We start from the raw sequence: 52,118 nt of genomic DNA on the forward strand, positions 1-52,118 counted from the left end.
GATGCAATTCAATCAAAACGTTTATATTTCTGTGCAACTTATAAGGCATGTTCTTTAACAAGTTAAAATAAGTTGGAAGCTGTATCTATTCATCATCCATTAGTTTGTCAAAGTCAAATGTATACAAATTAGTCTCCACATTTTTCGATTGTGCAAAAATGTTATTATCTTGAATACATTGTAGCGGTACTTACAACATTATTAACGTAGCTTTCGTCCACTGTGTTGTATCTGATGTTGAAGTGGACATGTCATTGTTACAAGCATCTCCAATATGCATGTGCAACCATTCCCCCTTTTGGTGAAAGAAGTCAAATTAATTAAACTCATTATAATAATTGGAAAAGGTAAACAGAAAATGGCAAATTGTTAACAGAAAATGGTAAATGGAAAGTGTCTGTTTTCATTTTCCAACTGCCCAATTTTGCATGTTCTATTTCTCATCATGCAGTGGTACATCCTAGCCATGTCACACTCTCTGTGCATTGATTTTAGACTAGTGTAACCGACGGGGTTCCAACCTGGTGTCCTGTACACCAGAAGGACATCTTAGCCTGCTGAGCCAAAGCCTAGGCAATTTCTGCCGTGACTCAGATGGGTCTCTGTGAGGAGGAGGTCAAAGGATGGTGAATTGTAACTGAGGTGGTTCAGTGACCACACATGCATGATGAGTAAGCCTAACCTTGCCTGAGACCTGATTAGGCTTCAGCTTAGCAGGCCTACGCCTTTCCGGTACCCTGTGTGTTGGTTACACTAGTCTAAAATCCATGTACAGACAGCCCGACATGGTTAGGATGTGCTTCTACATTGGGGTGTGGTGTTACTCTCCCTCTCCTGGTTCACACCCCCAATTTGCATCCAATTGAAAAATGTAAATGCATTAATGAAAAGAGAAAATTCTTAATTGGGTAGCCAATGTCAATTTAACTTTACACTTAGCATTTTCTGTTTACCATTTACCTTTTTCTGTTTACCATTTACAATTTTTTATTTAGAATGTCTGTTTACCATTTACAATTTTCTATGAACTATTTTACTTTTTATTTTTAACTTTGCAATTTAATTGTGTCATGAATCATGCACACTGATATGAAAATAATTTCATTCTTATTTAGCATTTAATTTTCAAACTGGCACTGATCACCCTCCATAGTGTACCAGTCAGGTTTTAAAGGCCCAGTGCAGTCAAAAACGTGATTTTCCTGTGTTTTATATATATTTCTACACACTATGAGGTTGGAATAATATGAAATTGTGAAAATTATGATAATTCCCTTTTAGTTTAGAGCTGTTTGAAAAGACTGCCTGAAATTTCAGCCCGGGCTGGGATGGAGTTTTGGCCTGCCTGGTGATAGATAGACCAATAAGAAAGCTCGTTCCAAACCTCTCTGCCAATAACAGCTAGTTTTCAGTTTTCCCCTCCCCACTCAGACCACTCCCAGACAGTCCTAGCAAAATTCTTGCTTGAGAAATTGCTCTTTGTAAAGAAGCTATTTTTGTTTATTTTTTACAATTTTATTTGAAAAAAATCACAATAAGGTACTTAATTGTTATCCAGAAATGATTAAAATTGAGATAAAAACGGTTGCATTGGACCTTTAAAATAAGAGGATGATTAGAAAATAGTAGAAAGGAAAATAAAATAAAATGTTAAGAAACAAACATGGCATAAAACGTTTCATAACACATGTTGTTACACAGGCATAATAGCCTAGGTATAATTGTGAAACCAGTTTTTCACTTTCTTTGTGAATTATTAGATAATTCATAGGCAGCCCATCCTATTTCTCAAATGATTTGGAAGCATATAGCCCACAGAAATCGACTCATTTTATAGAAAGGTCTGATTGTTGTATTCAATTTCCATAATTTCAAAATCTTAATATGACATGAAGATGGCTTTTTTTTAGCCTAACTGAATAATTAATTTGTGAAGCCAGTCGATTAAATTCGTGGATTTTCACTCCGGTGATGTAAACATGCGCTCTAGAATGTTCTACGCACGCTCTGTAGGAAGCGTGTTTTGGTGTCAGATGCGCTGCTGTTAGCTAGCAAGCAGAAATATTGCAAGTCATGGTGGGCCATTCAATGGGGGGAAAGGGTGGATAATGACATTGTGTAATGAAAATAAAACATATGAGAGAACTCTTCTGAAATCAAATAATGGTTATAGAAGGTGGCCGACTTGTGGGCATACAGGCAGATGTATAAAATCTCCACGCGTAAGTATAAAATAGGTTTTAGCTAGCTAGCTAGCTAGCTAACGTTAGCCAACTAGCTTTGCTAGCTAGCGAACGTTGGCTAGCTACATAACGTTAGCTTGTAGCTAATTGCGCTTGAATGTTTTGGACAAGCGACGTAAAGTAGGCGGATGCATTATCTGCTTCTTGTGTGTACGTTTAGTTGAGATTGGTAATGCAATACATTGTTTTAAAATACATAGTAACAGTTAGCTAGCTAACGTTACATCTTAGCAATTTCTCTTCCCCCGTTGCTGTCACCTCAACATCCCGCCCCCATCTTTTCCCCATTGGTTAACATTTGTGAGAATCCAATGTTGTGATCGTATCCTTGGCTTGTGAATGGTTCACCAGCCTGTCAGTCATCTCTGCGCCACTTGTTGTTAGGGAGGTTGCTTGATATCGGAAATGAACGCTATCAACACTTCCCTCTGGACGAGAAATACCGGTGGATGCTGGCTACGATGTTGATAGGCTGCCTACTTTGAAACATTATTGACAGATATACTGATGCATCATTTTTATTGCTATTATTTTAATGTAATTGTGTGAGTGATACATCGGTAAGCTGCAGATCTTGAAAAGCAAATGGATGAGAGGGAGACTGCTAGGGATGGGAGTAATGAAGCGTAGCTACTGGAGGAGAACCCGAGACCCTCCCTCTTTCACCTTCACATCTATTCCTGTTATGCACTGACCTAGGTGATGCATTTCAGTTGTTGTGCATTGTCAGGTTGGCATGTCAAATTGGCCTTCTTGAATTGGGGTTGAGGTACAGTGTGTTCTCTAGAGACAGTGGTTTTCAAACCTCTCCTCGGGGACCCCCAGTTAACAATTTTACTGTAGCCCTGAACTAGCTCGCAAGGGCTTTATGATTAGTTGACAATTGGAGTCAGGTGTGTTTGCTCTGGAATAGATCAAATACATGGAACAGCTTTGGGTCCCCAAGGAGAGGTTTGAAAACCACTGCTTTAGGAAGTGGCGATGTGATGGTTTGCTGCTAAGAAGTATGTTTCTATTGTTCCCTCCCATAGAAATATGTGGAATATGAGTTACGGTTTGTTTTTGCATTCATTGCCTCTGCACTGGCAGTGCATATGTTTGGTTTATGGTTATGAGTTTAGTGTGCGTTTGATTGGGCTATTCATGTTGGTTATCAGTGAATTTGGTCATCTTAAATCTTGTGTGGCTGACTGCCCATGGTACACGTTTGAGGAAAAGCAGGTTTGTTTCAATACCTGAGGCCATACTCACATTTCATCTGGTCTGAACAATATTTGATGCATTCAGCTTCTGTTATGTCATGTAATATATTATTTTGACATTATGTAGTGTAATTTACATGTATTTATTTTTTACTGTGAAATCAGACTGTAGTACACAGGCTTAGGTTGGAGGACATTTAACCTAACATTTAATCTAAGCTTGTTTACTCAACTAATTCATATTTCTTTATCCTGTCATAAAATTTTTTAAAGCATCAATACCAAGAAAATAAGGTTTAATTTGGCCTTGATCTCTCTGTCTGTCTGTCTCTGCAGGTATGGGAGGACTTACTGACCTAGAACACGGTTTACCCTTTGACTGATATTGGATGTGCATTCAAGACCGCAGAAACCCTCTCTATTCTATTCACATTTTAAGCGAACTCTGCACAATACTGCGAAAAGAGAAAGTCGCAAAAGTCCCTCTTCTGTCGTATCTGCAATTTTCATACTTTAATTGTTTATCCCAGTCTTTATCTCAGTATCAACTATTGTGCCACTAGTTTGTCCCTTGTTTAAATTTTTTACTTTCACTTTTTGTTCCTTTGTAAAGAAATGCTTTACCTGAAAAAGTACTTCACAGAGGGCCTGATTCAGTTCACCATCCTCCTGAGTCTCATTGGGGTGCGGGTGGACCTGGACACCTACCTGAGCAATCAGCTGCCCCCACTGCGGGAGATCATCCTAGGCCCCAGCTCGGCCTACACCCAGACGCAGTTCCACAACCTCCGCAACACGCTGGACGGGTATGGCATCCATCCCAAGAGTGTGGACCTCGACCAGTTCTTTACCACCCGCCGGCTGCTGAACCAGGTGCGCCAGCTGGATCGCCTGTCAGTGCCCAGTCCAGAGCTGAGCACGTGGCTGGTGCACCGTGACCCTGAGACTGTGGTGTCCGCCGCCAGCCAGTCCAGCCCCAGCATCACCCTGGACAATGGGGCCGGCCTGGAGGACGTGAACAACTCCGAAGCCCCGGCCATGAGGGGTGGCGGCGGAGCGCCTGAGTCCACCTACAACCCGAGTGGAGAGGACAGCACCCTGGGAGCCGTGGCCCCCGAGGACAGCCAGGAGCAGAGCAACAGGGATGGCAACGATGACCTCACCAAAGAGGTAGGAAAGCATGCGATGATCTCACCTCTACTCAGGCTCACAAGACTATGCCAAGCTGAGGCATGGCACTTCTATTGTAATGTACAGGGAGGGATGTGTTACTAGGAGGATGTAGGCCTACTTCTCAGATTACTGTATTTAGCTGTATATTAGAGACGCCTTGTATGTGTGAACCTTGATAAATCACAATTTTAATGAAATTGAAGTTATTTCTGGCATTATTGTGTAATCTGTGTTATTTGCATTATTGTAATGTCCTTGCATTAGAATCATCCGTGCCCCTAATAGTCACAGGACCACCACTCGGAGGCAGTGTGGTTTTGGGCGACACTAAGCCATTGTTAAAGTAGAATTAACTAAGTCCGAATGGATCACATGCTTTTATGGTAATTAAGTGGCTACGGTTGCATTAGTGGGCTTACATCAGGGATGGGCAACTGGCGGCCCCCGTGGATAGATATATATTTATTTTTAGGAACTCAGTTGGGGTCTCACGTTAATATGTTGAGAGTTAGAATAGTAGAATACATCAGGTGCAATTTCGAAATTTGGTTGTGCGTCAGCACTTATGTCAGTCACTGACAGTCACTCAATTAGCCAATGTCAGCTCGTGTTTTGCCGGGGGGGTGGGGGGTTAACTTAGGCCTCCAAAAGGCTAGGGCCAGCTCTGACTGCTAGTGTGGATATGCATTGATGTTGGTATGCAGACCTGCGAGCCACTTCGGCCCCTCATGATTTTTTATGGCCCCCACCCCATCAATTGCCCATCCCTGCTTACATGATCTGAAGTTACATGATCTGACTTTTAAAGTAACTGTCCAGTGTTTCAAGATTTCTATGAAATATTTCCTATAATGAATTATACTATGAGTGAAATAGTTTTCCTTCCAAAGGATAAGTATGTTAAAAAAGCAGCTTTTCTGTGTTGGAATGGTGTGGGCATACCCCAACAACAGAATGTTGTCTAGGCGTATACTGGTCATGAAAAAATATTAATGCCAGTAGACTGCTGATTGGCCAGCTCATCCAACTCATCCTCTGTGAGGAAATAGCAAGTCTGTTTGAGACACAAGTTTGAGGTGGGGTTTTTGAAGTGGATTTTTTTCTCCAATTTATGCTTTGGCCACATGAGTATAGGATGAGTCAACAACATTATTTGGATATGAGCAAATAGAATATGAACTTTTAAAAATGAGATTTTCACTGGACAATTTTTTTATCGTATTATATATCACTCCTTGTGTTGACCTGAGGATGAAAATATCCAAATGTAATGCACACAGTATCACAGGTATAGGCATCTTTGATTTTTGCACCACAGTCAAGTACAGGACCGTCAAAGTATTCATACCCCTTGACTTATTCCACATTTTGTTGTGCTACCACCTGAATTCAAAAGGGGTTAAATATAATTTTTTTCTCACCCATCTACACACCATACCCCATAATGAAAAATCATATTATAATTTTTTTTTTTTAAAGGAAATACAACATTCTCATTTACATAAGTATTCACACCGATGAGGGAAGATATGTTAGAATTACCATTGGCAGCGATTACAGCTGTAAGTCTCTAAGAGCTTTGCACACCTGGATTGTACAATTTGCACATTATTATTTTAAAAATTCTTCAAGATCTGTCAAGTTGGTTGTTGATCATTGCTAGACAGCCATTTTCAAGTCTTGCCATATATTTTCATGCCGGTTTGAGTCAAAACTCTAACTAGGCCACTCAGGAACATTCAATGTCATCTTGGTAAGCAACTCCAGTGTGTATTTGGCCTTGTGTTTTAGGTTATCGTCCTTCTGAAAGATGAATTTGTCTCCCAGTGTCTGTTGGAAAGCAGACTGAACCAGGTTTTCCTCAAGGATTTTTTTGCCTGTACTTAGATTTATTGTACTTAGATTTTGCCTGTACTTAGATTTATTAACTCCCTAGTCCTTGCCGATGACAAGCATACCCATAACATGATGCAGCCACCACCATGCTTGAAAATATGAAGATTGGTACTCAGTGTTGTGTTGGATTTGCCCCAAACACAATGCTTTGTATTCAGGACATAAAGTTAATTTCTTTGGGACATTTTTTGCAGTTTTACTTTAGTTCCTTATTGCAAACAGGATGCATGTTTTGGGATATTTGTATTCTGTACAGGCTTCCTTCTTTTCACTCTGTCATTTAAGTTAGTGTTGTGGAGTAACTACAATGTACAGTGGGGGAAAAAAGTATTTAGTCAGCCACCAATTGTGCAAGTTCTCCCACTTAAAAAGATGAGCGAGGCCTGTAATTTTCATCATAGGTACACGTCAACTATGACAGACAAATTGAGAAAAAAAATCCAGAAAATCACATTGTAGGATTTTTAATGAATTTATTTGCAAATTATGGTTGAAAATAAGTATTTGGTCACCTACAAACAAGCAAGATTTCTGGCTCTCACAGACCTGTAACTTCTTCTTTAAGAGGCTCCTCTGTCCTCCACTCGTAACCTGTATTAATGGCACCTGTTTGAACTTGTTATCAGTATAAAAGACACCTGTCCACAACCTGAAACAGTCACACTCCAAACTCCACTATGGCCAAGACCAAAGAGCTGTCAAAGGACACCAGAAACAAAATTGTAGAACTGCACCAGGCTGGGAAGACTGAATCTGCAATAGGTAAGCAGCTTGGTTTGAAGAAATCAACTGTGGGAGCAATTATTAGGAAATGGAAGACCTACAAGACCACTGATAATCTCCCTCGATCTGGGGCTCCACGCAAGATCTCACCCCGTGGGGTCAAAATGATCACAAGAACGGTGAGCAAAAATCCCAGAACCACATGGGGGGACCTAGTGAATGACCTGCAGAGAGCTGGGACCAAAGTAACAAAGCCTACCATCAGTAACACACTACGCCGCCAGGGACTCAAATCCTGCAGTGCCAGACGTGTCCCCCTGCTTAAGCCAGTACATGTCCAAGCCCGTCTGAAGTTTGCTAGAGTGCATTTGGATGATCCAGAAGAGGATTGGGAGAACGTCATATGGTCAGATGAAACCAAATAGAATTTTTTGGTAAAAACTCAACTCGTCGTGTTTGGAGGACAAAGAATGCTGAGTTGCATCCAAAGAACACCATACCTACTGTGAAGCATAGGGGTGGAAACATCATGCTTTGGGGCTGTTTTTCTGCAAAGGGACCAGGATGACTGATCCGTGTAAAGGAATGAATGAATGGGGCCATGTATCGTGAGATTTTGAGTGAAAACCTCCTTCCATCAGCAAGGGCATTGAAGATTAAACGTGGCTGGGTCTTTCAGCATGACAATGATCCCAAACACACCGCCCGGGCAACGAAGGAGTGGCTTCGTAAGAAGCATTTCAAGGTCCTGGAGTGGCCTAGCCAGTCTCCAGATCTCAACCCCATAGAAAATCTTTGGAGGGAGTTGAAAGTCCGTGTTGCCCAGCGACAGCCCCAAAACATCACTGCTCTAGAGGAGATCTGCATGGAGGAATGGGCCAAAATACCAGCAACAGTGTGTTCAAACCTTGTGAAGACTTACAGAAAACGTTTGACCTGTGTCATTGCCAACAAAGGGTATATAACAAAGTATTGAGAAACTTTTGTTATTGACCAAATACTTATTTTCCACCATAATTTGCAAATAAATTAATTTAAAATCCTACAATGTGATTTTCTGGATATTTTTTTCTCATTTTGTCTGTCATAGTTGATGTGTACCTATGATGAAAATTACAGGCCTCTCTCATCTTTTTAAGTGGGAGAACTTGCACAATTGGTGGCTGACTAAATACTTTTTTTCCCCACTGTAGTTGATCCATCCATCCTTCTCCTGTCACAGCCATTAAACTCTAACTGTTTTAAAGTCACCATTGGCCTCATGGTGAAATCCCTGAGTGGTTTCCTTCCTCTCTGGCAACTGAGTTAGGAAGGAAGCCTGCATCTTTGTAGTAACTGGGTGTATTTATACACCATCCAAAGTATAATTTAATAACTTCACAATGCTCAAAGGGATATTCAATGTCTGCTTTTTTTATTTTTACCCATCTACCAATAGGTGCCCTTCTTTGCGAGGCATTGGAAAACCTCCCTGGTCTTTCTGGTTGAATCGGTGTTTGAAATTCACTGCTCGACTGAGGGACCTTACAGATAATTGTATGTGTGGGGTACAGAGATGAGGTAGTCATTCAAAAATCATGTTAAACACTATTATTGCACACGGTGAGTCCATGCAACTTATTATGTGACTTGTTAAGCAAATGTTTACTCCTGAACTTATTTAGGCTTGCCATAACAAAGGGGTTGAATACTTATTGGCTCAAGACATTTCAGCTTTTAATTTTAAATTAATTTGTAAACATTTCTAAAAACATCATTCCACTTTGACATTATTGGGCATTGTGTGTAGGCCAGTGACACAATCTCAATTTAATCCATTTTAAATTCAGGCTGTAACACATTTTTTTGAAAACGTCAAGGGGTGTGAATACTTTCTGAAGGCACTGTAGTTCTCTCTTTCCTTGAAGTGCTTTTTATTTAGAATTAAGTTGTGTAAGACAAGATGTTGTGCAACTCAATCAAGAGGGCTCTTTTCTTTGTAGTCCTAACATCTTTTTCATGTCATGTCTTTTTCAGGACATTGATTTGATTGACATCCTGTGGCGACAGGATATCGACCTTGGGGCAGGACGGGAAGTGTTCAACTATAGCAGCCGCCAGAAGGCGAGTGAGGCGGAAAAGCCCAGCCCGGAGGAGGAGGAGGAGGAAAGAGCAGAGGCACAGGAGAGATGGAGGAATGGAGTGAACCTTCAAGAGGCTCAGCCTGTGGATGGAGAGACCGGGGAGAGCATACCAGAGCAGGTAGCTAAGGGCACAGATTGTGTTTTTCATGATCGTGTGTCCACTGCAGTTGATAGTAAAGGGAGTGACCTCTGTGCTGTCTGCTTCTCCCCCTCCCCTCCCCCAGCTCCCAGGCCTTGGCTCTCAGACCTCACTGTCCCTGCAGGAATGCCTAAGGCTGCTGGAGGCCACCTTCCCTTTCGGAGAAGAATCTCCTGAGGTAAAGACATTTGCAAGCTGTTTTAGGAGACAAGCATCTTGAAATTAAGTTAAACAAACCATGATATTACAAATGCTATATTGACATTATAGGCTAAGGAAATCCCAAAAATGATTGTGAGACTTTTAAAGGTAAACATCTTATCAGTTTCCAGCCCCTGTAGTCACAGCTGAGCTTGCGGTGGCCAATGAAGAAGCTCCATCCACATCTCGGGGCCTACCACAGCCTCCCCCGTTACCCCAGCCTGTGCCCCAGTTGGACCTGGAGCAGCAGTGGCAAGACATCATGGCTATCATGGAACTACAGGTTTGTCCTTGCGCTTTAATCACAACTGGTTCTCCAGTAAAAAAAAGTTTTGTTAATTTCTCTAACCAATTTTTTCTCTTTTGAAGGAAATGGAGGTTAATAACACCTCCGAGAACTCCTTCCTCAGCACTACTTCCAACAGTGCCAATACCAGTGGCAGCACAAGCGAGTCAGGCTCCGTTGGAAGCTTTGGACTTACTCGTTCCTCCACCCTTATCCACCAAGATGTCAGCCTTCACCAGGCCTCCCTCCCTAGCTGCAGCCAGGACTTTCCCACACTTTTCAATCCAGTGATAGATGCCACTAGCACCGCACGGCCCCCCTTGCTTAGAATGTCCTCCAGCAACTCCTCCAACGTCAACTCTACATTCGGAGCCACCAACCTGACTGGACTCTTTCTCCCACCGCCTCTGAACAGCACCAACAACATCACTTCCACCCCAGTGGTGCCTGATCCCTTCAGCAGTCTGCTGGAGGAGTCTATGCTGGATGAGATCAGCCTGCTGGACCTGGCAATGGAGGAGGGCTTCAGCCAGGCCCAGGCCTCTCAGCTGGAGGATGAACTCGACTCGGACTCAGGCCTCTCCCTAGACTCCAGTCACAGCCCAGCCTCCCCGAGCAGCTCTGAGACCTCCTGCTCCTCCGCCACCTCCTCCTCCACCTCTGCCACCTTCTCAGAGGAAGGGGCTGTGGGATACAGCACTGACTCTGAGTCAGCCACTGTGGAACCAGAAGAAGGTGCTGTGGGGGGCTACCAGCCCGAGTTCAACAAGCTCTGCCGCATGAGCTACCAGGACCCCTCCCAGTTCCACGGGCTCCCTCAGCTCGACATCAACCACAATCACACCTACAATTTACCACTATCTTCATCGTTCGATGAACACCCAGAGCTACCGATTCCCACTGGCAAGAAAATGGGCCGTGAGAAGCAGTCAAAGCTTCAGCCCCAAGAGGACTTCCTGGACAAACAGTCGAGTCGCGACGAGCGCCGGGCTCGGGCCATGAAGATCCCCTTCTCAAACGAGAAGATCATAAATCTGCCTGTAGAGGAGTTCAACGAGCTTCTGTCCAAGCACCACCTGAGCGAGGCCCAACTGGCCCTCGTCCGCGACATTCGTAGACGTGGCAAGAACAAGATGGCGGCCCAGAACTGCCGCAAGCGCAAGCTGGATACCATCATCAACCTGGAGCAAGGAGTGCACGACCTGCGTCGTGACAAGGCGCGGCTGCTGAAGGAGAAGATGGAGTTTATTCGCTCCATCCGCCAGATGAAGCAGAAAGTGCAAAGCATCTACCAGGAGGTGTTCAACCAGCTTCGGGATGAGGAGGGCCGGCCCTACCCCCCCAGCGAGTACTCACTCCAGTATAGCGCCGACGGCAGCGTTCTGATCATGCCCCACACCATGACAGATCAGCAAACCCGTAAGCCCGAAAAGAAACAAAAGGACAAAAAGAAGTGAGGAGGAAGCTGTTGCCTTTTCTTTCATTTTGCTAAAGTCACGAAGGAAGATTTCTGCAGATGCAAGAGAGATGTCTTTTTTTCTTTGAGAAGATTCTTGTGAGAAGAAACTGCATTGTTGACTACTTTTCCTGCATTAGGTTTTTTTCCTTTTCTTTTGTGGTTCCTGTGTTTTCTCTCGGAAACGACTTTGAAGCAGAAGTTCTTAATTTGAATACTGAATTTTCATTGTTTGGGTGGAAAAAAGGAACGAACAAGGAAAATAAGGGGTTGAATGGTTTCTCTGGATCTTTGGTACCAGGCCATGTTGTTATTACTTCATGTTATGCAGTGAAGAGACTGGTATCAAGTGAAGTCTGAGTTAAAGGAAAAACAAACATTTAGTCAACATGAAACTGGGTGTAAATTCCAGTCCATTGTTAGTCAGCTTTGAGCGGACTGTTAAACCAGTTTTCTTGCTTGGGCCTTGGGAGTGATTGTTGGAGTGACTGTTTCTGGAGTAAGTAGAAGTTTCACATGTAAAGGAAAGCTAAGACAGGGCCTGGAGATGTCAAGGGTTAAGATACCAGAGGGGTAAACCAAGTCCATAATCTTAACAATACCGCAAATACTAACCAAATGTGTGGCACTTCACTTGTTCTCTAAGCAAATGTCTAGCTAGTCTGACACTGCACTCACTCAATGTGTTTATTACAAATAACACCGTTTTTGACTGGCCATTGACTTTGAGTCCCTTTGATGTAGAACTAGGACACTGGAACACAAAAAAGAGAGGCTTGGAGAGTATTCTTGGGCTTGCCATGATGTATAGGAGATGGGACGCTGAGGAAGAAGGCACACACTGCGTTACAAATGTATCAGCTTCTGTATATCTATATAGCACTGTAATTTGTCCTTCTAAGGCTTGGCTGTATGCATCGTGCCGTGTCTCTGGCTATCCCTCTGCTGCAGGTTTAAGGATGAGCTCTGCTGGTAGTCTTTTAGTTTTCCACACATCCTCATACTGTCCAGAATAAGCTAGGTTAGAGGTCTGGCTTCATCATGTTGGGTCTACTCCCTGCCCGTATTGCATCGCACACTGTGTGTTGTGCCTGTAACCACATTGCAGGAATTTTACAGGCCAGGGAGACTCACAATATTGATTTTGATAGCCGTCTTTGCAGGAAGTACTGTATGAACTGCAACCCTGTGGAAGTGTCCCGTTTATTACAAATCAAATGCACCCATCTTTACTATCATTAAGATTAGATTGGTTTGTTTCTTGTAAGGTGACAGAGATAAGCCCTTTGGCTGTCCAGTAATTGCATAGTGGTAACCTTTGAAAGAGTTACTTGGGAGTGGTCATTCTATTTGATAGTTACCTGAAGCAATGGACAAGACAGTTGATGAATAGCCTAGTTGCCAGCTGTAATAGTTTACGGTCATACGTGTCATTAGAAAAGTAAACCAACTGAATCGAACTGAGTGAACTGACAAGGATAATGTGAAGTGAGAGCCTTGTTTTCGAATGCCTTTGTTTCACAAGCACATTTCTAAATTCAAGGGTTTTGAGAACAAAGGTTATTGGACTGTTATCAGAACATTAAAGTGCTATTGCCTGAGCTTGTGTGTTTTATTGGGGTCAAATTGTGTTTTAGCATGTACCCCTAACCAAAAAAAGATCATTAGGCCATTTATTAATGCAGCAGAGATAGCTGTTTAAAGATAATTTGAGTACATTTGTGAACCCCAGATCTACAGTGAAGGATGGGAAAGTTGCTGCACTGATGAGAATGTCCTATGTTCTTATTCATCCACATAACGTTCATAGTTATCACTACCCTCAGAGGGGAGCCAAGTAAAAATACTTTGCTTTTAAACAGATGTTTCATGCAGTACTAATACTTTTGCAGGAAAAAAAGTTGCTGTCTCAATTTAAATGAAAAAGTTGTTAGTTCTCGCACTTTAAAACATTTGACATTAAGACATGCAAACATTCACCTGCATTGCAACACAATGCAAAGCCCACTTAAGTTATTACTTCTTAGTGCACTGCTTTTGTTAATTGTCTTGTTTGTTCTGTAAATATTTTCTTGTGTCTTGTCATTCTTTTGCTGTAGTTTGTCTGCATTTTGCACAGCCCGCTTTGGGTTTGTTTGTGTAGTTTCTTTGGTTTACTTTGAAATATTTGCTGGCAATCTGGGATTGTTATTTTATTGATTAATAAAGTGTTTGTTTTTTTCATCTGTGACTGCATCATTTACATGATTAATAACGAGGTGAAATGTGTCCGTAAAAGTATACTTTGGGGGGAATAGAATGTCTGATCATTAGGTTTTGTGAAGATAAATACATAAGGCCTTAATGTATCCAACTATTTACACAAACTTGAAGCTTAGGCTGTCAGAATGAGACAGATGACAATTGTAACAAGTTGTTTATTCTCCAAAAACAGACAAGCTAGTCCTGTTAATGAAAATGTTAGAATGATAAGATGGACAAATGAGCAAAGTAAAAAGATATGGTTTTCAAAAATGTTTTGTCATCTCAATACACTAAAACCGTCACAAAATGAGCAAAGATTTACATCGTTTTGCACTATAAGCTACAAAACATTTACATAGAAAAACTAAAATGGCACCGTTGACTTGTTTACAAGACTATGAATGATAACATTTCCACCAGCCTATACACTAATGTCAAAGGCCAGGACCTCTTACTCAACTGCCATGTGAAAATGATCTCGTAGTATCCAAATAGTCACTGGAGTGAATCTTAAAACATTTAACACTGCATTATACATGTCTTCCAGGGTTGTGTTTCCTCAAGAGAACCCATAGCCTGTATTGACTTTGGTCATATCCAGATAGATTTTAACCTGATGGGTGATATTAAACCAAAAGGGGAGTCCACATGCTGTCGTGCTTGTCTCAGACCCTCTGCCTAGAGCCCCATCCGCCCTTAACACTACCTCTATAGTCTTCAGAACCAGCTTGATACCTCACACCGCTCTCCAAACGGCTAGTTCTTGTCATCCTTCTTCTCCTCCTCCTCAGTGGGGTAAGAGTGCCATGTGAGCCGCTCCTCATAGAAGGATATTACCACCTGTGGACACTTCACATTTGCTTCCTTAGCTGGTACCAGGTCTGCTTCATCCGAGTTTTTCCTACAAGAACAGGCCGTGTGGAGAGAACCACGAGTTGGATGAGTACTTAAGTGGTGGGTTCTGGCTAGTTCTGGAATTGTAGTGGTGCTATGAAATAGGTCAGGATGCACAGAATGAGGAGATTGAAGGCAATGGATCCACTTTTTTTTATTGATGCATACACATGATAAACAGAGAGCACAGGGTTATGTGAATTGACAGGTACATGGTATGTGCAACATGAGTTGACTTGCTACTGCTGCATGATTAGGTCTAGTAGTAACCAGTATAAATAAAGGTCAAAATAAATGAAAATGAATAGGGCAATAAGGGCTATACAAACCATTTCATGAGGAACATGAGTTCTCCAGTGGAGTCAGTGGCACCAATAATCCTTTCTGGATCCAAACCTCGAGCAAAGCCCCTTAGTTTCTCTGGCTAAAACACAGGGAGAGTGTCACTCAATGTCACTAAATGTGAAAAAGACAAAACGATTCCATCTGTGTACACGCTTCTGTCTTTAGGACTTACGTCATCTTTTTTCTTCTTGGGTCGACTTTCCTCTCCTTCCACACTAGGCTCTGCAGACTTCCTCTTGCCTACAGACTCATGAGCTGATTTCTGTTTCTGCAGAAACTGTGCAATCAGGTCAGGACAGTCCAAATTATCCTCTGGCTCCCATGTGTTGTCATCACTGAAGAAACAAAGTCAGTGTTAATTAAGCCAGAAAACAGCATTGGAGTGAAAGAGGGGTTTTGTTTGGTCAATACAAGCATTCCACATAGGGATACAAAAATACATATCACATCTGTATTGTGTAAACTCACTCAGAAAAGCCTTTCCACTTAAGAAGGTACTCCACTCTCCCTTTCACCACCCTTCGATTCAAAACTTTCTCCACCACATATTCTTCTTCCTCTTCCTCCACGGCCACAACATCCTCAGCCTTCTTCTCCTGTGTCTTCTCAGCCGGCGTCGTCATCATCACCTCAGACTGGATGGGGGCTGTTGTTGCAGGGTTAATGTTAGCTGTGGGTGCAGGAACAGCAAATCACGTCTCCAGACAACGCCCACTCTGTTGACGGTGACACTTATACTGAACTTTTCATTAAAGGGGAAATCCCCCGTTGAAACAATAAAGTGACTCCCCGCCTCTGTTTTGGTAAAAAGCTAAGGGATGGGCCTGGAGAAATTTCACCAATCTCAAATTCATAGACAGCGCTATGGTTGCAGGACTGACCACCCAATATATCAAAATGATAGTTTTAAGCATGTTGAGGCTATAGTGTTTGTTCACATTTACTATGTTTACAAACATTGGAGAAAAACAAGCTTATATTTTGGGTTCTGATGGGGTGTGACAGCTTAACTAAGTTAATGAGGCATTTAAGTTATATTTTTCAAGAATTACTGTGTATTCAGTCATGACTGAAATTATTGGCATCCTTAATAAAGATGAGCAAAAAAGACTGTATAAAATAAATACAAATCCTGAGCTATATTGTATGCAAAAAAATAAAAAAAATAGGAAATTTGATTACTTTATACTAACACAATTGCTCAGAGAAAGAGATTTTGTTTAACAAGTCATAAAAAAAGTATAAAAGATAGGAGTAAAGTTTTCCGGCACACTCCCCTTGCAAGGATAACAGCACCAATCCTTTTTCTAAAACGTTTTATGAGATTGAAGAACACATTGGGAAGGATCTTAGACCATTCCTCTATACAGAATCTTGCCAGATTCTCGCTATCCTTCGTCTGCGCTTATGGACAGCCCTCTGACAATTCAAACCATAATATTTTCAATGGGGTTCATATCCAGAGACTTTGATTGACCACAAACTTTGATTGTGGTAAATTAACCATTTCTTTGTGGAATTTGATGTGTGCTTGGGGTTATTGTCTTGCTGCAAGATCCACTTGTGGCCAAGCTTCAGTCTCCTGGCCAGTGGCGATTTTAGCATGTCAATCTTGGTGGGGCAAAGAAACAAAATAAATGTTGGGGATGCATGCCAGCAAAACTACACAACGCAACACTAAACAATACATTAATTGCACTATAACGATGACAAACTGTGCCCACAAACTGTTAGGGCCTACATAAAGCTGTCCCAAAAGCAGAGTCCCAACACCTTACCACTGCTACACCTGGCTATCAGCGGAGCCTTGTCTGGCATCGAAACAGTTCATTCAGCCTCATTTAATGCCTTTTTTTAAAAACATAGCTGATATGGCTGACTTGCTAAAACAAATGTGGTTTCTACTGACAATTGAGATGTACAAACTATGGCATAAGGGGACAACAAGCGGATAAGAGGCAATCCGTAATTTCGATTAAGACATTAATGAGCGAGCTAGGACGGACGTAGTCAATATCACTATTTGTTCAGCACTTTTGAAATGTACAGCGACAGAATTCAGAACATGGGCCGTTCTTACAGTGTTCTCCCTGTACACCAAGTCAGAACCGTAGGATAAATAAAGGGGACATATAAGCAGACAATGAAAGCTCTTACAATATTCAATGATTACATTTCTCTAAAACAGGTTCTAGGCTACATGTCACCACCATGTCAGAACAGTAGGTGAAATTAAGAGGGGAAAATAGACCAAATTATTAGGGTGAGGCACATGGGCTACTAACAGCTTACTACAAAACATACACATAGTATTACTTCCTTAGCTACAGTATAAATATCTCCTTGGCATATTACATCATTTATGCAGCAGCGTACAATACATTTTTGGACTCACCTTGTTGTGCTGTGCTCACTTGAACAGGAAGGTGACGCGGAAGTCCTTCGTGGGAAAATTTTGTCATCAAAGTCTGGCATTCTTTGGATTTATGGTGCTTTCAAGACAACTAGGAACTCTGGAAAAAAACAAGGTCGAATCATGATGACGTCAGTGATCTTCAGGTCGTAGCTCTAGAAAGAGGCCCGAGTTCCCGACTTACAATTCCGAGTTGGATGACCGTTCAAAACGTATTTTCCCAGTTGGAGCTCATTTTTCCCAAGTTCCCAGTTGTCTTGAACTCACTGAAGTCAGATTTCCCAGTTAACAGTTGTTTTGAGCACAGCAGATATCATGCTGGATTGACAGCATGGCCAATGTTAAATGTTTATCATTTTAAGCTTGGAAGAGAGACCCTTAAACCCAGAATTGGGACCACACATCCACTCCACTGAATAGCAGGCTAGTGATTGCTTTGCAATGCTTGCAGTTAGCCACTGATTCCTTCCAAACCACTCGTTGTTGAATTTGCAATCTCCAACTTATTGTGTAATGTTTATGTCTATTGGCCGATGAGCACGATACGTTTTATCTATAACTTCTCTTCATTATTTCTCTTCATATGATAAGGATTTGCCAGTAGATAGTTGACTTGATTCATGATGATGACTGCTAGCTAAGATTTTGAAAGCATGATGTTGACATGATCAGTCCAATCAAAGCTACTGTAGATATAATGTGATTTGACGTCATTTTATCTGTGGCCAATGACCTTGAGCCTTCTTGGATGGGCACTTCTAATATAACTCTATGGCAGCACCCAAGGGGCTTGAATTTTCGAGCTCTACCCTTAGATTTGGCAGTGACATAGTGTCCCCATGAGTGACAGAACACTGAGCCAATCACGGCGCAACTAGAGAACATTACCAACCCCTACGCTCCGTATTTTCCGCTGGCTGCCCCACCACCACAGAAAGCACTGAGCTAGGCTGAAACCTGCATTTTGAAGCTGCCTTACTCAAGAAAGCAAAAAAGAAACCATGTTTGTATGCGGCTTTATTAACTCAAAGATTATATATTTTTTAAATTATACATTGTTTGCAAACTGATATGTGACATGTATTAATGCCAAAATAACATGCAAAACAGGCACTGCCCCACCTGCCCTAAATGACGGGTCGTCACTGCTCCTGGCAGAGGCAACCAGGTTTTTGGCTAAAATGTCCTGGTACTGGGTAAAGTTCATGATGCTGTTGACCTTAACAAGAACCTCAAGACCAGTGGAAGCAAAATAGCCCCATAACATCAAAGATCCACCACCATATTTTACAGTAGGTATGGGGTTATTTTCCGCTTATCACATCCTTCTTTCGCCACCAAACCCACCACTGGTGTGCGTGGCCAAAGAGCTCTATTGTCATGTCATCTGACCATAGCACCGGTTCCAATCCAATGCCATTTAGCAAACTCCATACGTTTACATTTGTTGGATGACTGAAAAATAGAGCTCTTTGGCCACACACACACACACACACACCAATGGTGGGTTTGGCATCGAAAGAAGGATGTGATAATAACCCCAAGCACACATCAAAATCCCAAAAAGAAATTGTTAATTTACCCCCAAAAAAAATCTACATTTTGCAATGGCCATCTCAGTCTATGGACATGAACCCCATTGAAAACCTGTGGTTTGATTTTGGAGAGGGCCGTCCATAAGCGCAGACGAAGGATATCAAGGATCTGGGAAGATTCTGTATGGAGGAATGGTCTAAGACCCCCCCCCAATGTGTTCTCCAATCTCATAAAACATTTTAGAAAAAGGCTCAGTGCCGTATTGAAAACAGGGGTGCTATTAATTTTGACCCCTCTTTTTTTTTTTTCCTTCTAGTACATGTTTAATAAAATCTCTTTCTCTGAGCAATTGTATAAAATAATATAATTTCCCCCTTTTTTTGAGCATACAATAGCTCAGTATTTTTTATTTTATACCATTTTCTTGCTAATCTTTATTTAAAAAATGGATGTAGCAACTACAGATTGTCCCTTTAAAGCCTACAAATGCTAAGCTCTATGGCAAGGCTCTCCAACCCTGTTCCTGGAGAGCTACCGTCTTGTAGGTTCACTCCAACCTTAATCTAGCGCACCTAATTCTAATTAATTAGCTGGTTGATAAACTGAATCAGGTTACTTACAACTGGGGTTGGACTGAAAACCTACAGAATGGTAGCTCTCCAGGAACACAGTTGGAGAGCCCTGCTCTATGGCATCTTGTGAGACAGGTAGCCTTACCTTTTGAATTGATATACTGTAATTCAGTGAAACACATGAGAGGTAGATGGGAAAGTCACAACACTGAGTGCCACACATAAATGATAAACACCTATGTTACCCATAGCTGCAGAAGTAGATTTGTTAGTAGACATAGCAGCTTGACTTTTACAAAAACATATGCTCCCTTACCCCACACAGACAAAACAGTGAAATTGTATGTATGAAAAATGTTATAAGACCTTCAGTAAGAGTGGGAGCATCATTAGAAGGTTCTGTAATCTCGCTCATACTCATCAGGTAGACCGTGGGACCAGCAGTTGGTTCCTGGTCAAAGTCAAGAATAGGGCAATGGGGGTCAGGAATGAATAAGGTATAAAGGAAAAAAATAACATTGGAGAGAAGGTGATTCATGAGTGGCTACATGTCTATATATCAATGTTTTATTTTTTTGGTACTTTTTACCCCTTTTTCGTGATATCCAATTGGTAGTTGCAGTTTTATTTCGAGTTCTCTAGCAGGGGCCCTTGACGTAGGTGGGTAAAAAAGCATGTAAGAACTTTAGGGAGTGAATGGTTATTACAGGTTTACTAAGCCTAATGTCACAGTAAGTTGTTTAATGTTTCGGTAGATAATTAAAAGGGATGTGCGTCAAGAGACCAGTGCGCAAATTTCAAACATCCAATGAGCACAGCGCTCAAGAGAAGCACGAGAATATGGATAGGTTGGTCACCTGCAGCTCCAATTTTATTACTGTGGCCATCATGCAGGAGATGGTGCATTAACACACATCCTTCGATCTGTACAACAATCAAAGGGCTAGCTAGCTACCGCTTACAATACGAGGTGATACCAAAGTCAAAGATCGTTTAGAAACTATTTGGTCATACTGTATCATGATGTGCAAATAATGATCAGTTAGCCAAAGATGGTTTGAAAACTCAGTTAACAGTCTAGCTTGCTGCCTGTGTTATTTAGCTATTTAACAAGATAGCCAGCTTTACAGAGTCATGGTCCAGCAGCGAGTCGGGCGAGCTCTCCACTACTAGTACACACGCCACTCTCCTCCTCCATATTGGTTTAAAAATAAAATAAAAGCAGCACTACTCCGCTAGCATGCAAATTCTGAATGTGTTAGCTATCTAGCTAACAAAGGTGCAATGTATATGGAAATGCATTGTATATTATCTTTCCGTAGCTAGATACACGCTGTAGCTGTATAACAGTAGCTAGAAACGATCTCCCAACACAAACGTGCAGGTAGCTAACGTTAAGAGAGCAAGGATATAATGGAGCGTTAACTCACCTCAAAACGAGTTATTCGACAGGGAAAATAGTCTCTGTCTTTAAATTATGTTGAGATATGATTAGCAAAATAACCTGGGTTATAATTTCTTATATAAATCAGTTTAGCTTATTATATTAAATCAAATATGAGCTTGCGTAAGGTAAATTGATCGTGTCCGATAAATAAAAAAAAGAACACCGTTTGTACACGTGCATCAACTCCACATTGTGTGGATTTCCCGACGAAACCAAAGTTATCTCGTGTAGCTAGCTAGCTAGGTTTCTCAGATGTTCTATAGATTAGTTAGTCGGTCGAGCTGAAGTGAGTGTATGAGCGAGGTATCTGTCCGCTCCCGCTCGAACATGTTCAATTTTAACCCAGCCTTTTCTACTAAATGCGTATAATTTTATCCTGTCCATAATATTTTAGCTAGGTCAAAAGTGTCGGCGCTATAACATTTCATATGAAGGTAAAAGGGCGACTTTTTAATTTAATAAAACAAAATGCTTTGAGTTTGCCCAGAAACGGATATTACGTCGCGACTGACGTCTATGATTTTAGTAAACAAAAATACCACTGGGAAGCTAGCAAGAATAAGCAATTAGCTATCCGGGATGCTTGGGACATCGCTACCCTTTAACTATAACTCTTACCTTAACCCACATGTGTCAAACTCATTTCACGGAGGGCCGAGTGTCTGCGTGTTTTCGCTTCACCCTTGTACTTGATTGATGAATTAAAGTCACTAATTAGTAAGGAACTCCCTTCACCTAGTTGTCTAGGTCTTAATTGAAAGGGGAAAAAAACAAAAACCTGCAGACACTCTGCCCTCCATGGAATGAGTTTGACAGCCCTGCCTTTACCATTTTTAATGTCAATTTAAATGGGGGGTATGGACGTCCCAAAGATCCCGGATAGCACGGACCTAGCAAGAATAATGCCGCGTTCAAAACAACTGGGAACTCGGAAATCTCCAACTTCAAACTCCAATGCGTTAAAGACAACTGGGAACTCGTTTTGAACGGTAATCCAAGTCGGAACCTCGGGCATCTTTCTAGAGCTCTGTTTTTGTGACCTGAAGATCACTGACGTCATTATTTGACCACGTTTTTATCCGAGTTCCCAGTTGTCTTGAAAGCGCCATAAGGCCGTGACCTCGGCGATTTCCCTTCAAAATAAAAGTCCCGCAATGAAGATGGTAAAAGAGGAGCGTTGCTGCTCATCTTGCGGCACTTAAAGAGTGGCCAATCAGCTTAAATTCTATTGGTTTTTCATAATGGACATAAATATTGCACCGTGCGCAATTTCCTGTATATTGTGTCGCAGTAAAAAGGGGGTTGATTCTACTCAGGAGCACTTAAACTTTCCAAATCCAGAGTTTATATTCCAAGGAGTTTTGCTGCTCATTTTGCGGCCCTTAAAGAGTGGCCAATCAGCTTAAATCCAATCGTTCGCTCATATTGGACATACATATTGTACCGTACATAATTGTCTGTATGTTGTATTGCAATAATCAATCAATCAAATTGATTTATAAGCCTTTTTTACATCAGCAGATGTCACAAAGTGCTATACATAAACCCAGCCTAAATAATAATAATAATATGCCATTTAGCAGACGCTTTTATCCAAAGCGACTTACAGTCATGCGTGCATTCATATTTTTTTTTTGTGGCCCACCACCTCAAGCTCAACCTCGACAAGACGGAGCTGCTCTTCCTCCCGGGGAAGGCCTGCCCGCTCCAAGACTTCTTCATCATGGTTGACAACTCCACGATGTCCCCCTCCCAGAGTGCAAATAACCTTGGCGTGACCCTGGACAACACCCTGCCATTCTTTGCAAACATCAAAGCAGTGACTTGCTCATGCACTCTACAACATTCGTAGAGTACAACCCTATCTCACACAGGAAGCGGTGCAGGTCTTAATCCAGGCACGTGTCGTCTCCTGTCTGGACTACTGCAACTCGCTGTTGGCTGGGCTCCCCACTTGTGCGATCAAACCCCTGCAACTTATCCAGAACGCGTCGCTGCTCATTTTGCCAGCCAATCAGCATACAGTACATATTGCACCATACATAATTGCAATAAATTATAGGAATACACATCAAAAAAGCACTGTTGACCATTTAGGCTTGGAGAAAAAAATAGAATTAACAAATAAATCACATAATATCTTATATAAATACTTTATTCTTTGTATGATAAGTATTATAAAATATATTCATAATTGTGCACATTTCCCATGATTTTCGCACTAATTATTAATTTACAAAGTATACACAACATGACTCTTATTCTGAAGGATTCCAAAAATCTGTGACCCTTTGAGTCAGAGTCTCTACCAGACAAAGTCATGTTAGGCAATATCAGTTATCCTGTTAAAGCTTTTGTGCCGAATCCACTGCGGCACAGGTGCGTTATGGTCATGTAGCAGCAAGTGTAGGAGGGAGATTCCAAGATGTGGGAAGTGTGCAGGAACCTTAAAAAAAGATAGCAGTTTTGAAACTGCAGTAAAAGTGCAGTAACTGCAGTCGACTGTGGTATTTTGGACGCAGTAATAGCAGTCTGAGTGCAGTATAACTGTATTATGCTGCAAAATTACTGCAGTAAAACATTTATTTTATTTTGGACGCAGTATTTGCCGCATACTGCAGTATTTGCATTATACTGCAGTATGCATTTACATATCTTGCACTATTCATCTCATATGTATATACTGCATTATATTCTATAATATTTTACTGTATCTTAGTCCATGCCGCTCTGTCATTGCTTGTCCATGTATATATTCTTAAATCCCATTCCTTACTAGTTTTGTGTGTATATGTTGTGAAGTCGTTAGATATTACTTGTTAGATATTACTGCACTGTCGGAGCTAGAAGCACAAGCATTTCGCTACACCCACTATACCATCTGCTAAACACGTGTATGTGACAAATACATTTTGATTTGATTTGATTTGACTGCAATCATTTTTCATAAATTGAGGGCATGGGAGAGAGGATTGTGTAGTTTCGGGGATAAAGTTGTGTGTGTCAACTGTAGGGTGGCCCATGTTGCTGGGGATCTGAAGTGTCCGGTGCAAGAGAGGCAGGTTGAAGTGGCCAGAGTCTGAGTAGTGCAGAAGGTGTCCTATGCTGAGGCAGTGAAGAAAGTAGAGGTGGCTGGGTCAAGGGTGAGGGATCATGAGAGGATGCCAGTGAGTAGTAGATTTTGCCAACACAGAGGGATAGGCCAACGAGTGATTTATGCTTCAGTAAGGTTGACTTCTTAGCGTTCATAGCAATGGTTATCAGCTGTACTGCAGAAATTGAATTTAAATCACAGAAAATATATGTTTTGGTGGCAGCTGCAGAGAAGTATTTGGGTATACGAGATTTGACTTCAGTTACAGGGTGTGTTGAGTGGTGGTGTCCGGTCCTCCCAGGCCGTTGGCATTGTGCAGGAACAGATGGGGTCAAAGTAGTGGAATGGGGTAGCGGATTTTTAATTAGTGTAGGTGGCAGCTGCAGAGAGGTACCTGGGTGTACGAGAGTTGAGTTATAAGATGTTTTGAGATTTATTTTTATTTTTATTAAACAGTGGTATATAGATGTAGGATTGGTTGGTGGTGCAATTTTTAAAATATTTTTTCCCCCTTCCTTTTTATTTTTGTATCACAAATGTAACGTCATTGAACACACACTACCGTAAGCGGAGGCATGCACAAACAAAATGTGCGAACGCGATGATACAAGAAGAGAAATAAGAAATCCGTGACCCGGAAGTACTTAGATATTATTGCTCGCTATACACAGAGTTAACACAAATTGCGTTGAAGCTGCGCCGAGTTTCACAGATCTTTGCATTGTAAGACTTTTATTGGAGTTCGACAAAATTGTTGACGGAGAGCGTTACTAAAGATACAGATCTGTGGTAGTGCACAGTCAATGTACTTTCCAAGATCCCGGTGAACGAGAGTGACATGACATCATTTGTACGAAAAACTCCGACTCATGAATAGCTCAGCAGAGTTAGCTAACGTTTGCTATAGCTGTACTTCTTACTACTTGCAAACTAAATAGCTAACTAGATAATTATTTGTGGCTCTTTCAAAACAAGTTTTTTATGAAGACGTTTGAGATACCCTGACTACCATATGAAAGTAAGTAACTAGCCTTGCATTAGTTATCAATCCAAAACATAATTAATCAGTTGGTTTGTTACCCACACATTTGCCAGCTAGAGCTAGACTAACTGTTAGTGTCAGAGTGACTTGAATTTTATGAAAATTCGTTTATAGAATGTGGCTACAATCAAAGACTTCCATGTATCAAATCATCATGGATTGCAAATCCTTTTCTTACACAGGAGTGGGGAGTGATTGGTGGTGGGGGAGTTAAACCTTTTGCCAATGCAGTGTCTGTACTATAAAGAGGAGGGGGTTTGTCTTCAGGACAAAGGGCAAATGAAGGAGTTCATCCCAGGCGTCTCTTCTGTTCCCAACCATGGCTAACATCAAAGACAGAGAGAAGTCTAATACTAACTGCATGTGAGATGTTATCCTTGTATACATTTTTCGCAACTTATTGTGGCCCTGAAACGTTGTCCTCCTAATAGTAGAGGATGAGACATGCGAGTACTTTATAGAGACTTGAGCGGTACAACCTGCGGAAGAGAAGCATTGGCTGAGTTTTTTCCCCACTTGCTGAGTTGTTGATAATGATTCTTTGGTTTCTTCTTTGTTTGGCAGATGTCTCCTGTGCAGCCTACAGAAGGATGATGAAGAATCACAAAGAAGATGTAAGTTACCCTCATTCGCTGCTCTTTTACCCTGACCCTCTTCTCCACTCAGGTTAACAAAGAATTGTTGGGTGAAAAAAGGATATACAGTAGTGGGTCTAGAGCCATCCATGACTTGGAATCACTTCCTCATTGCACTGCTCAAGCTGTTGATTCATCAATTTAGCTACACTAACTGCCTGTGGTTCCCTCTGTTAGTGAAACCACTTCTTTGATTGTCTCCGCAGGAGTTTGTTGCAGTGCGGGTCCAAGACCCTCGGGTTCAGAATGAAGGCTCTTGGAACTCGTACGTGGACTTCAAGATATTTCTTCACGTGAGTATCCATTCACCATAAACAGGCTAAACTTTACAAAGAAGCAGTTGTCTCAATGAGTGTGTAAGTCCTTAGGCCATATTAGAGCTGTAGAACCCAAGTCTTGGAAAGGGTTAGTTTGAAATTACTTAACTCTCATTGTATGCATTTGTCATAGATGAGTCAGGATCAGAAAAAACAAATGACTAGGGGTGGGCGGTATACCGTATTTTACAATATACCGGTATTGAGGCACGGACCTGTCTGGGTTTTTACTTTACCTTCTATAACGGTATTTGAATGTTTGGTTTGTTAAATGTGATATGCCGTGTGTAACGTCCATTTTTATCGTTTACACCGCTACTTGAGTCATCCCTCTCCACACACTCTCCATGCCGTTTTCCACACAGACCTAGCCCCGCCCCCTGTCACTCAAGGAGCGCATTTGTTGTTGCTTGATTAGGAGACACTTGCATTCAGTCTTTATGGTCAATGCAGCACATGCAACAATGTTGATGACAACGGTGTTGTTTCCACATAGCTTCTTAATATAAATCCACAAGCGTTCTATAATTACACTATTAGTTTGTGTTTCTTACATCTGCAAACAGCTGGTTTGTCTTTTCTTAGCAAGTTTGAGCTAAATCCTGTTAGCCGCTAATGCTAATCGCTAGTTAGCTGGCTAGCTAGCTAGCTAATAAATGTACTGAGTCAGAGCAAACGTAGATAGCTAATGCAGCCTGATACCACTGCTGGTGTGGTCTAAATCAGCATGTTGTTTGTGCAACAGTATCTTCTAAATCAAAGCGGAATAAGCGAAGTTTGAATATGTTGGCTACATGAAGAAACATTTGATGTAGCCAAAGATTATATGGTCCCCTAGGAAACACTGAACATCACTTTGGTTCCTACCCTGTCCCTGGCATTTTCATTCATTGTCATGTCAAACAACACTGTCTTCAAAGTGGCCACTATTATTTATATTCTAACTACAGAATTAGAATAAATATTATATTTCCATGATTCCAACAGTTCACCCAAGTGTTTTGATCTAAATCGCAAGTCAAATCGTAATTGTAACATTTGGTTAAAAATAAGGCCTAGTTTTTTTGCCCATATCGTGCAGCCCTACGTGGCAGTGTGGAAATTATCTAAAATGATTGCAGTAAAGGCAGAAATAGATGGAAATGCAGGAAATTATTTTAGGTTGAATTGAACAGTATAAAACAATCAGAATACCGGTATATCAGAAGCATGGTGGTCGCAGCATCATGCTGTGGGGATATTTTTCAGCGGCAGGGACTGGGAGACTAGTCAGGATCGAGGGAAAGATGAACGGAGAAAAGTACAGAGAGATCCTTGATGAAAACCTGCTCAGGACCTCAGACTGGGGCGAAGGTTCACCTTCCAACAGGACAACGACCCTAAGCACACAGCCAAGACAACGCAGGAGTTGCTTCGGGACAAGTCTCTGAATGTCCTTGAGTGGACCAGCCAAAGCCGGGACTTGAACCCGATGAAACATCTCTGGAGAGACCTGAAAAAGCTGTGCAGTGACGCACCCCATCCAACCTGACATAGCTTGAGAAGATCTGCAGAGAAGAAAGGGAGAAACTCCCCAAATACAGCTGTGCCAAGCTTGTAGCGTCATACCCAAGAAGGCTGTAATCGCTGCCAAAGGTGCTTCAACAAAGTACTGAGTAAAGGGTCTAAATACTTATGTAAATGTGATATTTCCGTTTATTATTTTTAATACATTAGCAAACATTTCTAAACCTTTTGCTTTGTCATTATGGGGTATTGTGTGTAGATTGATGGAAAAAAAACAATTTAATCAATTTAAGAATAAGGCTGTAACGTAACAATGTGGAAAAGGGGAAGGGGTCTGAATACTTTCCGAATGCACTGTATGCTTAGTCTAATACAGTGACAACTAAAAGTCACCAGAAACTATTTAGTCCAATCAACATAAGCTAAATATTATGTGGCTGCCCATGGTTGATTCCTGTGTGTGTTCGTGTAAGTAGAAAAAAACATGTTGACTCACCCTAATTGTAAAGAAAGGCCAATGCCATCCTCCTCTTTCACGTTGGCGAAACGGTCTATGACTCTGTCATACAGTACACGCTTTTATTTTTTGTTGTCCTAGGCTACCTGGCTAAAATGCTTGTTTGCTAGCCTAACTTCCTTTCATGGGCAACGTTAGCTAGTTAACATTAGCCTTCTACATCTAGCTACATATTGAACTTCCATCCTCTCAGGCCAGGGGCCCAATGTATGAATGATCAGAATCGCCTTCATAATCATTGGCCAGTACAGAGAATTAAGTAAAACCACAAGTCCAAATCCCTATCTCCATCTATGGCTAATTTAGGAAAGGGCCATTTTTTGCTAGCTATCCACCGAAAGACAACAACACAACGACATGCAACAATTCAAGTTGTTTCTGTCAATGACGTATGCTCTCAATGCGATTTGATAGGAGCGACGCCAAATCCAAACTGGCTTCCCTTGACAATGTTTTGTGGTGCGCCAGGACCATTCACAGTTGAGGTCACTCAGTTTAGCTCAACGCTAATTGATCAAGGGAGGCCAAATGCTCGCTGGCGGTATGTCAGCGCTTGTCATAATGTCATACTCTTTTGGACCCGACAGCATCAGATAGATGGCCTACACATACAGAGACGGAGGGGCGCTGTTTCGCTCGCTCGGATGCTTTCTCCAGTGAGATGCATTCAGCCTCTAGCGAATTGAAGGAAAATTATGAATCACAAACAGATACATTTTTTTTTTTTGTAGGTAAATTTTTTGGGGGAAGCCTGGCTTCCCTTGGCATCCATGAGTACACACCACTGTGTGTTGCCACCGTAGGGTCATGCATTACTCATAAAGCAAATGTAGAACTTTTATTATTAAAAATCATATTAATATAATAAAATACCGTAAAACCACATCACACAGCCCTACTACTCCCATCAGCAAATAGGCCTAGATCATATCCCTAAAGTGGATGGCATGTGGTTTGGAATGCTGTGTGTCAGCACTCAAACCTTGGTACCCTGCTTGGAGGTAAACAACATTTGTTGGTACGAATTCTACAATGATCATATGCTTTTTGTTCATCTCTGCTGTTGACTTTTCTCTCCCCATGATGTTTGACGCATGTTAATGAAGGGCTAAGCCAGCATCAAGCAATTTTAATGTAGGCTTATTCTCGAAGCCATAACCCAATGTTGCGCTAGCTAGAGAGACTGGAGGATTAACATTGGGCTTCATTCAAATTTCTTGACAATCTAGTATTGAATTTGTTCTCTGTAAACATTCAATAGAAACCTGCAGGTGAAGTATAATTCTTAATATGTACCATCATTGTCCCTTTCTGACATTAGCCTAAGTAGAATGGATTCAGGTGAATTGCTTGATTGAGTCCTCAGGAGAAAATGTAGTAAAATGCTAATTGTATTTGTCACGTCCCGAATACAACAGGTGTAGACCTTACAGTGAAATGCTTACTTACAAGCTCTTCCTCAACGATGTAGCGTTAAATAAAGAAAAAAAAAACACATGACAAAAACACAAGAATGTAAGCTATATACAAGGAGTACCAATACTATATCACTTTGCAGGTATATGTTGTAATTGAGACAGATATGTACATGTAGGCAGGGGTAAAGTGATTAGGCATCTGGATAGATAATAATAAAAGTGAAAAGTAGCTGTAGCGTATATGGTGTGTGTGTGTGTGTGTGTGTGTGTGTGAGGATGTGGATAAAGACCTGAGAGTGTGCATAGTCAGTGCAGGTAGAGTGGGGTGCAGATAGTCCAGGTAGCCATTGATTAGCTATTCAACAGTCTTATTGTTTCGGGGTAGAAGCTCTGAGCCTGTTCATCTGAGACCTGATGCTCTGATACTGCTTGCCAGATGGTAGCAGAGAGAACAGTCCATGGCTTTGGTGTCTGAAGAATTTTCTGGGCCTTCGTCAGACACCGACTGGTATAAATGTCCTGGATGGCAGGGAGCTCGGCCCCAGTGATGTGCTGGGCCGTCCGCACCACCCTCTGTAGAGCCTTGCGGTCAAGGGCATTGCAGTTGCCATACCAGGCGGTGATGCAGCCAGTCAAAATGCTATCGATGGTGCAGATGTAGAACTTCTTGAGGATCTGGGGGCCCATGCCAAATCTCTTCAGCCTCCTGAGGGAGAAAAGGCACTGTTGTGCCCGCTTCACGACTGTGTGTGTGGACCATATTAAGTCCTCTGTGATGTGGACAGAGGAACTTGAAGTTCTTGACCCGCTCCACTACAGCCTTGTGGATGGGGGGCCTACAACCGTTGTGTGGTCAGCAAACTTTATGGTGTTGGAGTCATTCGTAGCCACGCAGTTGTGGGTGAACAGGGAGTACAGGAGGGGACTAAGCACACACCCCTGGGGGCCCCAGTGTTGAGGGTCAGCGTGGCGGAGGTGTTACCTACCCTCACCACCTGGGGTTGGCCCATCAGGAAGTCCAGGATCCAGTTGCAGAGGGAGGTGTTCGGTCCCAGGTTCCTGAGCTTGGTGACGAGCTTGGAGGGGACTATGGTATTGAACGCTGAGATGTAGTCAATGAACAGTATTCTCACATAGGTATTCAATTTGTCTAGGTGGGAGAGAGCAGTGTGAAGTGAAATTGAGATTGCATCATCTGTGGATCTGTTAGGACGGTATGCAAATTGGATTGGGTCCAGGGTATCTGGGATGATGGTGTTGATGTGTGGCATGACCAGCCTTTTAAAGTAATTCATGATTACAGATGTGCGCTACGGAGATGAGCAAAGCATGATTACAGCCACGGCGAGTGAAATCTGTCATCCGGACCAGCGGGGGCCCTCACGCTTGGCTTGGTGGTGTTTACCTCAAAGCGAGCATAAAATGCATTTACAGTGCCTTCAGAAAGTGTTCACACCCCAATTAACTCCCTAGAGTCGATGTCTGCGCCCCGCGGAAATCTAATTAGCATAAGGAAAAAATCCCCATAGAAATGTCAGTTTAAGCTAGAGATGTTATTTTTTTGCATTGGATGCGTCTCAATCCACCGCATCCACCGATGTCGCACTTCCGCATCTGCGCTGAAAGGTGACGGAGCTAGAGTGGTGTTTGTCAGTTCATGAGATCCCGAAAAACCGGTCTTCTCACAAAGTCGCCTGTAGTGTCCGAACAGTTTGGCCTATAAAATATGACCACTCTCTGGAAAGATGAGACTCTCACGAACACGATGGTGTTCTCCGTTTTGCCTTACGACCCCCACAAGCGTCTTGGGACTCGTCTGAAGTCGGTACAGCCGATCTGCCAACTTCTGTCTGTAGCGTCCGAACAGTTTGGGCAACACACTAATATGACCCCTCTGTAGAAAGGTGAGACTCTCACAAACATGTACATGTCGGTTGCTCTAGGACGCCCACAGGCCTCACAAGACTCATCTGAAGGTTCCCCGGTAACAGTAAAAATAAAAAATAAATATGAGACTGTTTAGTGCCAAAAATAAGGGGTTCGATACATGTACACATTTTTATTTCTAAAAATAACAAATGTTTCCTGATCTTATATCTGTCAGATATAGGACAGACACTTCAGAACAAACTTCCTTTAGATTTTTTTTGGGGGGAGTATCTGTTTTTCCATGTAGTGAATTTGTTATTCAATGCGTTTGTATGGGCTAATAGCAGTAAGGGCCAAGGTGATACTTCAAGGGGTCTTAAAATTCTAAATGAAATAGCTAAATGATCCTTGGTATCACCTTCTTAAAACAATTCCATATAGCTTAGTAGATTGGATTGCGCCACATTTGCCCATTATTCTTTACAAAATTCTTCAAGTTCTGTCAAATTTGTTGTTGATCATTGCCAGACAACCATTTTCAGGTCTTGCCATAGATTTTCAAGCAGATTTAAGTCAAAACTGTAACTGGTTCACTCAGGAACATTCACTGTCGTTTTTGTAAGCAACTCCAGTGTAGATTTGGCCTTGTGTTTTAAGTTACTGTAAGGGGATACCAAGTCTTCTGCATTTAACTCAACTCTTCTGAATCAGAGGGGGGCTGCCTTAATCGATGTCCTTGTCATCGGCGCCCAGTGAGCAGTTGTTGTTGGGTGTTAACGGCCTTGCTCAAGGGCAGAACGGCAGATTTTTACACCTTGCCAACTCAGGGATTCCAACCAGTGACCTTTCCGTTACTGGTCCAATGCTCTTAACTGCTAGGCTACCTGCCGAAAGGTGAATTGTCCTGATGCAAGGTGAATTAATCTCCCAGTATCTGGTGGAAAGCATACTGAACCAGGTTATCCTCCAGGATTTTGCCTGTGCTTAGCTCCATTCCATTTATTTATTTATCCTGAAACTCCCCTGTCCTTAATGATTACAAGCATACCCATAACATGATGCAGCCACCACTATACTTGAAAATATTGAGGGTGGTAATGTGTAATGTGTTGTATTGGATTTGCCCCAAACATAACACTGTATTCAGGACAAAAAGTTAGTTGCTTTGCCACATGTTTTGCAGTATTACTTTAGTGCCTTGTTGCTAACAGGATGCATGTTTTGGAATATTTGTATTCTACAGACTTCCTTTTCACTTTGTCAATTAGGTTAGTATTGTGGAGTAACTACAATGTTGTTGATCCATCCTCAGTTTTCTCCTATAACAGCCATTTAGCCAAATCAGTCACTGGGGACGACATTGTCGAGTCACTTCCTGATGAAACCTGAATGAGTGTCCTAGGACCGTGGTTCTCAAATCTCCTCGGGGGACCCTCAGCCAAGTTATTCCTTAGCTAGCACACCTGATTCAAATGGTCAACTAATCATCAAGCCCTTGATTAGTGAATCGTTTGCTAGTTCAGGGGTGTATTTATTGTGGAAACTGTTTAAGAACGAAACGGGAGCAAATGGAATGAAACGGGGAGGGACTTACCTGAATTTGTCTAATAGAATCTCTCGTTTGCAACAGACGTTTTCCAACACAATCGGCGTAATGATTACACCCCAGGGCTACAACAAAATTATGAAATGTCTGGGATTCCCCGAGGAGAGGTTTGAGAACCACTGTTCTAGGAGATACGCTGTGTATACCAAACATTAGGAACACCTTCCTTATATTGAGTTCCGCCCTCAGAACAGCCTTAATTTGCTGGGGCATGGACTGTACAAGGTGTCGAAAGCGTTCTACAGGGATGCTGGCCCATGTTGACTCCAATGCGTCCCAAAGTTGTGTCAAGTCGGCTGGATGTCCTTTGGGTGGTGGACCATTCTTGATACACACTGGAAACTGTTGAGCGTGAAAAACCCAGCAGCGCTGCAGTTCGTGACACAAACCGGTGTGCCTGGCACCTTCTACCATACCCTGTTCAAAGGCACTTAAATCTTTTGTCTTGCCGATTCACCCTCTGAGTGGTACACATACACAATCCATGTCTCAATGCTTAAAAATCCTTCTGTAACTTGTCTCCTCCCCTTCATATACACTGATTTGAAGTGTATTTAACAAGTGACATCAATAAGGGATCATAGCTTTCACCTAGATTCACCTTGTCAGTCTGTGTCATGGAAAGAGCAGGCGTTCTTAATGTTTTGTATACTCAGTGTATGTTAATCTTTCTAGAGCAGAATGTTATCAATGAGAAACCCTCAGTTCAATGGGTAATTGATTATGGCTCAAGACTAAATAGCTTCTCTGAAGCAGGGTGTGTCTTTCTGTGGCAAGACTGGCTGATGCTTCAGATTTTCTTAAGTGCTAAATTGTGTTGATTTTGGTTGGGTTCTCCTGCTACATTGTTGTGCACTGTCAACAGCAAATGAACAACAACAAAATAATCTATATTTTTCAAATATACTGAACAAAAATATAAACGCAACTATTTCAAAGATTTTACTGAGTTACAGTTCATTTAAGGAAATCAGTCAATTGAAATAAACTCATTAGGCCCTAATCTATGGATTTCACATGACTGGGCAGGAGTGCAGCCATGGGTGGGCCTTGGAGGCCATAGGCCCACCCACTGGGGAGACAGGCCCAGCCAATCAGAATGAGGTTTTATTACAGATAGAAATAATACTCAGCACCCCCCCACCCTTACAGTGGAGGTCCTGGGCTGGCGTGGTTACACGTGGTCTGCGGTTGTGAGGCCGGTTGGACCTCCTGCCAAATTCTCTAAAACAACGTTGGAGGCAGTTTATGATAGAGAAATTCAATTAATTCAATTCTCTGGCAACAGCTATGGTGGACATTCCTGCAGTCAGCATGCCAGTTGCCCGTTCCCTCAACCTGAGACATCTGTGGCATTGTGTTGTGTTACAAAACTGCACATTTTAAAGTGGGTTCACCTGTGTAATGATCATGCTGTTTTAATCAGCTTCTTGATATGCCACACCTGTCAGGTGGATGGATTCTTGGCAAAGGAGACATGCTCACTAACAGGGATGTAAACAAATTTGTGCAAAACATTTGAGAGAAATAAGCTTTTTGTGCTTATGGAACGTTTCTGGGATTTTTTATTTCACCTCATGAAACATGTGACCAACACTACATGTTGCGTTTGTATTTTTGTTAAGTGTAGTTATCAGTACTGGGACAATGGTTGTTTGGGCGAGAGCTGGGACGATACAATTACTGACACCGACATTGCTCTCCTCATACCGAAGGAATTTAACTTACCTCTATAATTCTCTGTGATTAGGCTACATAAGGTTCCTGACGATTTTTTGTTGTTGTTCTAAAACCATTATTTGGTCAACAGTCTCGCGTAACCATACATACCTTGAAATCACGTTGTTTGTTACGCTTCCTTTGGAGGTCTGGATAATTTTTTATTAGCCGAAACTGCTAGAATGGTCCGCTGGCTTCCAGCGGCTACATCTTTATTGGATGTTACGTTTCAAGAACCCTCTGTCCACATGATCGTAGAAGGGGTGCTGCGTGTTATGTTCGTCACTGTTTTCCGACCGTGTAGGACACATTTTGCAGAGTTGTTGGGTATGCTAGTTTGCAACATTGCAGCAAATTGAAGAAAACTTAATTCTGTTTTGCCAGAAGTGTGCTCTATACACAAAATCGAGTTGATGAAGGCATTACAACTCCTCTGCCATTTCCTGTCTCGATGCCGGCTCTCACTCCCTCTCCCCCCTTTGCGCACGGAGTGAAGGGAGAGATGCTTTCTGATAAGCGCAAGCATACGACTGTTGAGTAACATTTCAAAATGTAAAACAATGACTTTTACTGAGGAGAGTCTTAGCTTTCTGAGTATAAAAAATTATTACAGTATTTACACTCAATATTGAGGAAATACCACCGCTAAACAAACGGAGTATGTTGACTGTTAGATCAATTACATGGCTATCCAGCAGCAATATAATATTTGGTGTGTTTTGAGTTCCCACTTCCTCAAGTGGTGAATTATGTATCATATAGCCTAGGCCAATATGCACAAACAATATGCAGGCAAATTATCTCTAAAGAGCCAAAAAGAAATCTGATAATTCTGAGTCTTATTTTGACATGTTGCACATCAAAACATCCATCGTGCATTCCCTGAAAATGTATGATTTTTTTATTTTTAGTCATTTAGCAGACGCTGTTATCCAGAGCATCAGACTGGCCCCGTGGGAAACGAACCCACAACCCTGGCGTTACAAGCGCCATGCTCTACCAACTGAGATACACAGGGCCTAAATGGATAAATAACTTATTTCCTGTCTTACCTGGCACTGGAAAAAGTCAGTCTAGAGCCCTGCCGCTAATGGAAAGTTGTATTTATCGCAAAACGGGGCAATTTATTGCAATATAACTTTTTGTCCATATCGCCCAGCTCTCTAGTTTGGGCTTTATGTTTTCACTCCCATTGGCGTTGTCTGTATCCACAGGATGTAATGGTGCACCATCTCTTTTTACTCACAGACCAACAGCAAGTCTTTCACGGCCAAAACGTCCTGTGTGCGCCGGCGCTACAGTGAGTTTGTCTGGCTCAAGAAGAGGATGCAGAAGAACACTGGCTTGGTGTAAGTCATAGCATTGTCCCCCAATGTGCTTGGCTTAACTGCTTGTTTGAAAAATTATTTCGAACACCAATGTGAAGTTGTCCTGTTCTGGGAGCTATGTGTTATTCTCTGTCCCTGTCTGTCCTATAGACCTGTCCCAGACCTGCCCAGCAAGTCCTTCTTCTCCTTCAGTGGTGAGGACTTCCTGGAGAAGAGGAGGAAAGGCCTGCAGTCCTTCCTGGACAAGTCAGTTCTTCTCCGAAGTTAATAATTAGCAATGACTCCACAATTTCAATTATAGTGCTTGCTTGTTCCCTCTATTTGTCATTGTCACACCTAGAATGAGCACAAAGGAAAAATGTTACCATGACTAGTCAACGAAAAAGAGCCAACATTGAGCATGGCATTGACATACCTTGTTTGTCTTTCTTCAGAGTGTGCAGCATGACAGTGTGTCTGTCAGACAGCCAGCTCCACCTCTTCCTGCAAACCCAACTGCCGGTTGGTCACATCCTGGACTGTGTGCAGGGCCACACACCCTACACTGTGACAGAGGCCATCCTCACCTATGCCTCGTCCAATCAGGGCTGGGTTCAGGAAGAGGACTCGACCCAGGAGCCGAGTCTCACTCCAGTTCCTTATGAGTCCATGGAGAGGTAAGACTGGAGTGTCAGCAGATCAAATAGCACAACTGTCCACACAGGCACAAATAAGGCGTAGGTTTGAGTTTAAACTCCTGGTGTGCTCCTGAATAGACTTGAGTGTGTTCAATGAGCACATTGTTTTAGGCCAGGATTCAATCTGGACCGCAGAAGACCTGCATTGTAGCGCGATGGACATGTAAAGGTAATTTCCGATTGATCCGACATCTGCAGCGTTTACTTTGAATGTTAGGTTAACTTTGCCTATAAATTGTGCAGAGCCAAAAGGGGCCGATCGGATTGAATCTCAGCCTAAGTCTTTGCAGATACAGGCAATTCTACGATAACAGAATGAGGACAACTTTTAACAATTACCACGGCAAATTTTACAAAAGCACATTTACTCTAAGAACAGTGCAGATGAAAAGTTTGGTAACAGAATGACAGCACAAACCATTATTCTATTACCAAAATGTGCGTCTTCACTGTTATTTAGGTAAATGTGTTTTTATAAAAATGTCTGTGAAAATGTTAAAAGTAGTCCTTGTGCATAGTTGTATCGTTTGTTTAACTTTGCAATCATTGGTTTTTGTTTGACATGCATTTTAAAGTGAAAAATCTGACTCTCAGCATCAATCTGTTACCCATACTTGTATTTCAAGTTTTACATGTCAATATAAAGGTCATGTTGAGTAGTGTTACTTTATGGCCTTCTCTTTCCCAACAGCCCTGCTCCTCATCTACCTACTCTGCAATGTCAAGAGCCCCTCAACCCTGTGAACCTCGCCTCCAGTGAGCCAGAGGGCCTACGGACTGAGAAGTTCCTAGCTGGTGCCGATGACATAGACATTGTGGAGTTACAGCTCAGTGAGACTGAGACCCTTTCCTCAGAGGTCACCCAGGAGGACCACAAAGTAGTCCAGGTAGAGGCCGTCCTGGAGATACAAAGCCCAGTGGAGACTATTTTTAAGTGGGACAGCCATGAAGAATCTACTCCAGAGAGGCTCGACCATGAGGAGGTGATCCACCACCAAGGTGATTGTCAACAGCAGACACCTGTGGAAGTGCACTGTGAAAAGGACAAAGGCTTGGAGGAGGAGTGTGAAGTGGAGGTGAAGACTGAGAGGGTCATTAAGGAGGAGAGCCATGCTGACATGACTACAGAGACAATCCCTCCCAAACAGAGTAGCCTAGACCCAGATAGCCATGAGGAGGTGGTCCACCAAGGGGAATGTCAACAGCAGACACCTGAGGAAGAGGCCACAGGTCTGGAGAAGGAGTGTGTATCGGAAGTGGCCCTTGAGGAAGAGACCCAAACAGACACAACTACAGAGACAATCCCTCCCAAACAGAGTAGCCCAGAGCTAGACATCCATGAGGAGACTCCTCGAGATGGAGATAGCCTAAGGGAGACAGTTCTAGAGGACCTTAGCCCTGCGGAGGAAGCTCAAGAAAGCATCAGTCATGAGAAGACAACCTCAGAAGGGGACAGCAACATAGACACAGAAACAGCCATTGAGTTGGACAGCCAAGGGCACACAGATGAGATGAACTCCCACATAGAGATCAGCCTAGAGGAAGACTGTCATGAGATCACATCAGAAGAGGTGGAACGTGTTGATGACTCAACCCAAGAGGTAGAAAGTGTCCATGATGCAACCCAAGAGGTAGAAAGTGTCCGTGTTGCAACCCAAGAGGTAGAAAGTGTCCGTGTTGCAACCCAAGAGGTAGAAAGTGTCCATGATGCAACCCAAGAGGTAGAAAGTAGAGATGTTGCAACCCAAGAGGTAGAAAGTAGAGATGTTGCAACCCAAGAGGTAGAAAGTAGAGATGTTGCAACCCAAGAGGTAGAAAGTAGAGATGTTGCAACCCAAGAGGTAGAAAGTAGAGATGTTGCAACCCAAGAGGTAGAAAGTGGCGATGAGGCAACCCAGAAGAAGAAGGCTCCCTTGGACATTCAACAAGTAGATGATCAGCTGGACACAACCCAAGAGGTTCAGATTGATGAGGAAATGAATGGAAAGGATGGGGAGAGTCTTGGGGATGGGGCAACAACATCTGATGGGAGTAGCCATAAGGAGAGCAACGACAAGGATTCTGCCAATAACAACAATGCAATACAAGAGACGAATGGCTACATGGAGACAGCTCCCGAGAAGGAAAATCACCAAACAGACCGCACAGAGGCGGAGAAAGTCTGCAACAACCCAGACATCGTAATGCCCGGAACGAACCGAGATCCCTCACATGATGAAATCACACCTGAGGTACCCAATGCTCAGGGGACCAATGGTGTCAAAGTCAGAGAGGACAGGGATATTTTGTACATGGTCAAAAGTTGCTCAGCGAAAACCCTGGAGAATGAATCTTCAGAACTAGTGGGTGGTGGAGTTGAGATAAAGGACATGGGAATCCAAGAGAGCAGTCATCTGGAGTCTGAGGGCCACTGTACGGAGCAGGACACCTCATTAACCCTGGAGGGTAATACTGAGGCCTCAGAAGTGAGCTAGGAATGTGAGGCCAATGGGTTCACTTCTGCTACAAACCAGACTGTGAGCCCAGAGATGGAGCCCTAGATGTTAGGCTACTGCTGCACGCACTCTGAACCTGAACAATGGATAGTGGGATCTCTTCTGCCAAAGACATAACCAGTCTTTCACTCACCCTGCTCGCCTATTCTCACACTGTGTATCCCTACCTCTCCCTCCAGCTAAGCTTTGCTTGCGTTGATTAACTTCCTCTGTTGGGCAGCAGAGGGTGCTCAAAGGCACAGTAATACTTGAGTCTATGGGTGAGAACTTCCCCAAGCTGACAAGCCCAGTGTATCACACTTCATATTTGGAACTTGGGCCTATAAGGGAATTAGTCAATTTAACTCAACCGGCTGTGGTGCCCCAATGACATTAATGTGACAATTATTTTGTCAGTTAATCCACATGCCTTAACGCTGTATGCTTGACTATGAGGGGCCTAATAACTTGTTGTGGTTGTGTCCCAACCTGCCACAAGTCACTCTGAAGCACGTGCCCATCTGAACACTTGCCTTGAGGAGATAAGGGCATGGATGAAGCAAAACTTCCTTCAACTGAACAGCAGCAAAACCGAGACCCTGCTTGTTGGCACCCCCTACCAGGTTCAGCACTCACCAATAACACACCTCACCATAGCAGGACAGAACATCCCTCTCTCCCCCTCAGTTTCCAATCTGGGTGTAAAGCTTGATTCCTCCCTGATCTTTGACCGCCACATCAAACAACTTTGTAAAGTGTCATTCTATCACCTCAAGAACATCGCCAAACTCTGTCCCACCCTCATTCAGTCTGATGCATAGAAGCTCATCAATGCCTTTATCTCCTCAAGGCTGGACTACAGCAACGCACTCTTCATCGGGATCCCAGGCAGGAGCCTCCAGAAGCTCCAGTACATCCAGAACAGTGCTGCCAGGATCCTGATGAGAGTGCGGAAACACCATCACATCACCCCCATCCTGGCATCTCTGCACTGGCTCCCCGTCTCATTACAGACCCTCCTGCAGACTTTCCAGTGTATTCATGGCAATGCCCCCCCTTATCTAAAATAACTACTCTCCCTCCATAACTCCACCTGCACCCTTAGGGCAAGCGATAGCCTGCTCCTCCACACCCCCAGGACCAAGCTCAGCTCCTTGGGGGATCAGACTTTCAGCTCGACCGCCCCAAGCCTCTGTAATGCCCTCCCGGACCACCTGAAGGCACCACAGACTCTGGGCTCCTTTAAAATGGGCCTAAAGTCCTTTTCTCTTTAGGAAGGCTTTCAAATCTAATTTTATTTGTCACATGCTTTGTAAACAAGTGTAGACTAACAGTGAAATGCTTACTTACGAGTCCTTTTCCAACAATGCAGAGTTCGATAAAGATAGCTGGGCTCTTTGGTGTCCTTGTCACTTATAGCGTCAGCTGTGTTCTTTGTGTCAGTTGCCCTGTCTAGTTGTCCCAAGAAATGGTTTTATATTTTATTTAAAAATTATTTTATGCACTTTGAGATTATTCTGTTTAATGAAAAGTGCTTTACAAATGTAATTTATTATTATTATTATGTGATCCAGAACTGTCGCAGTTATGCCGTGATTATGAATTTGGAGTCTGTGAAAGTTACTCAAGCCACAGCTTATCATGCAATCATCTTTGGCAAAAAGTGTAATCCTGCACGCATTCCCTTTGCTGTTGTGGGCGATTTCTGGGTTCAGCTTGAATAAACAGGGATGAGGGTCGTTCCACCTCAAAAAGCACTTAGTAAGAGGATTTCCACAACCACCATCTCAGATTGTGCCGTAATCATTTCTGTAGTTAGAAACAGATAAGATTAGCATTCCTGAAACATTATTTTGTTGAAATATAATTTGATCTCTGAGAAATTAAAGGTCCAATGCAGCCATGTTTATCTCAAACTCAAATATTTTCTGGGTAACAATTAAGTACATTACTGTGATTGTTTTAAATTAAAATGGTCAAAAAGAAACAAAAATAGCTTCTTAGCAAAGCGCCATTTCTCAAGCAAGAATGTGGGGAGTGGTCCCAGTGGGGAAGGGAAACCTGAACTAGCTGTTATTGGCAGAGATGTTTGGAACTCTATCTTATTGGTCTATTAACTAAATTACCGCCTGGTGATGTCACCAAGCAGGCCAAAACTCCATCCCAGGCAGAAATTTCAGGCAGTCTTTTCAAACAGTTCAAAAAGAAAAGGAAAGCCGCACACTCTAGGAGCTCAGATGCAATAATTTAATATCCTAATAACCAACGTTTCGACAGACAAGCTGTCTTCATCAGGGTATAGTCTTTTCAAACAGCTCTTAAACTAAAAGGGCATTATCATCATTTTCACAATTTCACTGTGTTATTCCAACCTCATATTTAACTGCACTGGGCCTCTAATTGATTGCACCCAAAATGCCAATTTTTTTATTTATTGGATTCATATAATCGTCAATAAATATAGTACCTAACATCCGATTTGGACCATAATTCCTCCTAACAATGAGTAAGACATGAGGAATCCAATAAAATGATCAAAAGCCACCCACCTAGCCTCGCAAAGCCGCCTGATCCCGCAAGCTTACATTAAACGTTGCATGGATATGTAAGTTCAATGTAAGCTCGCAGGATCAGGACCCCCCCCACAACAAGTAATGCTCCAAGCCGCAGCTCCATACTACTTGTCAGACATGGAGAACTGATACTGTATACTGGTTGTTGGTGTGGGGGTTCCATTGGTGGCTTTTTACCACTTTATTGGATTCCTCATGTCTTACGTAATGGTAGGAAGAAGTTTGGTTCCAATTGGATGTTGTACTATATTTGTTGAATATTATGTGAATCCTAAAAAAATGTTAAAGGACCAATTTGGGTGCAATCAATTAACTTAATTTGTCAGATCAAATTAAATGTCAACAAAATAATGTTGCAGGAATGCTAATCTTATCGGTTTCTAATTACAGAAACGATTTCAGAACAATCTGAGATGGTGGGTGTCATGGCTTGCCATGTTAGCCTATTGAGCCGAAGGCTGCATGGACACTAGCTTTACTAACCCGTCTGTCCTCGCGGTGGAGTTAGTGGATAGGGATAGTAGACAGTACTTAACACTGGTATCATTGTAAATTGTCAACATGTTACACCAATGCAGTCAGAGCTAACATATGCTATATGCTTTTATTGTCTTCACAGGGATACTTAATAATTTTATTTCAAGACAAACTGTTTGAATTTTTCAATGCTGAGAAAAGGGACCATATTATTTATGTTTTGTGTGGGTAGACGCCTACATTAGATAGAATTGATCATGATACTTGTAGTGCATTTGAAATGATGTGAAACATGATGTGGGGTGGGCTGCTAGAGGAGGCATAGAGTGCAGATTTCACTATAGCCAACCTTCTGTTAGACCACATTGTCTGGTAACATTTCTGGTATCATGCTTCCCTAGATTCTTTCATCTTGCAATTTTTGTTCTCATATTCAGCATTTTAATAGGTGCATTAGTTATTTTAAGTAGTAGATGATTCCCAGACACATGGTTTTAGATTTTCACTGTTATGTCTTTTAGACACAAGGATGTACAAGGGCAATATTACACCAATCTAAAATAGTCAACAACAACCTAGGAATGCACCTATTGACAATGTTTTATTTTTAATATAATTTTAATTGGAAATAAAATGATAGTTTTTTCCCCCACCTGAACTTTGCATCCATTAGTCTATTTTAAAGCTTGATATTTACAGACTTGTCAAATACTTTTTATATGCACAGTCAAATCAAAATCAAATCAAATGTATTGGTCACATACACATGGTTAGCAGATGTTATTGCAAGTGTAGCGAAATGCTTGTGCTTCTAGTTCTGACAGTGCAGCAATATCTAGCAAGTAATATCTAACAGTTCCACAACAAAAACCTAATACACACAAATCTAAGTAAAGGAATGGAATAAGAATATATAAATATATGGATGAGCAATGTCATTATCAGAGTGGCATAGGCTAAGATGCAATAGATAGTATAGAATACAGTATATACATATGAGATGGGTAATGCAAGATATGTAAACATTATTAAAGTGGCATTATTAAAGTGACTAGTGTTCCATTTATGAACAGTTCCACAAGCAGTGATTTTCAAGTCTGTATGTAGGCAGCAGCCTCTCTGTGCTAGTGGTGGCTGTTTAACAGTCTGATGGCCTTGAGATAGAAGCTGTTTTTCAGTCTCTCGGTCCCAGCTTTGATGCACCTGTACTGACCTCGCCTTCTGGATGATAGCGGGGTGAACAGGCCGTGGCTCGGGTGGTAGTTGCCTTTGATTATCTTTTTGGCCTTCCTGTGACATCGGGTGCTGTAGGTGTCCTGGAGGGCAGGTAGTTTGCCCCCGGTGATGCGTTGTGCAGACCACACCACCCTCTGGAGAGCCCTGCGGTTGTGGGCGGTGCAGTTGCCGTACCAGGCGGTGATACAGCCCGACAGGATGCTCTCAATTGTGCATCTGTAAAAGTTTGTGAGGGTTTTAGGTGGCAGGCCAAATTTCTTCAGCCTTCAGTCAAGCAAGTTCTTATGTACATAAGTGTGACATTTTTATATCTAACAGAAATATATTTTTACAAGCGCAACAATAAAATAAAAAAAGATTTCATTATGAATTATCTGTCAGGTATTCCAATGTAAAACTTAAATGAAACAAGATAGTGGAGCAATCCTGACCCCTTGTGGCCTACATATTTCATGTCAGCATCGAAATAACAAGCACTTTAGTCTTCCTTCAGGCTGTTGAAGGCACAAGTTAGTACAGTGCCTTGCAAAAGTATTCAGCCCCCTTGGGGTTTTTCCTATTTTGTTGCATTACAACCTGTAATTTAAATTGACTTTTATTTGGATTTCATGTAATGGACATACACAAAATAGTCCAAATTGGAGAAGTGAAATGAAAAAAAATATGAAGCCCCTAAATAAGATCTGGTGCAACCAATTACCTTCAGAAGTCACATAATTAGTTAGATTGCACACAGGTGGACTTTAAGTGTCACATGATCTCAATATATATACACCTGTTCTGAAAGGCCCCAGAGTCTTCAACACCACTAAGCAAGGGGCACCACCAAGCAAGCGGCACCATGAAGACCAAGGAGCTCTCCAAACAGGTCAGGGACAAAGTTGTGGAGAAGTACAGATCAGGGTTGGGTTATAAAAAAATATCTGAAACTTTGAACATCCCACGGAGCACAATTGAATCCATTATTAAAACATTGAAAGAATATGGCACCACAACAAACCTACCAAGAGAGGCCCGTCCACCAAAACTCACAGACCAGGCAAGGAGGGCATTAATCAGAGAGGCAACAAAGAGACAAAAGATAACCCTGAAGGATCTGCAAAGCTCCACATCTGCAAAGCTCCACACATCTGTCCATAGGACCACTTTAAGCCGTACGCTCCACAGAGCTGGGCTTTACGGAAGAGTGGCCAGAAAAAAGCCATTGCTTCAAGAAAAAAATAAGCAAACACATTTGGTGTTCGCCAAAAGGCATGTGTGAGACTCCCCAAACATATGGAAGAAGGTACTCTGGTCAGATGAGACAAAATTGAGCTTTTTGGCCATCAAGGAAAACGCTCTCATCTCCCCGAGAACACCATCCCCACAGTGAAGCATGTTGGTGGCAGCATCATGCTGTGGGGATGTTTTTAATCGGCAGGGACTGGAAAACTGGTCAGAATTGAAGGAATGATGGATGGCGCTAAATACAGGGAAATTCTTGAGGGAAACCTGTTTCAGTCTTCCAGAGATTTGAGACTGGGACGGAGGTTCACCTTCCAGCAGACCCCTTCTTCGGTTGTATATAACAATATATTCCACTAATTATCTGGATTTCATTGATACACTGTAAGCTGATAATTGTAGTTTTTGAAACTGTAGCAGTTTATAGTAATACTGTAAGTCACATAGAAAATTGATCTTGTGCAATGTAGCATGCATGGGGCAGAAATGGAAGACATATACCAGGCTACCCAATACCTTTTTACTTTAAGCTTCTGCTTTACAATACCCCCCCCCCCATCAATCTACACACAATACCCCATAATGACAAAGCAAAAACAGGTTTAAAAATATATATATTTATCACATTTATGTAAGTATTCAGACCCTTTAATCAGTACTTTTGTTGAAGCACCTTTGGCAGCGATTACAGCCTCGAGTCTTCTTGGGTATGACACTACAAGCTTGGCACACCTGTATTTGGGGAGTTTCTTCCATTCTTCTCTGCATATCCTATCAAGCTCTGTCAGGTTGGATGGGGAGCGTCGCTGCACAGTTATTTGCAGGTCTCTCCAGAGATGATCGATCGGGTTCAAGTCCGGGCTCTGGCTAGGGCACTCAAGGACATTCAGAGACTTGTCCCGAAGCCACTCCTGCGTTGTTTTGGCTGTGTGCTTAGGGTCGTTGTCCTGTTGGAAGCAAAAGATCTGAATACTTATATTTCTGTTTGATATTTGTAATATATTTGCAAAAATTTCTAAAAACCTGTTTTCGCTTTGTCATTACGGGGTATTGTGTGTAGATTGAGGGAAGAAAAATATTTAATCAATTTTAGAATAAGGCTGTAACGTAACAAAATGTGGAAAAAGTCAAAGGGTCTGAATACATTCCGAATGCAATGTATATACACTTCTTTCATTAAACAATATGTTATCGACTATTGAAACCTGAGCCTCCTACTTTACTCGTAACGTTACTGTTCTTTATTTTAGTAAGAAAATATGCTCAAACTTTGGCGCGCTTGTCAAAATGTCCTTGTTTTGCTGGTTGGGAAGAGTGGGGGGATTCTTTGTAAGGGGAGATGGGGGAGGATAGTAAGAACAGTCTTTTTACATGGCATTTAAACGCAATACATCAAACTCACACATAGGGATTCATTATTTTCTAATTGCATTTACTGTTAGGCAACCTTATGACTACTTTGTTGTTTCTTGTATCTATTGTAAATTATACTTGCCATCTCATTTTGAGATTAAAATTGAGATGGCGTAGACTATTGTAGGTTTATAATTTGTGATGTACAAGTTTTGAAAATGCACAGAAACCTAAGTATGAATGTTTCTTTTCATACAGTATAGTTGTGGCTGCCCATAAGGTTATAGAATCACATTTTATACTGAACAAAAATATAAAACGCAACATTGTGTTGGTTTCATGAGCTGAAATAAAAGATCCCAGAAATGTTCCAAATTAACAAAAAGCTTATTTCTCTCAAATTGTGTGCACAAATTTGTTTACATCCCTGTTAGTGAGCATTTCTCCTTTGTCAAGATAATCCATCCACCTGACACGTGGCATATTAAGAAGCTGATTAAACAGCATGATCATTACACACGTGCACCTTGTGCTGGGGACAATAAAAGGCCACTCTAAAATGTGCAGTTTTGTCACACAACACAAGTTTTGAGGGAGCATGCTATTGGCATGCTGACTGCAAGAATGTCCGCTGGAGCTGTTGTCAGAGAATTGAATGTTAATTTCTCTACCATAAGCCGCCACCAACGTTGTTTTAGAGAATTTGGCAGTACGTCCAACCGGCCTCACAACCGCAGACCACGTGTAACCACGCCAGCCCAGGTCCTCCACATCCGGCTTCTTCAGCTGCGGGATCGTCTGAGACGAGCCACCCGGACAGCTGATGAAACTGAGGAGTATTTCTGTCTGTAATAAAGCCCTTTTGTGGGGAAAAACTCATTCTGATTGGCTGGGCCTGGCTCCGCAGTGGTCGCCCCTGCCCAGTCATGTGAAATCCATAGATTAGTGCCCTAATTAATTTAATAACCGATTTCCTTATATGAACTGTAACTCAGTAAAATTGTTGAAATTGTTGCATATTGCGTTTATATTTTTGTTCAGTATATTTATAAAACATGGTTTAGATATTGTTGTTGTAATCAATGACTGTATAGGTTGTAATCCACTATTATTTGGGGCTGAGTCCAAGAATTTCCATTGGGAATTGTTTATGCCTGTTCCACCAGCAGGGGGCGCTGGAGCACAGCGGTCTGCCCCCTCCCGTCAACAGCACTCAAAGATGCCTGTCACAACTCTAACCATTTTTCCTCCTGTCTCTTTTTTCTTTGTTCTCTTAAACAGGTATGTGGTGTACACAAGCACATTATATATAGAAAATGTTAGAGTCTAAATGGTTATGAGTGATACTTACATTTTTATGTTGAAATTGTAAAGTTTAAATGTGTAAATTGATCGAGTGAAACTGTTAGCGATCTTGACATAGAGATGACTGGGTTTGTGGCTAAGCAAGACTAGCCCATAAAATAAGATAAGAAAAAATGGTGCCAGATAATGTTTTGGTTTAAATGTATTGATTTATAGCTCCTCTGAGGTAATATTAGACTTTGTTTATATGGTCCCGGCACTGACATCTCCCCACCCATGTGTTATATGTTGCAGAGTTGTATTTTTAGAGAAACACTGTATACGCTAAGCTAATTGTCAAGCCTATAGGGTTGCTATTAGGTTAGCGTCTACCGTTTGCTGTCTCAGTATTGCTTCTTATTGTGTATTCCTTTTTATTGAACATGATTGTAAACTTTTTTTTCATCTGAGGTTAAGATAAATACTGAGAAGGTATATTTTGAAATTCAAGTCAATGTATTAGCTAGAATGACTATTTTAAATACAGAGGATGTACAGTGAGGGAAAAAAGTATTTGATCCCTGCTGATTTTGTAAGTTTGCCCACTGACAAAGACATGATCAGTCTATAATTTTAATGGTAGGTTTATTTGAACAGTGAGAGAAAGAATAACAACAACAAAAATCCAGAAAAACGTATGTCAAAAATGTTATGAATTGATTTGCATTTTAACGAAATAAGTATTTGACCCCCTCTCAATCAGAAAGATTTCTGGCTCCCAGGTGTCTTTTATACAGGTAAAGAGCTGAGATTAGGAGCACACTCTTAACGGGAGTGCTCCTAATCTCAGTTTGTTACCTGTATAAAAGACACCTGTCCACAGAAGCAATCAATTAATCCGATTCAAAACTCTCCACCAAAACATGACTTAGTACTTGGTGGCAAAACCCTTGTTGGCAATACATCGCCTATGAAAAGAGGCTACTTTTTTTTATCCAGGTGAATAAAACTCCTAACAGCCTACCCGACCGCTCGGAGGCGTCCACATGGTCCTAAAGCACACTGTTGCCTCTTTTTGTATCACATTCCAATTATAAAACTGGGGGGGACAAAAATGCAATTTCAGAATGTGGGGGGGACATGTCCCCCCCGTCCCCAGTGAAAGTTGCGCCCCTGGCTATATGTACAGTATGTATTATTTGTAGCATTGTACAGCTAAGCCAGAGTCATATTCAGACCTAACTCAAATGTAAATATCTGTCTGTGTCTTTATGACTTTGTATAATTATGACACATTGAAGTCATTTCATTTCAAACAGTTGTAGGTGGCAAAGCTAAACGGGGAGAAGATGGGGAGGAAAAAAGGATCCTGAAAAAGTATCCAGAAAAAGTGACCGCAGTAATTGGTGAGTAGGTTTTTGTTCATTGATTTCAAATGAGCATTTGATAGTGTGCAGGTATTGTCATGATATTGTTTAAAAAATAATATTACTTATAAGTGTTATAAGTGACTCATGGCAGAAAGAATGGTGAATATTATTCCAGACACTGACATGGCTTAAAGGGATACTGCGAGATTTCAAGATTTAGGTAGATCTTTTACTTACCCAGAGGCAGACGAACTCATGGAAACCATTTTTATGTCTTTGCGTGCAGTTTATTGAAGAGATTATTGAAGTTAGCATATCGTTAGTTTAGCGCAATTACTGGAAGTCTCCCACAGTAGCCAGCTCCTCTCAAAAACAGGGAAATATACCTTCTAACTACTCCAAACCTGGGTGGTTGGTAATTTATAGTCTTACAAAGCTATACATAGTAATCAATATTTTATAAATCTGTTAATTTTACTGATAATCATAAGAAACAAAATTCTATCCACGTCCTTAGAGATCGCAGCATTGTACTGTATCTCTCTCATTATGTCGTCTGTGAGCGCATGGGCAGCGCCATTGAGATAGATACAACGTTGCGATCTGCTGGCTACTATACTGGGAGACTTCCAGCAATTGTGCTAAATGGTAACAATATGCTAACTTCAATAATATCCAAACTGCAGGCAGAGACATAAAAATTGTATTTATGATTTCATCTGACTCTGGGTAAGTAGAAAACAACCTACATCTCGAAATCTGGCAGTATCCCATTAAAAATTAAGACCATAACAGGGTTGGGGTCAATTTAAATTCAATAAATTGAAGATGTTAAATGGATAGTTCACTTGTTTACACCTTATAGTCAGATGGCTTACAAAAAAACAATTAGTGTAGGCAATTAGTCAAAGTTCAATGTTTGTGGCCTAATCCCCTCAAGTTAATAGTGGCTATTTAAACAACTATGAATCATGGATTACAGTGTCTCCTGGCCCATGGACTACTTTCAGGGTAAGGAACCCTCTGCCTGACTATAAAGGTGTCAAAAAGTGAACTATTCCTTAATTGAATTTACAAATCATTGCAAATAGGGAATTCATGGTCAAGGATTTCTTATTAAACTGAGTCTGATAAGCTTTTCACATAACCGTTTTTTCATTATATATATATATTTTGTTTATGACCTCAAATCCAACCCCTAACTGTTCTATGTGCTTTTTTATCTTCTATGTGTTGCTCTCCCCCCACAGATGCTGTCATGAAGCGCTTCCCTGGTGCAACAAAGGGACAAGTGGGAACGGCTTAAAACAGTAAAATGGCTGAATTGACCAGTGATGAGAGAACAAAGTAAATGACTAGGATTAAATTAAGTGTTTAGTCTCGTTTGTTCTAATGTTTTATTACCATGACTACAATTATTACTGAAATAATGCTCCTGTAACATACAGTATATGTTAACACATATTGTTAACTTTTATACAACAGGTGGGTCTAATCCTGAATGCTGATTGGTTAAAATCACATTCCAGCCGGTGTCTATTCCACAAGTTACCACCGGCTAAATCTATGACATAAAAATTTACTCTGTTCCATCTGACTGCGCAATCCACTGTCTCATCAGCCCAGTCAGGCACTTTATAAACTTGGTCTCCACTATAAAAAGTATCTAGACATTATCTCACATTTCTTTTAGACTAACATTTAGTTTTCAACAGCGGAGATTTGTATAAACCTTGCTGTCTGTCTCTCCGACATTTGCAACATTGTTTCAATATTCAAATTCGATCTCCAGCTGTTCCGTAGTAATGAACGTGTTGGGAGTCAGGACGAGACAGTCAGGCAGGCAGCGTTTCTCAGCCAGTCGAAATCATGAATCAACTTACATCATTTTTATGGATATACGTATACAAAGAAATGTCAATTGAAAAAAGTTAAAATGAAATGAAGTGCAGCTAGTTTGCAGTCTTTCCAGCTTCAGTTTGAAGTTATTGTGTTAGCTGTGATGTTGGCTAGCTCCTCTGAACAACAGTGTCCTGACGAGACAGCACATTTTCTATGCCAGGCGAAATTGCGCCTCATTAGCTCATTGTTATGGGTGTATCCAAATAAATGTCACTAGAAAACAGCTTAAACAAATGCAAATGCAGCTACTTTGCTGTTATTCTGACTGCACCTTTTGACGTGACTGTAAGTTAGCCATAGTTGGCTAGCTAGCAAGCAAGGGATAAGAACGTTGCAATGGAATATTTAGAACGAACGACTGGGTCACGTCCATAGATACAGAACAAAAATACTAAATGACTGGGTCGCGTCTCTAGCAACCAAACCGATAGAACGAACGACCAGCCGGATTGGGTAGCAACCCTAGATTTGTGTCGGGACTATATATTTTGGAAGGATTAAATAGTGTGAATAAATTCAGCAAAATAATGTTTTTAATGAAAATATGTCAATCATTATTTGAATATGTGGTCCTCTGTAGCTCAATTGGTAGAGCATGGCGCTTGTAACGCCAGGGTAGTGGGTTCGATCCCCGGGACCACCCATACGTAAAAATGTATGCGCACATGACTGTAAATCGCTTTGGATAAAAGCGTCTGCTAAATGGCATATTATTATTATTATTAACCCGTTGTATAAAATTGATAATGCCCTCAAAGCCGGTGTTTGGAGGATATATTGGCACGGTTTGCCAACTCTCAACTTCGTCTCGGGCCTAACAACACCCATGCCAATATATCATCCAAACACCGGCTTTGAGGGCATTATCACTTAAGTATTGTGACATATAAGGGACATATATGTAATAAACATTTGAATACTATGTTTCATACATATACAGTATGAGCATATAAGTATTATAAATATATGCATATATATGTGTATAAAAGGAAGAAATGTATGTCACTTAAGAAAACGGCCAATTCTTGTATATTTCAACATATACAGTATGTGACATATATGTATTTATATGTGTGGATACATATGTAAGCATATACACTGAGTTTACAAAACATTAACGACACCTGCTCTTTCCATGACATAGACTGACCAGGTGAATCCAGGTGAAAGCTATGATCCCTTATTGATGTCACTTGTTAAATCCACTTCAATCTGTGTAGATGAAGGGGAAGAGACAGTTTAAAGAAGGATTTTTAAGCCTTGAGACAATCGAGACATGGATTGTGTATGTGTGCCATTCAGAGGGTGAATGGGCCAGACAAAACATGTAAGTGCCTTTGAACGGGGTATGGGAGTAGGTGTTCCTAATGTTTGGTATACTCAGTGTATGTTTCCACCATATATGCCCATACAACACATATAATTAATATACATATATTGCCATATATTACTTTTCCGTATGGGTAGGTAGCCACAACAAATTGGAATTCGTAACATATCAAACGTTTTGCAAATCGTAACATATCATACAAATAGTAATTCGCAACATCATATGAAATGGATGATGGACATCCACAAATTAATACATACCATACGAAACGTAA

At 41.6% G+C, this 52,118-nt stretch overlaps 3 protein-coding genes across 7 annotated transcripts; 2 read left to right on the forward strand and 1 right to left on the reverse strand.

The window, feature by feature from the left end:
- The first annotated feature begins 1,973 nt into the window (after positions 1-1,973).
- LOC121547277 (endoplasmic reticulum membrane sensor NFE2L1) lies at positions 1,974-13,665 on the forward strand. 2 transcript variants are annotated; one of them, XM_041858452.2, is made up of 6 exons: positions 1,974-2,222; positions 3,782-4,615; positions 9,254-9,478; positions 9,585-9,677; positions 9,825-9,983; positions 10,070-13,665. In XM_041858452.2, the coding sequence occupies exons 2-6, from the start codon at positions 4,061-4,063 to the stop codon at positions 11,441-11,443; spliced, it is 2,406 nt and encodes an 801-aa protein (XP_041714386.1). In that variant the 5' UTR covers positions 1,974-2,222; positions 3,782-4,060; the 3' UTR covers positions 11,444-13,665. The 2 variants fall into 2 exon arrangements, with proteins under 2 accessions (XP_041714386.1, XP_041714387.1); XM_041858453.2 differs by lacking the exon at positions 1,974-2,222 and adding an exon at positions 2,587-2,942.
- A 176-nt stretch (positions 13,666-13,841) lies between these two features.
- On the reverse strand, positions 13,842-21,306 carry LOC121547278 (chromobox protein homolog 1-like). 3 transcript variants are annotated; one of them, XM_041858454.2, is made up of 8 exons: positions 20,877-21,306; positions 20,036-20,096; positions 19,813-19,897; positions 17,321-17,438; positions 15,394-15,595; positions 15,098-15,260; positions 14,910-15,004; positions 13,842-14,587 (listed from the first exon to the last, which is right to left on the reverse strand). In XM_041858454.2, the coding sequence occupies exons 4-8, from the start codon at positions 17,385-17,387 to the stop codon at positions 14,443-14,445; spliced, it is 672 nt and encodes a 223-aa protein (XP_041714388.1). In that variant the 5' UTR covers positions 17,388-17,438; positions 19,813-19,897; positions 20,036-20,096; positions 20,877-21,306; the 3' UTR covers positions 13,842-14,442. The 3 variants fall into 3 exon arrangements, with proteins under 3 accessions (XP_041714388.1, XP_041714389.1, XP_041714390.1); XM_041858455.2 differs by lacking the exon at positions 17,321-17,438 and having other exon boundaries at positions 20,877-21,300; XM_041858456.2 differs by lacking the exons at positions 17,321-17,438; positions 20,036-20,096 and having other exon boundaries at positions 20,877-21,300.
- Positions 21,307-24,659: 3,353 nt separating this feature from the next.
- On the forward strand, positions 24,660-41,235 carry LOC121547275 (titin homolog). Of its 2 annotated transcripts, XM_041858451.1 has the most exons (8): positions 24,660-25,005; positions 25,212-25,392; positions 25,594-25,643; positions 25,871-25,957; positions 35,865-35,965; positions 36,095-36,190; positions 36,379-36,600; positions 37,313-41,235. In XM_041858451.1, exons 3-8 carry the CDS (start codon positions 25,620-25,622, stop codon positions 39,093-39,095), a joined length of 2,313 nt encoding a protein of 770 aa, XP_041714385.1. In that variant the 5' UTR covers positions 24,660-25,005; positions 25,212-25,392; positions 25,594-25,619; the 3' UTR covers positions 39,096-41,235. The 2 variants fall into 2 exon arrangements, with proteins under 2 accessions (XP_041714385.1, XP_041714384.1); XM_041858450.1 differs by lacking the exon at positions 25,212-25,392.
- The last annotated feature ends 10,883 nt before the right edge of the window (positions 41,236-52,118 follow it).

The sequence above is a fragment of the Coregonus clupeaformis genome, chromosome 31, assembly GCF_020615455.1.
Source record: "Coregonus clupeaformis isolate EN_2021a chromosome 31, ASM2061545v1, whole genome shotgun sequence".
Classification (NCBI taxonomy): domain Eukaryota; kingdom Metazoa; phylum Chordata; class Actinopteri; order Salmoniformes; family Salmonidae; genus Coregonus; species Coregonus clupeaformis.

Bases quoted from the DNA above. Each gene is read 5' to 3' on its own strand.
- LOC121547277 (XM_041858452.2), top strand. From the start codon at position 4,061: ATGCTTTACCTGAAAAAGTACTTCACAGAGGGCCTGATTCAGTTCACC. The intron at 9,479-9,584 runs GTAGCTAAGGGC...CCCCTCCCCCAG, and splicing joins GGGAGAGCATACCAGAGCAG to CTCCCAGGCCTTGGCTCTCA. The intron at 9,678-9,824 runs GTAAAGACATTT...ACATCTTATCAG, and splicing joins TCGGAGAAGAATCTCCTGAG to TTTCCAGCCCCTGTAGTCAC.
- LOC121547278 (XM_041858454.2), bottom strand. From the start codon at position 17,387: ATGACAAAATTTTCCCACGAAGGACTTCCGCGTCACCTTCCTGTTCAA. The intron at 15,261-15,393 runs GTGAGTTTACAC...TTGTTTCTTCAG, and splicing joins AAGTGGAAAGGCTTTTCTGA to TGATGACAACACATGGGAGC. The intron at 14,588-14,909 runs GTTTGTATAGCC...CTGTTCTTGTAG, and splicing joins CTCATGTTCCTCATGAAATG to GAAAAACTCGGATGAAGCAG.
- LOC121547275 (XM_041858451.1), top strand. From the start codon at position 25,620: ATGATGAAGAATCACAAAGAAGAT. The intron at 25,644-25,870 runs GTAAGTTACCCT...TTGTCTCCGCAG, and splicing joins TGAAGAATCACAAAGAAGAT to GAGTTTGTTGCAGTGCGGGT. The intron at 25,958-35,864 runs GTGAGTATCCAT...TTTTACTCACAG, and splicing joins ACTTCAAGATATTTCTTCAC to ACCAACAGCAAGTCTTTCAC.